The sequence below is a fragment of the Eublepharis macularius genome, chromosome 13 (genome assembly GCF_028583425.1).
Source record: "Eublepharis macularius isolate TG4126 chromosome 13, MPM_Emac_v1.0, whole genome shotgun sequence".
NCBI lineage: Eukaryota > Metazoa > Chordata > Lepidosauria > Squamata > Eublepharidae > Eublepharis > Eublepharis macularius.
The window spans coordinates 56,942,349-57,002,238 of record NC_072802.1 but is presented as its reverse complement, the minus strand read 5'-3'; the positions used below and the strand labels follow the sequence as shown (position 1 = coordinate 57,002,238).

The window sequence follows — 59,890 nt, the reverse complement described above, 5'->3', positions numbered from 1 at the left end:
TCCCAACAGGAGAAGGAACAGCAATCAGGAATTCATTGCCTTGCTCTGAATATATAGGGATATGCTGTAGTTTCTCAGTGCCCAGGAAAAGGCATTCAAAGGAGCCCTGACATTCAAAACAAATTCCACGGCTGAGATTTGATGCTGGTGACCCAAATCAGAGGTACTCAACTTCACCTGAACACTCTGTACATTTTTGGGTTGAACCCAAGAGTGCTTCAAAAAAATTAAATCAAAATTTGAGTCTTTCCTTCCTTCTGCTGCAGGAGCGTACGTGGGCATCCTGGCAAAGCACCACACGAAAAGAAAGTTGAGGCACTCACACGTGCAGTTACATCTACATTGCTTTTTGGTGCTGTTTTATCATATCTGTGTGCGTGTCAGAAACATGGACAGCATACAAAAAGACGCAAAGGAACAGAAAGACATATGATAATCTAAAATTAATTTAGATGTTAAACTGGAATTCAGAAGGGGTACGCAACACAGGGCAGAATAAACCCACGAACTAAAGAAACATGGGGGAGGGGTCCGAACTTATTCCTATCATGTAGCAGAGCATCGCTAACTGCAGTCCTGGCTTCTTCCGAAATGTGGCAAACCCCCTTGCTGTGAGATGCCCCCTTGCTGACCTTTCCTGTCCTAAAGCACTTTTTACCTCCTTGGAGCTGCTACTGGCCTGTCTGGCATCAAAGTCCAGCCTTTGGTCTAGGCCCTTTCTTCACCCCGCTTTCCTGCCTGTTTTTCCCCCCTTCTCCCATGTTCTCTTCTCAGGAGGCAAGGAGTTAAAACCTCAGCCCTGGTCTCCCTGCAATGAATATTTAACAGCAGCCGGTGCACAGGCTGGGCTTCCAGATTTCTTTGGCTCTGTTGACAGCGGTGGCTGGTTGAAGAGTATCCTCCGCTCAGAATTGCTGCCCGGCTGCTGGGGGACGAGAGAGGCTGCCTGGAGCTAATTCAAAGCTTCTCTCTCTCACTCCTCCACCTCAGTGTGGTGGCACTGAGGAGGCGAGGGCGCTGCTGGGTGGCTGCTGGCTGCCTGGCTCTCCCTGCTCAGCTCCGGACTCGTGCCTCTCAGTTGTCCTCATCCAGGCACAATGAAGATGTCAAGTCTGGGCTTAACTTTTCTCACTTTGCCGCTTGTCGTCCAAGCAAGCACAGCAGGTGAGCTGACAAACATCTCCTTTGTTGTTTTCAGCAGAGTCAGGTGGGTTTGGGAACCCTTCTACAGAGTGGGTGGGCTGGTCAGTGACTAATGTCCTGTTAGACCAAGGCTCTCCCCCTCCACATTTTTTCACCGTGCTGTGAAACACCTGTTAGTCTGGGGATGGCTGCTTGTGCTTCTTGCCATCTCTGGCTGTTGCAGAATCGAGCAAGGGAAGACCCCTTGCATTTGGGGCTTCCCGCGTCTCCCTGTCTGTCATTAAATAAGAGTTCTTGTTGCAAGGCTGGCTTGTCATCATAATTCTCAGCCAGTGCGTGTCAATCTTGATTAAGAGCAATGCTTTGTAATTCCAGAGGGCTCCCCAAAGGACTTTCTGTGCCAGAATGCTTCCACAAGAGGAATCTTCCTCCATGCTAAGTGGGAGTAAGTTTGGAGCGGCTGTGATGCTGTGTTGAATGTTTGTGTGTCTGAGAGCAAGCGAGAGCGTGAGACAGAAATTTTAAAGGCTGCATTAACAACAAGGTCTGATTTGCACGAGGCTAGATGCAGCCAAACACAGACAGAGCCTGAATGCCTGTTGAAGTGGCCACGTGGCCGTTTTGGCTGCTCTGACTTTTCAGTGCATGGTCCTGGTATACTGTGCCACCCCTGACTAACCGCTGTGATACTTAATGGAGGTGCTGCAAAGGGTGGGCACACACTGATTTGGGTGCATGCCGAAGCGATTGTGCTACATGTTTACTGACTGCCCAATTCCAATGGCACGTTGTGTCCAGTTAACTGGATCTCATTGTCAGTCAAACTGGAGTGATTCAGCAGTTGTTAGAGAGAATAAATCAAAAATGCATTTTGGGTGGGGGAAGTTAGTAGAGTCAGTCTGCAGGGACAGTCGTACACTTTGAGAGACAAGTTTTCTGGATCGATGCCTCTGATTTGGTAGAAAATAGAAGGGCCATAATAGTGACTTAAGGCACATGTATTACTTGGTAAATCGTTGATGCTTAGAGGGTTTTGTGGTGGTGGTTGTGGTGGGGAGACAATATGAACACATAAACCTGCCTTATACTGAATCAGACCATTATGGTCAGTATTGTCTACTCAGACAGGCAACAACTCTCCAGGATCTCTGGTGGAGGTCTTTCGCATCACCCACTACCTGATCCTTTTAATTGGAGATGCTGGGGATTGAACCTAGGACCTTCTGATGTTCTGCTGCGGAGCACTAAGAACTTTTCTGTTGTGACTGTCTGCATCTGGTCTTATGAATGCATGAGGCTGACTTATGCTAAATCACAGCAGTGGTCCATCTAGCCTTTCTGTCCTGAACTCTCAAAAGCTTCCTCCTTGACTCTTTCCAGCATTTTCTACCTGAGATTCTCTTAACAAGAGATGATGGAGAAACCATGCCAGGAGCTTCTGCATGTAAAACTTTTGCTGTGTCCCTGGTACAACAGTCCCCTACTGGACACAGGGCAGCAGGCGAATATGCAGGGTATTGGCTTCCCACTCATCTCCATCTGAGACACTGCCCCATCAATAGAAAAGAGCAAGAATCCAGTAGCACCTATAAGACTAACAAAATTTGTGTGGTAGGGTATGAGCTTTCGTAAGTCACAGCTCACTTCTTCAGAGACCTGAAGATATGAGCTGTGACTCACGAAAGCTCATACCCTACCACAAATGTTGTTAGTCTTAAGAAGTAAGCTGTGACTCACGAAAGCTCATACCCTACCACAAATGTTGTTAGTCTTAAGAAGTGAGCTGTGACTCACAAAAGCTCATACCCTAGCACAAATGTTGTTAGTCTTAAGAAGTGAGCCGTGACTCATGAAAGCTCATACCCTAGCACAAATGTTGTTAGTCTTAAGAAGTGAGCTGTGACTCACAAAAGCTCATACCCTACCACAAATGTTGTTAGTCTTAAAAAGTGAGCTGTGACTCACGAAAGTTCATATCCTACCACAAATTTTGTTCATCTTATAGATGCTACTGAACTCTTGCTCTTTTCTACTATTACAGACAGACTAACATATCTACCTATCTGGATCCACCCTATCATTCATTTTCATTTATTTTGCCATGTCTGGACACCTCAGGAAGAATCCTGACACATTAAAGCCCAAAGTTGTAAAAAAACCCCAAACAACAACAACAAAAAACCACCTGACCATTCTGATCAGCTACAGGTGGAAAAGCTTCTTGTACTGGAGGAAGGTGCCCTGTGCCAGTGGAAAGCATTGCCATTAGCTGAATGCAATGTTAGGAAAATCATCCATGATGAACATTTATATAAAGCACCACCCCAACTTACGAACTTCTATCCCTGCTAAAATAATGACTCCCCCTCCCTTTTTTCTAAATCCCAACATAATAGAATTTTTTTGGGGATGGATGCAACCTATCCCTACTTCCCTTGGGGAAGAATATCCGCTACCTAAAGCAGCGAAAGGCAAATTTCAATATTATTGGGAATCATTGTAATTTCCAGAGACACAGGGCTGTATTTTCCTGAACCATATGGCTTATACACATTTGGTAGGCCCTCTAAAACTCAGTTCTGACATTATGCCAAACCATGAGTAAGGAATATGGAAGGGAGCACAGCTTGGTGGCAAAGTGCATGCTTGATGCGCACTCGCTAGCATCTTCAGAACAAAGGAAACCAGACAATAAGATATGCGAATTCACAACGCAGAGGTAGAGGAACCATCTCAGGGCATGTGATAGTGAAATTCTGTGACTGGACCGCCAGAGGTGATTGGTACTCCCCATGGGAAGGCTCAATTCTTCCTGTGCCCCTTTCCTGTCCAGAAATTATCCCTTCCTCAGTCACAAAATGGGTATTTGCTTTTTTTTCATACTGGGGCATAAAACAGCTCATTGGAGCGGTTGCCATGTGGAGTTTGATCTTCAGTTCATGGCAGCTTCATGTTTTCGGCTTAACTAGAAATGATTGTGATGTCTAAACTGCCAAACTACAGGTTGTCCTGCCTTTGACACATTCTGCATCTTAGAGATGGAGATGCTGAGCAGAAAGCAGATGTGTGGCTCATGGTTTGGACATGTGTGGGGAAGCCCAAGCCACGGTTTGCGATCTCCAATCTGAACTCACAGTGCAATCCTACGCAGAGTGACATCCTCCTAAATTCATTGGACTTAGAAATGGACTTCTAAGTCTATTGAAGCCGTTGATAGACTCGCTGTTAGGATGTATCCATCCATGCATCTGTCATTTCATATGTGAAATGTGAGGAATGGGGATGCTTAATTTTTCAAAACAAAAATGGAGCATTTGGGCAAAGGGAGCTAAACTCTGTTTCCTTGCCTCTCAGTGTGTTGTTGCTTCAGGTTTAAGCATTTGTCATCCACCCTGCTTTGTTGCTAGAACGGGAGCCTGGCTGAGTGGGAAGTGTTTCAGATGATGGAGCAAAGGAGGTAAGGAGTGGGAAGAGGTAGGCTTGAGCTCCTCTCACTCATATTTAGAAATGGACAAAAAGAGGTAAGGAGCGGAAATCTCCCTAAAGTTACAGAATATTGCAGGAGAATCTGTGGCTGAATCCTCAGAACGAACAGGTGGCACCTGGTAGCTTGGGGAAGGAGCTTGGTAAGGTAGAGGTGGAGCCTACTGGTGCCTAGTGAGGGCAGGAGATGGTACCTGGTGCAGTAATGTAGCAGCTTGGCTGTGGAACCTGATGGCTATGAAAGAGGATCAGTCACATAAATACAGGTTGTGGCTGTCGATGGCTGAACAGAACCTCCAGGTTCCGGGGCAGTGTACCTCTGGACACTAGTTTCTGTTGGGGAAGCATTAGTGGAGGACTGTGGCCTTCATGCCCTGTTTCTAAGCTTCCGAGCAGCCTCTGGTTGGCCATTACTGGCAACAAGAGGCTGGGCTGGATAGGCCAACAAGGATCTTCTTATGTTCGGAGACCACATAGTGATGAGGTGAGTCATGAAAGCTAAACAGAAAATAGTTTGCACAGGATATCACATCATCCTGATATTTTTACTCTGGGGTAAGAGATGTTAAGAAGGACACACATAGATTAAAACTTCAAGTGAAATTCTGAAACTTGTTCACCTTAGACGACCCTTGCGTCTTGCTGTCATTCTCAGCAGGGCACCGTTTGACTCTCTGTTGTGAACTTGAGCGTCAGGTGCCGCTCAGATGGATGAATGAAATGCAAGTACAGAATTTCCCAATGCAATGGATGTCTCAGCAGAAATGAGTCTGCTTCTTTCTATAACACGCTCTAGCTCACTGCCAAACTGGAAAGATGCTTTTTTTTTTTTTTTTTAAGAAAAGGTTATTATTTTTAAACAAACTGAGTCAACAGGCAGAAGGCCAAATTTCTTCTGTCATTTCTGCTGGAGTGGATCCAGAGTAATCTCGCTGTACGCAGTAAGCTTTTTCCATAAAGGGTCTGGTTGCTCTATAAATGTATGCACATAAAAGGTTAGCCATTGTTAACACTGTAATGCTGCAAGCAGTAGAAAAGGGTTTAGCTATGCAATGTATCGCAAAGGCTGATGTCTCGTTGATTTGGGTTTTTTATTACCTCACCTGTTCTTCAAGGAGATTGGGACATCTTATTATAAGCCTGCCTTCTGTTTTATCCTTACAACAAGTCTTCCCTTACTGTGCCAAAGGAAACTTGGTGGTGGAAAGTGCTATCAGGCCAAACATCAGCAATGAAAAATGGAGGAGACAAAAAGACACACAAAGGCAGCACACAAAAACAGAACAGGGAAAGGGCCCTTTTATACAATCCCATTCACAGTCTGCTAAGGTTCCCTTTTATACAATCCTATTAACAGTTTGCTAAGTGTTAGTGGGATGGTATAAAAGTGCCCGTTCCATGTGGTTCAGCTTTAGTGTGCTGTCTTTGGTTGCCTTTTTGTGTCATTCATTTTTATTGCTGTTGCTATTGCATCAAAAATTGCATTTAAATAAGCACTTTGACTGTTAAAATTAAAAATATTTTTATTCATCCATTTTATTTAAAATATTTATTTAAAATATTCTTATACTCAAGGCAGCTGATGAAAGTTGCAGTGACACAAACAAACCTAACAGTTCACCAGGAAGATAAAAACTGGTGAAAAATATACAGATTAAAAATGTAGCAAGATCCTCCAAAATAGTTTATACCTTTCCATCAAATGGACTCTCAGATAACACTGTCTCATTTTATTTATTCATTATTTTATTTAATTTATGCCCCATGTTTCTCTTGAATGGGGACCCAAAGTGGCTCACATTGTTCACATATCCCTCCATTGTTCTATGTCCCTCAATTTTTATCCTCACAACAACCTTGCGATGCAGGTTAGGCTGAGAACATGTGATTGGTCCAAGGTCACCGAGCAAGTATTTGAATGTGGATTTCACAGATCCTAGCTTGACACTGTAACCACTACACCATGCTAGTTCTCACTTAATTGCCTTCCTTAATGCAGTGAACGAAGCCCCCCCCCATGCCTTTTTGGGCTGTGTGTGATGGGGAGGGGGGAGCAGCCTGCAGACAATGAGAGATGCAGTGGAAAAACAGTGCATGGGGAAGGGTTAAGCACCATAACCCCTGCTGCTTCCAAAGTGCCCCACTTTACTGAAGCTCCCAGAAAGAATTGGCCATTGGGAGTTTAGTTCTGGCTTGAGAGAGAGAGAGAGAGAGAGAGAGAGAGAGAGAGAGAGAGAGAGAGAGGCCTTTGTTCATATTCGGCTTGCTCAGACTTTTTGTTCCCCATATGCAGTATGTGTGTCCTTCCCTACCAGCTGGAAAAAGGCCTTTTCCCACCTAAGAGTGGCAGTCCTGTATCTGATACTTGAGGATTTCTTTTTCCTAAAGGAAATGGAATTTGATTCCATTGTCACTAGATGGCGATCTCTGCTCCTTGTGAGCAAAGGGCCTGTCTGTATACTGGTCCAGAGGAAGTTTCATCCAGCTGCTGAATGTTGTTAGGTTATCCCTGAATTCAACTGGGCAGCTGTTTGTGTTAAGGCTGTTTTCACCCCCCCCCAATTTTCTTATTAGATGATAAAGTGCTATAAAATCCAGTTTTCTTTTTCTTTCAGTATGCCCATTTTACAGATGGAGAAAAGAGGCTGAAAAAGAGAGTGATTTTCCTATAACCACTTCATGAGTCTGGACTATACAGAGACATTAATCCCAGTCCCGGTTGAATATTTACTGGTCGTTACTGTTGTACATTTAGAAATCCCTTTTAATGATTTCATTACTTCAATATTATCCTTTTGTAAGAAGTTCAGGACAGGTAAGCTAAAAAAATACAATTATGGAAACCAAGGCAAGCTTGATTAAGATATCACAACAAACCATAGGAAAAAACATTAACTGTGGTTGGTTGCGATGTTCAAATTGACAAATCATGGTTTGTGATCCACTGATAAATCAGAACTGGGTCCAAAGTGTACAAGGTGCAGGAGAGCCATAGCTGGCTCTTCTGTTATTTCTATTTTTCTTTGAAATTAGCCATTGTGTTGTGCTGAATTTGATTAGCTGTTCGAATCTGGTATACAGTCCAACATGTGTAGGCCCAGATAATGTAGTTGGTTCATAGCTTTTATCTTGGAAATTGATCCCATAATCTGGGTGTAAGTGCACTGGATTGTATCTATGAACACCTGATTTGACCACTGACCCTCTGAATATAGGGCCACAAGTTGGATAGGCATGGCAGTAGGAAGGAAGGGCATGTAGATTGCTGTTCACCACCACACAGAGGAGAATCGCTGGGGAATTATCACCTGTCCTAGCCCAATGAGAAATGAGTATGCCTGGATTCTGGAAGCATCTCTATTTTATAAGCAGTGGCATAGAATAAGAATATGGGGGAATCTACTCTTTCCAAATAACAATCTGGCCGGGTTATATGGTTGAATTCCATGGTGCAGAGCGGTAAGCAGCAGCACTACAGCCCAAGCTCTGCTCACGACCTGAGTTTGATCCTGGCAGAAGCCGGGTTCAGGTAGCTGGCTCAAGGTTGATTCAGCCTTCCATCCTTCCAAGGTTGGTAGAAAGAGTACCCAGATTCCTGGGGGTAAAGTGTAGATGACTGGGGAAGGCAATGGCAAAGTCTGCCAAGAAAATGTCGTGATGCGACGTCCCCCCATGGGTCAGTGATGACTCGGTGCTTGCACAGGGAACTACCTTTACCTTTACCAGATGATAAAAGCCATTACATTTAAAAATACTGACTTTTTCAGTTACGGTGAAGTAACTGTAGGTCAGATTCTTCCTGTTTCAGCAAGGAAGGGATCCAGAGTAAGGCCGAGTGGTAGCATGGTGGATTATTTGCTGCATTTTACGAGTGGGCAGAGGGCCTTCCAGTGACTAGAGACATTTGGCCCATCTGCTACCTGGAATGGGAAACTGCCCCAGAAGCCTGAGTCATAGGGCTCTCTGGGGCAGTCTGCCTGTGAATGCTTGGAGAAGCATATGCTGGGAGCAAAATGTGCTTGCACTTCACCTTGTGGCACTAACAGGGCTTAAAGGAGTGTTGCAAAGTCATGCTGTGGCTCCTTCCTCTAGGAGGGGTGCATTTGTGTGTCGATGAAGAATCAGGTAGTTGGAGCAAACCCTGCCCCTAAGCCTACTAGGTGACCTTGAGCCTGTCATTCTTTTTTAGCCTAACCTACCTCACAGGGTTGTTGTAAGATTAAGATAGGGGAGGAGAGAGTCATATACACCGCCCTGAATTCCTTGGAGGAAGGTGAGATAAAAATGTATAAATAGACTGAACAAACATCTGTATTCTGATCAAGTACATGGAAAAATATATAATGTTCCTACTACTAGCATTTTGTGTAAGAGTCTCATAAGACTGTAATTTATCAACTATACGTACCTATTCTATCCTTTGGAAAACCATTAGCATGCTCAAACCACCTCTCACTATGGAAATGCTTCAATACTCAGTTATTAATCAACCGTATCACAAGAAATCATTACCCTGTCAATGCAATATACCCCATTACGGGTGTCAGACCCATCACATGAAATGGAACCTAAAATCTTGCACTTTTCCAGACTCTGATTGTTAGGTCAGGAGATCCTCTCATTTCCTACCCCCCCTTTCTCCCTTGAAGAGGTCTCTAGTTAAGGGGTAGAGCCAGTTTGGTGTAGTGGTTAAGAGTGCGGGACTCTAATCTGGAGAGCCGGGTTTGATTCCCCCCTCCTCCACTTGAAGCCAGCTGGGTGACCTTGGGCTAGTCACAGCTCTCTGGAGCTCTCTCAGCCCCACCCACCTCACAGGGTGTTTTGTTGTGTGGATAATAATGACATACTTTGTAAACCGCCCTGAGTGGGCATTAAGTTGTCCTGAAGGGTGATATATAAATTGAATGTTGTTGTTGTTGTTGTTGTTATTATTATTATATCCATTGCATCACAAATTCTTTTTCAGGCATCCAGCTAGAAGATGGTAAGAATTCTTTGCCCTCAAACTTGCTTTAATTTTTCTTTAAAAATCTGCTAATTCAGAAGTTGCAGATTTTGCCTAGAGAAAACTAATTGCACATAATGCTTAAGCCTATTTTTATAACCAGTATGATATAGTGGTTAAAATTGTCCCACCAGAATCTTCAAGGACAGGGTTCAAGACTCCAGTCTGCCACAAAACTTGCTGGGTGAACTTTGGCCTGTCATTCTCTCCCGCAGGGTTGTTTTGAGGATAAGAATGGGAGAGGAGATCCACCCTGAAATCCTTGGTGGAAGGATGGAATAAAAATGTAATAGATAACCAGAGCTATACGAAAAACAGAATTCACTTGCCTTGGGCTGGAAGCGTAGCATGTAAACAATTCAATTCGGTGGCTGCATAAAGCAGACAGCACTGTGCATTTTTATGAACTCTAAACACTCCTGTATCTTCAGAACAAGATTAAAAGCACAAAGCAGATACACAAATCCCAGATATCCTGGGGGAATATACACAATTGAGGAATAATCTACAACTCTCATCTGTAAATGAGTCCCCCCTATTAGACACTGGCTGCAGTAGAATATGTATGTGGGAGAACCAGCCTTATTCACTTTCTTTGCTGAAATAAAATTGGTACTTTCTAGTCCCACATGGTTCTGTTTCCTAGATTTCAGCAGTGGATTGCGAGAGAACCAATGTGGCATCATGGCTAGAGTGTTAAGACTTGTGGGACTGGGATTCAGAACCCTGCTATGAAAGACTCACTGGGAGACCTTGGGTTGGTTACCTCAGCCAAACTACCTCACAGGGTGGTTGTGCGAATAAAAAAAGGAAGAGAGAACCAAGTATGCTTGTCTGCATACAGAGTGGGATAAAAAAAGATCAATTTCTGTTGGAAATTTGGCATGTGTGAGAGAAAAGATATGTAGCACACCTCTGTAGCTGTTTGATGCAGCTATGGGCTCTATTCCTTATGGAAGTCTTCACATTGAATATGATGACAAACAATTTTAGATGGCCAATTTATTCAGAAGTTTTCATCTGAGCAACAAGGACAGAAACAAAGATGATTTATTTCTTACAAATGTATATATTTATATACTCCTGGAACTGTTTCCCAGAATACCCACAAGAGACCATCTCTCTTATTCCCTTCAAGTACTTTCTTTAACCTGTGTAGTTTGTGGCACAGCCCTATAGCATGCTGCTGAAAGTGAAATGAGTATATATTTTCCTCCTGTTTATCTGTCTTTGAGAAGGAAGGGAAGTTGAAGACCAGAGAGGCAGGTTGTGGGTGCAAAGGAGAGAAGGAAGCAGGAAAAGTACAGAAGCTATGGGGGCTTTCAGGAAAGTGAAAGAGAAAATAGTGAAGGAGGGGATACAGGGGAAAATGAGACACCCCCCCCCCCACACACAAGTCATTGCAGGTTGTAGCTTGTCAGTTCTATCACTTTTACCCTATCCTTCCTTCAAGAAGATCTTGGCAATATAGATGGTTCTTCTCTCAACAACCTTGTGAGGTAGGTGACATAAACACTGACCATAGGTCACCTGGAGAGTTTCATGACAGAGTGGAAATTTCATCTCTGATCTCCCAGGTCCTGGTCAAGCACTCTTCACCACATTGGGTTACCGTGTCATCCTAAGCAAGTCTATTCAGAAATACTATTTAGGTCTATTCGATGGGACTTCCTCCCAGGAAAGTGTTCTTAGGATTGCAGTGACAGTAACTAATCAATTGGAGTATGAAATTACATTAGTTAAAGTCACATTCAAATATGAATAGAACCAGAATAATCAGAGGTTACATGCAGGTATGTCCAGTCCCACACTCTCGCTTCTTCTTGTCTCTTTTTAACTCCCAAATGCCCAGAATCAGCTAAATGGATGACTCAATTTTGTATTAAAGCATTGGAGCATTTATGTCTCTACAGATCTCTTTTGAGACCCTTCTAGAATGATGTAATTATTTGAGATAAGTAGGAATCCCTTTTCTGTAGATATTTGACCAGACACACAAAACACAGATAAACAAGTTTTTATTTAAAGTATTTGACAGGGAAAATGTCTTGTGTAGAATGCCTCAGTTTATAAATTGAAACTGGGTTTTTAACTTCACCTCAGAGGCTACACATTTTCCGTATGACAATGAATACTTGGTAACTGAGCCTCAGTTAATGTAAATACTGAGGGGAGATTTGGTCCCCCTTTCTCCAGATGGTTTACCTCAGCTTACAAGGTTTTACTGGAATCTGTTACCACAACCAACAGGATCTTCCATAGGTTTGAGGTTGTCCTTTCAACACACAATTTCCTGTCCCTGAGCCCAGGAGGGGAGACGAGAGTTTTGGGGATGATTGCCACAACAACATTTATAACAGTTGTTAATATGAAATAAAATAAATGGTCACCATGTGTCTTAGTAACGTCAAGCCGCAATTGACTTATCAATTGAAAGCCCCAGCAAGGGGCTTTCAAGGCAAACTAAAAGAAGTCTCCCAGTTTTTCTTGGCGGTCTCTCATCCAACTATCGACTATCCAAGATCTGATGAGATTGGACTATAACATACCATTCCACCATTCAAATGGGTCACTACAGTATTTACTAAAGGAAGTCAATTTCCCCATACTTAGAGAGTCTGTTCTGTCCAGAAACCTAAAGGTGAGGTAATCTTTTCAGTTCTTTTCAGTGAAATTAAACAATCTTTAGTGACCTTTTCCTCAACAGTTCAGGGAAAAACTTGATCACATTCCTGAGGCAAAAAAACCTAAGCAATGCTGCTAATCAGCACCTTTACAGATTAACTCGAGGAGACACCGGACCATTTAGTTACCTGGGAGACTACTGTTATCTGGGAGACGACATTTCTGGAGAATAATCCTGTTATAAACACACCTCTGACCAGGGCATTACCTAAGGAAAGCTTTTGGTTTCTTCACAACATTGGCTTCTGCAAGAATAGCACAAAACAATCACTTTTAGTAAACATCAAGATTCTGGTTCTTTTAGTAAACAGTATTCTCTGTTGAATAAAGCAGTTTTTGATTACATAGGCAACAGACTTCATGTGTCTAAGAAAACTTTACATTCAGCCTCCTTAAAGCTATTCCTGACAGGCAAGTTAGAGACTTCTGGCTTTAGGTCAGACCCAGGATAGCCAAGTCTGGGGATCTGTACATCCTAAAGATCAAATTGAATATGACTGTTAAGATAAAAAGTTATAAATTCAGGCCCATATTACTACAGATTAGACTTCCCACGATGAGTCTAGAATCCTACAGGTTTACCTCCTCCGGGTCAACCTCTCTTAGTTTGCTACTCACTGATGGTTGAACCAGACTATATTTGCCCTCACAGATGAATTTCATGCAGGGCTGCAGGTACAGACAGACCTCCATCCAATGAGATTACAAGAGCATGCTGCCTCTTTCCTCTTTTAGCATCATGGCAAACGATAGCTGAACAGAGTTCTACCAAAAGTGAAAACGTTGCAGTCATCAACAGAAGGCTTGTTGTACCAGAGGGAAGATGTAAGCATCAGCAGAAGGCCTGCCCCCTTGCACTGGAGGAAACGTATTGGTAGAATGGACCAGCAGGCTCCAACCCGCTGAATGTTTTCCTTGCATAATCATCAATGTATCTAATTCTCAATGTGGCACCATCTTTGGATACTTAAATCCAGAGATTGGGGCCTCGGACAGACAAGATGGAACTTTCAACAAACCCAAGAAAAGCTGAAGGTTGCAGAAAAATAATTTTTAAAATTGGTGGGTTAACATGATATAAGCAGTGCCTGTGCCTTTAAGAAACAGATTCCCTCAGCGGCCATTCTAGGCAACCACAACAGTATTGTCAGTTGGAGCATTGGTTTCTGTCAGGAAAAGATGGGGAGGTACTATGTAGCTACATATGTGCTGTTAAGTCACAAGTGACTTATGGTGACCGCAAAAAGGGGCTTAAAGGCAAATGAGAAGCAGAAGTGATTTGCCATTGCCTTTGTCTACAGAGTCTTCCTTGGTGGTCCCACAACCCACTACTGACCCCTCGTAGCTTCTGAGGGCCAAACTACAAGTGATGAATGACACAGGTTGGATACTTGTCAGCTTCCCTCAAGTTTTTATGGGAAATGTAGGCATCCTGGTCTTGCAGCTTGGCTCTCCGACTGCTGTCCAATGGACTTTTCAACTGTCACTTGACCAACATTCCGCCAAGCTGCCTACATTTCCCATCAAAACTTGAGGGAAGCTGATAAGTGTCCAACCTGTGTCATTCGTCACTTGTAGCTTGGCCCTGAGACAAGCTCGAGCTATACCATGTAGCCTTCCCTCCCAAGGGGAGGTGGCAGGGCCCTTTCCAGGGCTATTTTGGCCTTTGAGGGAGACTCATTGAAGCCAGGCCCAGAAACAATCACTGGGTGACTTGATACCACACAACTTGCATGACTCATCTAGGACTAGTTGCTTGTTACTGTTCAACAGCAGCCATCCTACGAAAAACAATGTGGTATAGTGGTTAGTTTTTCAGGAAACTTCTGTGGAAGTTCACTGGGTGATTTTGTACCAATCACACACTCTCAGACTAGCCTGCCACACAGGGTTGTTGTGAGGATAAAAAGGAGGAGAGGATAATGATGGAAGTAGCTTTGGGTCCTCCTTGTAGAGAAAGATGTGATGGTAAAATGGAGTAAATAAATAATAAATATGAGTGAAGATAAAGGAATAGATAAAACATAGGTGGGTGAGTGTGAAGGAGAGAAGGAAGCAGGGGAAGGTAAGGATATGGAGATTACCAGAAGGAGAGGAAGAGGAAATAGTGTGAGGAGAGGATATAAGGGAAAGCAAGGTACCCCCCACAAGTCCTTGCAGGTTCCCCATGGCACAACTGCCCATAGTTTTCTTGGGCAGAGGCTGCTTGTGGGGGGAGGGGGGAACCTGAAGACAAGGGGGAATATAAGGCTATCTGGTGGGTGGGAAGGAAAGAAAGAAGCAGGAAAAGGGGCATGGCTATGGGGGCCGCTAGGAAGGAAAGAAGAAATAGTGGGGAAGCAAAAAATAAGATGCCCTTACAAGTCCTTGTGGGTCCTCTGCTTGTTATATCTAATATTATGTTTGTGGGTAGTAAGAAAGTGACTGAATGCTTGAGAAATCTGGGGACAGCTCTTTGAAAACTGAACAGCAACATATCAGTCAGAGTAATTGAGGAAGGATACAGAGCAACCTTGAGGCTTAAATTTACTGTTTTGCAGCAGTAAATTAGGAAATGATAAATACAGAGTCTGCAGGCTATTAGCAATTGCCTAGCTCAGCTGTTTCTGAAAAGGCAAACCAACAGGGGCACATCATGTATAAAAGGAAAGAACACAAGGGTAGGGACAAAAGAAACAGCAAATGAAATTTCCCAGTCAGAACTTCCAGAGCAATCTGGAAATGGAACCTTCCATTTCTTTCAAGGAAAAGAAGCACCTAGATTAAGTGCCTTCTGGATAATGAGTCACTTGAGATCTGCACAGACAAGAAATGATTTTTTTTCCCCCTTACAAAGTGTGGGTGAATGGGTGCGTTCAAGTGATTTCAAGTGATTAGTACATATGGCTAATTTCATCAAGGTTGCAGACTTTATTGCCAGTAAATAAATACATTTTTGATTGAGGATGACCCGTAACAACAACTACTATTCTTTGGACTCTCATTATATATGAGATGATTATTATGAGTAGGCAGTGTTCTAAAGTTGGTAGTCTGTAGCTGATTCCGCGCATGTTGGATAATGCACTTTCAATGCATTTTATCAATCGTTTGCGGTGGATTTTTTGTTCTGCACACAAAAAAATCCATTCCAAATGATCTATAAAGAAGATTGGAAGTGCATTATCCAACCTGTGCAGAATCAGCCTGTGTCTTTGCCAATGCCACGCCACCAAGAAAACAGCCATGGAGGTCTGATGTAGGATAGAGCTATTGCATTGGGCAAGGGAGTGGGCTTGCCTCTTTCCCTCTGGCACCCTTTTAGCAATCTCAGAAGAAATTCCCAAACTGCCATTAGGAAAAAACAAAAGTCAACCTGTATGTTCCTGCATAGATGGGCAAATGGCAATATTTGAGTGTGTTAAAATGGCACTGGGGAAAGAGCCCACCTCTCCCTGGACTGCAGTACCAATCTGAATTGCTGCTTGGCAATAACAAAATATGTTGGAGATCTGTTCATGGATCTCCTAATATCTACTCTGTTTTAACCTTTTAAAAATGTAAAATGCATGTTGTGTTGTGAGTTTTCCTGCCTCCTGTATCTCAGAACCAAGCTACAAGTGACGTCTGACACGAGGAGAACTCGTGTCAGTTTCCCGCAAGTTTTCACGGGAAGTGTAGGCATCCTGTCTGGTTTGTAGCATGGCTCTAAGAGCTGATCCGGGTATGGATGATGGAAGTTGTTGTTCACTGATTAATTTCCTGCTCATCGCTCGCCCCAATGGCCCTCCTAAAGCTTGAGGGTTCTGCTGGAACGGGCTGCTGGGCTGCACTGCCTGCAGGTGAGATGGCTGCCTGAGAGAGGACCCCGCCCATCCCAGGCTGCGGCCCGTGATTAGCTGGGCTGCACCCAGCTCCACCCTCCCCTCGAGCTGTGTGGGATCGAGATGCGGCCTGGGCTGGGCGATGTGGGCTTGCCCAGCGGTCACCTTGTGCTGCCAGGCCAAGAGGAGCCGGGAGCCAAGAGTGCTGCCAGGGCCATGCTCCCTTGGCAGCCACCTCCAAGGTGCGGTGGCCGGACGAGGCAGCCCAACTGATTGCGCCTGGCCTGTTGCCGTGCTGCAGGAGAATGGAGCAACTGCTGGGTGAGCATGCCCGGCTCAGAGTGCAGCTTGTCCCTTGCCACAGGGCCAGCATGCATACCACTTGACGGAGCCACGGGCCGAGGCCCCCACTCCCAGCAGCAGCAAGACGAGGCTGCAGCTGTGGCAGAGGGGAAGGCTGATGGTCCCTGTGGTGAGTGGCTCTGTCTACACTCCAGCACCTGGGCACCTGAGCTGGGGAGTTGGGAGGGCTGCGCAGTGGGGTCTTCTCTCAGGCAGGTTGGGGTTCCGTCTTGTCTGCAGGCAGTGCAGCCCAGCAGCCCATTCCAGCAGAACCCTTGAGCTTCAGGAGGGTCATCGGAGCAAGCGGCAAGCAGGGAAGCGATCAGTGAACAACAACTTCCATCAGCCCTCCCCCGATCAACTCTTAGAGCCAAGCTACAAGCCAGATAGGACGCCTACACTTCCTGTCAAAACTTGTGGGAAACTGACACGAGTTCTCCTCGTGTCAGACGTCACTTGTAGCTTGGCTCTCAGTGACTTCCTCTGATCCACCAGGTTTTGAATATGCTCTGTTTTGGCACACTAGTTCTCCCATGTTGTCTTTGTGGCTTCAAGGAATTCTCTATGAGAATCCTCAGTGAGAAAGGCATGCTATAAATAAACTAAGGCCATTTCCACACGTCCTTGGGATGGTATTCTGGTGGGTTATCTCACTCATTGCACACGTCATCTTTCCCATGAGGAAGCAGGTCATGATGATTCTGGTTTTTAAGAGGTTTTTTGTGAGACTGGTTTTGGCCCATGTTTATTTTTATGCAGGTTTTCTGCGCAATTATCCTACTGTATCAGTGCATGTGGAAGCTTTTTTGCGCTTCAGAAGAGCCCTCCCACAAATCTCCAATCCCCCCTCTTGCCATTACTCCTCCTTTAAACATCACACATGAGTCTGGCTTGCATGCACGATCGTATAATTCCCCCCCCCCCATTTCATTTTATTTTTGTAATGGTTGTTGCACTGTTATGATATCTATGTATACAAAGGAAATCATACTGCAGTGCTTGCTACGTTGGATGACTCAGCAATCAAAATATCAGTCTAGGGACAACAATGAGATTGGAATGCCATTTCTGATTTTATTTTAAATATGGAATCGTTCATTGGAATACTGTTTGCATTTTTATTAAACAGTGTTGTCTATAAAACTTTGAGCGGGAAATTAATGGTAGAGAATGGAGTTCTATGCATGTGCAAGTTCTACAGAAGCTGAAAGACAGGACAATGGTATAGCGCAATCTTGCATGCACTCCAAAAAAAAAAAAGAAAAAAAGGAAAGTTGGGCGGGAGTGCACCGTCATTTGTGACGAAGCCCAGATATAGAATGCATTTTCTGCTTTGGGACCTTTTTTTCACAACAAACATCCACAAAACATGCACGAGGACGCTGCGTGTGCAAGGTGAGTTCTCGAAGTGGATCGGGAAGACACGGCTCTGGGACTGGGAAAACTCCCCAAAACTGAAACATGTGAAAGTGGTCTAAATATATAAGGACTGTTGTATAAACATGATACACTGTGTCCCTCCTGAAATGTTGATCTCACGTGCAATTTTTCTTATAACTCTTTCAATCTCTTCAAATAATTGTCATCAGTTGCAAAGTGCAGGAGCGCTCTCGGGGTGGTGCGATGACATCACTCCCAGGAGTGACGTTGTTATGCTGCCCCCGGGAGCATGCTTGGTTCCTGTGCCTTCCCCCCTCCCCCTGTCAGCCAGGTAAGTGGAGGTGGGGAGTGGAAAGTGAAAGCGAGGGATCCCCCACCCCCACTGGGAAATGAGATCCCTGCCTCAAGGGGAACTGCTCTCTGTGGCTTGGAGATCAGTAGTAATTCCAGGAGATCTCCAGCCACCACCTGGAGCTGGCAATCCTATCTCCAGGACAACTAGTTAGGCAGAATGTTGCCAAGTCCAGGTTGGGAAATTCCTGGCGAATTGGGGGCGGAGCTGGGAGGGGGAAGGACCCCCCATAGATTCCCTCTTTAAAGTAGTCATTTTTTTCCCAGGGGAACTGATCTCTGTAATCTGAAGATCAGTTGTAATTCTGGGAGACCTCCCGGCCCCAATGACAACTCTAGATGAGACAGGGTACTGGACTAGGTGGCCCACTGGTGTGATCCAGCAGGGCTCTTTTTATGTGTCTTCCCATGGCCACCTCTTTTTTCCTCCTCTTCCTTTCCAGGGCCCTTTTCACACTACATACTTGCTTCCAGAACACTGCGAAACGCAGTGCAAAAACCGTGGATGATAGCGTCTTCTCGTGAGAGTTTTGCACGATGTAGCATGAGTTTTGCGCAACATCATGCAAAACTCTCGCAAGAAGATGCTATCTTCCGCATTTTTTGCGCTGCATTTCACGATGTTCTGGAAGCAGGTATATAGTGTGAAAAGGGCCCTTCTCTTTTTTCCAGTTCAGCGAGAATTTTTGCATGGTGTCCCTGCATGCTGCATGTGGATATCACAAGCAACGATTTCAAGACATACAACTCAAAGCTCTTGGAGCCTTAAAAATCCAAAGCTCAGAAAACCAGAGCTTTGTAGCAGTGGAAAACTGTTAATTCCATATTTCAGCATCATTTTTAGTATAATAAGGTAGAGGAGATTTGCCTGCACATAATATACAGATCAAAGACCCACATGTCACACAGAAAAAAAAACAGGGAGATTTACTCATATAAACTCACTGTTCAATCTTGCAGGATCTCAAACTGCAAAATGTTAAAGTGCTTTTCTGGTAGGAACAAAGAGGTCAGATCTCACGAGACCAGTCTGAAACCATAATGTGGAAATATTTAAAGAGTGGCTGGAAGTGGAATCCTAGCAGAATTTCATTTTTATTAAATCTGAAGTAAATACAGCACAGGGCGGCTAGGCTGGTTAAGAGGAGACATAAAGAATCGGAAGAGCAATAAGCAAGAAGGTTAAAGAAACACAATTAGCTCACAAAGGGGAGCTGTAAAAAATCCACACTGGCAGGTTCTGGAGATAATTAGAGGAGGAAAAGGCAAATATTGAGTGCTTAACTGCAGAGGCGATCTCAATGAACAATAAAAACCTCTTCAGATCTATTATTAATTGACAGAAGATAAAAGAGGAAAACCAGTCCAGTAAAAAAACTTTTAAAAAGAAGAATAATTGCCTAGAAATACGTTCATGTTAAGCTGAAGGATTTTACGAGAGTTTGTTTCTCTCTTTGAAGAGGCTGAAGGAAAGGAGGCCCTTGAAAGAGCCCTTAAGCATATGGGAATGAATTTAATTGAAGGGGTCAGGCACTCGGGGGCCCACTTCCTGTTGCATCGCTTTGCAATTTTCTTCTTGCCACCCCTCTTTGGACTGGCTTGTCATACAGTTGTAATTTTTAGTGCTTCCAGAAGTGTTTTGTATGTTATTTTTATTCAGCTCTGGTATGTGGAAGATAGGAATGATTTCAAGTTCCCCATCCCTGCTATTTCTAACATCAAATCCCCATTCCCTTCTCCCTTGTATGAATCGAAAGCATGATTCTTTATTTACGTGTTGCATTTGGGTTCCTCATACTGAATTTTTCTCATGAAACATACACATTTTTTTAACATCAGTATGCCCTGACCTGGACAGCCCAGGCAAGCCCAAGTTTATCAGATCTTGGAAACAAAACTGGGTCGGCCTTGGTTGGTAATTGGATAGGAGACCTCCAACAAAGATTGCAGATGCAAGCAATAGCAAACCACCTCTGTTCTTGCCATGAAAATCCCACCAGGGATCGCCATAAGGCAACTATGACTTGGTGGCACTCTCCATCACCACCAAACTCACAGTATACTTTTTATCAGGGCTTTTTTTCTGGGAGAAGAGGTGGTGGAACTCAGTGGGTTGCCCTCAGAGAAAATGGACACATGGCTGGTGGCCCCACCCCCTGATCTCCAGACAGAGGGGAGTTTAGATTGCCCTCTGCGCCGCATGACGTGGAGGGCAATCTAAACTCCCCTCTGTCTGGAGATCAGGGGGTGGAGCCACCAGCCATGTGACCATTTTCAAGAGGTTCCGGAACTCCATTCCACTGTGTTCCAGCTGAAAAAAAGCCCTGCTTTTTATGTAAATTTGCATGTATCCAAACTCATGGACTTTGGTGGAACAAGACTTTCCCATAAATTTCCTGCCCTTGAGTCCCCTTTTTTCCAGGGCGGGGTGTGTCAGTGGATCATCAGGGAAAGCACAGAGGGCAAAATAGGGGTCTGCCGTGGGAGGGAAAATCAGCACAAATAGCCATCCCCTTTTCTGAAGGCTTCTCCCCATGTGGATCTAAAACCATCCCACTTCTGAAAACTACCCTGGGATGGAGAAGGGTCACACCAGTTTGTTCAAACATTAGGCCATATTCATTAATGTTGTTGACTTCGTTCACAGTAACTCTCTTCTTGGTAAAGATTCATAACAGACTGTAATAATTGCCAACCTTGTCTATGCAATTCAGATTTGTTGACCAATTGCTTATGGATCAATGGCATATGTCAGGATGGTAAGTGAACTAAATTGAGACTGACCTAAACTGAAACAAAACCACCCCACTTCCGACTTACCCTCCCACTAGAAACATTGATTCTATGTATACATAACAAATAAATTGCATATATAAAATAACATTGAAAAGCAGAGAACTGAAACCTCTGACAAAAATATAAACAAAATAGGAAATGCTGGCTCCATATAACTTCACTGAATATTGTTCCCCTTGAGAGGAAAAGCTATGCATTTCTTTTGTCCATAAAACATACACGGAAGACCACTGAAGTCAGGAGAATCAATGTGATTTGCCAGTCCTGCAGGTTTACTGAATGGTGGTTCATGTGAACTCAGCATAGGATGCTAGGGGCAGGCTAGGCAAATATCAGAGGAGACCCAGCTTTGATCATCTGCACACTGGGAGCTGCATTAATTTTTGCTCTGTGTCTGCCTTTGAGTCTAATTCATCACAATGGGTCAATCTGGATAGAACTGTAAAATCTTTTTATGAGCTTCCATCCAGTATCTTGATCTTACCAAAAAGGCCCAGAGATTACTTGGTCTATTGTGGGACCTCCAAGTCACCTATAATGACCAGCCTGTCCCTGTTATTCCTGATAGTGTGCGATGAAACTGCTGTTATCTTCCGAGTAGCATTCTGAAGGATACCTCTTCTAATAGTATGATGCACAGGTATTAATCAGAATGGTTTCTTGGCCACAAGCCATCAAGTTTTGAATCGATTTTTCTTCAACCCCATTTGAATTACTTTGGGGAACAGGATTTTTATGAGGCTCTGCATTAGCATGCTTTGCCAAATGATTCTGTATATGATTCTGGGCATTTGGCAAAGCATGCTAATAGAGAACCTCATAAAAATCCTGCTTCCCAAAGTAATTCCATCATCCTATTGAAGAGAAGAGAAAAACTTGAATTATTTGCCAAGGATAGCTCCTCACTGTGACCTAATCCCAGTTATTCCTTCCCTGCTATGCTTCTCAAGTGTCTTTCCTTTAATACAATGCTAAGAAATTAGTTCAGCACCAAGGGGGAAGTGATAGTTAGGTGGGTAGCCATGTTGGTCAGCAGCAGAACAGTAGGATTGGAGTGCAGTGGCACCTTAGAGACCAACAAGATTTTCAGAGTGTAAGCTTTCGAAAGGCAAAGCTCCCTTTTTCAGAGACGAGAAGCTGGAAGTGAATTTCTATATTTGCAAATATTCCACATTTGATCAGTTTCTCAATTTCGCCATTCCTGGTTGTCCCTAATCATTAGCAACAGCTGGAGAATATCAGTGCCATCCCAAGCAGAATTACACCCATTTAAGCTCATTCACTTCAATGGATTTAGAAGGGGAGTAACTCTACTTAGGACTGCATAGTATATGACTCTGTCCCCACCCTTGTGCCATTCAGAGTGGGCAATATTCTGCTAGAGCGATAGATAGTTTGACTGCGGCTTATACAATCATTTTATTCAAATTTGAAACAATCTGAAAATACGTTTGTTTAAATATCGGCACCCAAGTATAAAATCAAACGCGAGAAGTGATTGTGAGTTTTGATCCTGAATTGACACTGCCAAATAAATAAAGAGAGACACAAATTTAAGTAAAAGCATTACAAATCTACTTGATTTGCAAGCCTGGACTTTTGAAGCTGAAAGCAGAAATAGCAGTGCGGCTTCATTGATAGAGTCATTGTTTCTTCTAATAATAAATGTCATGGTTAAATATCTGTTGGTAGGGTGATGAAATTTCCCCATGTATGGAGGAAAAAAAAACATGATTTTGTAAATTAAAAAGAAAAAGAAATGGATGATTGTTTTTATCTCCTGCTTGGGGGTTTCTGGGAAGCGTCTGAATGGTTGCTTCTGGAAACAGGATACTGGACCAGATGAAGCTTGGTTCACCTGAACTCTTCTAAGTTCCTCTCCACCCAAGAGATTATGCTATGATCAGATTCTGATGGATTTATTCTCCTACCCTGTTTACACACTGGAAGAAATTTAGATTTCAATTTATCCTGGAAATTGCTGGTTCTCGTGATGATTCTCAAGATGGTAGTGAGTGACCATGTTGTTTGAACAGAGTTATAATCTCTTTGAATGACGTAAGTTCCTTTATAGTTTGAACTACTGTAAGCTCATTCGATGAGTCCTCACTGGTAAAAAGCATGTCCTTCCATCCTTGTATGCTTGTGAATGGCTGTGACTGGGGGCAATCGATTTTTAAAAAACAAATGGATCAACAGACATATCACCACTGGTCTGCATCAGTGTTGTTTTTTTACAGTTTCTCTTCTCTCTTGGTTCTTTCTCTTCCTTTTCTGTGGCAGGCCACAGGAGAAAAGTAACAGGTATGTCTTGGCAATCTCCTGCTCCGACACTGACCAGCTTGGCTTCTGCTACTTGGCTGTTTCTTGTGCCAGGGCTGGTATCAGAATGGCTGGGCACCTGCAACTGCCTGGCAGAAGGCCCACCCCCAACTAGAGACACTCTGACCTTCCATTTCACAAAGGGGAGAAGTGCCTTAAGACAGCTGAGGAATCAGAATGGAAGAGAATCACATTCTGCTGCCCCCTCCAGGCACCCCATGGAATTGGTCCATTGGCAACATTGCAGTGAATCTTAGTCCTTTTAGCCCTGTAGTAGTAATGGGAGAAAGTCACTTGATTGGGGAGTGGGGAAGAAGAGACCTGCTAAGGGGAAAAGATGACTATGATGTGTTGGGGTGATAGGGGGATGAGAGCCATTATGGAAAGAGCTGCAATGGTCCCTTTGTGTACATCAAAACCTGCAACTGACCCTGTCATGTGCTCCCAAGTCCTGACCATGCCCTGGGATTTTTCTCTTCTTGGTTGTATGTGTTTGTGCAAACTGTCTCTCAGCTTCTATCTTCAGCATTCCCTCCCTTGAGTTGTTGCATTGCATGATGGACCAAGAAGTTACAATTCAGCTTTTTCTCCCTCAGAATGAATAAGTTTTACTTAGTGTTTGGCTTTTCTCTCCCTATCAGCTGTTAGGTTTTATTTCTCTGTTTTAATCTCTCCTCTCCCAGGTCTTTGGTGCTATGATTCGCAAGATCCAAAATGCGGTAAGTTCTTGGAAAATGTTTCAAAACTTGGTTGCACATTTTGTGTGCTTATGCTTGTATATCCCACGTTACCCTCTTGCAAAATATGCATTTTTCTTTCCACTACAGGCCTCCATGATGCTGGACCTGGGGATCTGCAGCCCCCAAGAATAAAATTAGAGGAGGGGGTACTGTGGGATGCAGCAGGAGGGATTAATTAACAGAAGCTATCACCCTGTCATATGAAAATTTAGATGTCCATAAGTCTTCAGAAAGAACTGTGTGCCCAGTGTATGGGTGTGCCCTCGGGAACTTTTTTTTCCATCTGGTACTACCAGTTTCTCCCTCTGTGTTAATTTCAGTACATGAAACCATGAAGGTTGGGAAACATTATGCCCCATCACCCCGCAACTCCCCACAGTAACCTCCATATTTTTTACCTAGTGACTCAGCGGACTCCAAAGCTACGTGGTGAGGCGGACAGCATTCTAGGACTGAACTGGAAAGACCCCTCTTCAAAGCCTTCCTCATGTTATCTTTCCTACCTCACAAGGCTGTTAGGATAATGCAGGATGGCCGCGTACGTTGTCTTGGAAGAAGAGCTGGATAGTGACCTGATCAATAGATAAGCAGGCCCGTGTTTTACCTCAGCTACAGTAACAGCCGTGTAGTCAGTAGAACTCCTTCCAAAGGGCTTATCCTGAGAGAGAGAGAGAGAAAAGAAAAGAACAATTAGGATTAGAATGGAAGCTGCCACGGGTCTTCAGAGACCGCAACACTCACTAAAACAGCTTGTTTAGTCTGTCAAGCTAAAGATAGGCCCAGGAAGGAAACCCTGTTGAATTATAAATAAGAAAAAGCCCCGCTCATGGTTATTAATGAAGGTCGGCTCTGCAAGAGGGCATCTCCTCTGGAAGACGAGAGAGGAGAAAGAACGTTGCAAGAGGGCTAATGAGAGCCTTGGCTGAGGCATCTGCGGAGGGCGAACTCATTGGCAGAGTCATTGATGTTGCCGGCAACCTTCACATTAATTTTTGTTTTTTTAAAAATCAATACCAAAAGCATCCGTTCCACTGATGTTGAGGGAAGCAAGAGGCACTTCTTTACCTCGGCTGTGGGTTGCCATAACCGGAAAGATTGAAAAGCTGGGGGTGGGGTAGAGGGGAAATACAAGGAGAACCAGCAGTGATGCTGTCTGTGGAGGCAACAGAGACCCTTGGGTTTATATTTTAAACTTTAGTTTCTCTCAAAGGGAAAATTGCCTTGTAAAAGGACAGCATTCATGCCTGCTCTCCCATGTGGCAGAGTGATTTATTCTCCTCACGTATCCCCCACTCTTCTCATGGGGACCCAAGGAGGCGTACATCATTTTCCTCTCCTCCATTTTGTCTTCATAATAACCCTGTGAGGTAGGTTAGGGTGCAGGCAAGTGTTACTGGCCCAAGGTCCCCCAGCAGGTTTCCAGGGCAGAGTGGGGATTTGAACCTGGGTCTCTCAGATCTTCTGCTTTCTGTATTTTTCTCAGATTTTAAATTGTGTACTTATCTACCTAGGTTTCAGATGAAGTGTGGGAAGCAAGACTGCTTTCCTCTATTCTGTGCCCTTCACGTGGTACAGACCTCCTTACAGAGAAGGAAAGGAAGGAGAGTAGGTGTTTGTAGGAAAGGATTAAAATTTAAGAAAACTATAGAAAGAGGAAGTGAAAACATAACATGAGGGGCAGCAGAAAAGAAGGGAATAGAGCATGGCAGCCTATGGGAAAGTGGTGGTATTGGTGGAAAGTGCTGTCAAGTCGTAGCTAATTTATAGTGACCCCTACTGGGGTTTTCAAGGCAAGATACTAACAGAGGGATTTGCCATTGCCTACCTCTGCATAGCAACCCCGGTCTTCTTTGGAAGTCTCCAATCCAATTACTAATCAAGTTACTAACCCTGCTTAATTTCTGAGATCTCACAAGATTGAGCAAAAATCTTTAAACAAATAACTGCGTCGGAGCCATCCATAGGGAACTGATACCCTTGCTAATGTGTAATACGTCCTGTGCTGTAAAGGCATCTGTCTATAGATTTTATCCCATCCTTCTCCCAAGGGGCTCAGGATGACTTTGTGTTCTCTCCCACTGCACAATAACTCTTGTGAGGTAGATCAGTCTGGGCGAGAGTGACTGGTCCAACTTGGCCCAACAAGCTCATCTATGATTGGCATCTAGGTCTCCACTCTCCAGGTCTCAGTCTGACACTCTAAGCACTAGGCCACACTGGAACATGCACAGCAATACATGTGCATTTAGGTATTATATGGCATACACAACTTTCCCCCTTGCAAGTAGGTGATGCATAACTAGGCAGCATGCCCCAGCTTGGTCAGTGAGTGGACATGGTATGAAGTGCCTGCCTTCTGTTAAACTTCTTATTTCTCTCAAGGGATGAAACCCTCTTTTCCTCATGTAGAATCGGTATATTTCATTCCCACAGCTGACATCTCTGCTTTTTCTCTTTCCCTGTCTCTTTAGGCCCTTTGTATTGGAAGGATATTACAAAGAGCTGTGGGGGAGATAACCAGTCACCCATTAACATTGATAGAAGAAAAACTCAACGGGACAGGAGCCTTGATGAAATCTCATTCGAAGGTTATGACCAGGCCCCTGCTGGCAGATGGAAACTCGTCAACGATGGTCACACAGGTAGAGGCAAAGCCCATAGCCAGCTTTCTTCTCTAGGTGAGGCTGCCCCATTTCCAGGCTTGATGAAATGAATGGATTTCCAACAGAAACCTCTAGGAGTTTCACCAAGCCCAAATGGATTTGAGTCGCACATGCCTAATAAAGCTACCCAAACTCTCATGAGATGTGAGAGTTTAGGAAGTCCTGTTGGGCGTGCACAGTTTGCCATGCAGTCTTTAAATGTTGCCTGGGGACACAAGGTGGGGGTGAGGGGGAAGGGACTTAGTTGCTCTGTTTTCTGGGAGGGGACAGGAATAGTGACAGGCAGTGGAATGGGATGGCAAGTGGCAGGGGGCAGCGGCATGGGGTGGTAGCTGGGGCAGCTGGCTTTAGGTGGCATCCCTTGTTGAGCCACCACTGTATTGTGATCAATTTCTACACTGCCAACTATGTGTGCAACACTTTATAGCATAGCAAGCAGTCAAGTTACAATCTAAAGTTAAGCACACAGGAAGCAGCATAGCTGGCATCATGGGTTGGTACAATGGAGGCTCTTGCCCTGGCCAGTTGGCACTCCTCTTACCAAAGATCGGCTCAGAACATACAGAGGTTCTTGTGACATGGAATGGATGGCTCAACTTACATTATAGCTAGAGTCTCCATACCGCCTCAGCAAATATGGGGAGATTTTTTGAGGGGGAGGGGTCTAGGGAGGGTGGAGTTTGAGGAAATGTGATATCACTTCTGGGTGATGCTCTAGATTGCCTCCCTTAGTCTCTGTGGTCTTTACCACAGAAACTAGGAGAAATTCCTAGAGCGTCACTATATGGAGGCCATCCCCCCACTACGTTCTTCACTTTCTTAGTGATGGGAAATTGGGGCTGAGGACAGGTAATTTCCTGCCCTGGGCAAGTAAATGGGAGGCTTAGGGCCAAGCTACACATGACGAATGACACTTGAACGGCAAGTGGATTGAGTGGAGGGCAAGTGAACAGGGAGAAATACACTTGCTGTTCAAGTGTCATTCGTCATGTGTAGCTTGGCCCTTAGTCATAGGCAACTTGTCAGTTTTCCTTTCTATGTGCAAGGAGGAAGGAAGGGATGCCAAGCAGTATTTGCCCATCTTGCAGGGAGGTGGTCTCTCTCTCTCTGACTTCTCGATCTTCAACTTGGCCCCCTTTGCAGTGACGATGAACTTGGATGGAGCCTCTGCTGCAGAACAAATCAATATCACCAAAGGAGGGCTTCAGGATACCTACCAGGCCCTGCAGTTCCACTTCCATTGGGGGGATTTCAACAAAAATGGTTCAGAGCACACTATCGATGGACGCCAATACCCAATGGAGGTAGATGCCCTTTCTCTGTTCTGCTTTTGTAATCAAACTATTGCAATACCAGGAAGGACTTGCAAGCTGGAGACTGACAAAAGTTCTTCCTATGTAATAAATAAGAAAATCTATTATGCGCTTAGCACCATTAAGACAATACCCGCAGACATACCTCAAAAGAAGTTTTTCCCCTCCCCCCACATCCCTCACTTTTGTGGAGAGGGCTGTACAGCAGCCTGATGAAGAGTTCTAGAGAACCCAAAAGCTTGTACACACTGTTTGGTAACGTATATGGTTTTGTGGCATTTTGATTGGTCCTTTCAGAAGGTGTTACATCATGGCTTCTGGTTTTGGAGTTGTCTGTGCACCAAAATGCCTGCTTTTAACCTTTAGTGTAAGGAAGATGATTCTAGATGGAATCCAGCTGATTTGGGCTTGTTGCTTGGCTGCTGTCTGTTAAAAGGACTGTCAGTGGCAGCCGAAGAGATGGACGTTAGAAGCCCTTGGCTTAGCTTCTCACTTTCTCTCTTCACCTTCCTTACAGGCAGGGCTTTTTTCTGGGAAAAGAGGTGGTGGAACTCAGTGGTGGAACTCAGGACCGCACAATGACATCACTTTGTGTCAGCTGGAACAAGGGGGGAGTTTTTTAAAGTTTAAATCGCCCTCGGTGAAAATGGTCACATGGCCAGTGGCCCCGCCCCCTGTTCTCCAGACAGAGGGGAGTTTAGATTGCGCCGTGGCGCAGAGGGCAATCTACACTCCCCTCTGTCTGGAGATCAGGGGGTGGGGCCACTGGCCATGTGACCATTTTCAAGCGGTGCTGGAACTCCGTTCCACCACATTCATGCTGAAAAAAAGCTCTCCTTACAGGGTTGGGGAAGCTGGAAAATGTCCAGTGCCCTGAGTTCCTTAAAAGAAGAGTGGGCTAAAAATGCAGTGGAAGGAAGGAGGGCACACACGTATAGCATGGAGAAGAATTCCTTTATCATATCTCTTCAGTTCTTCCAAGGATTATTGAAATTATTTCAGCTATTGAGAGTTTCTAGCACTATGTATATGGGTGGGGAGAAAGGGGAAAGCTCTGCCGGTATTTCAAATGAGAGACACCATCCAGTTATGCAGTGTGCATACTCTTCTCCAACTCGGTTCTCTGTATTTTTAGTAAGAAGCTATTAATTAAGGATGACCTCGGGGTGCAGCAAATGAAGGATAATCCAGTCATTCCTCATGAGAGTCGGGCAAAATGAGAAAGACAAGAAAGGGCTTATTGTGTGACCCCAGTCTGATCATGGGCATCTGGTCACATCATTGCAATTATTTTAATTATTAAATAGGGGAGTTTGTAACAAGCCTCTCGTCAGTTTTGTTTTTTTAATCTTAGGCCAGGATCTCAGCGAGCAGAGCAGGAATGGCCAATACAATACCATGCATTCATTACCTCACAACTTAACTGTAGTTCTTCAAAACCACAGTTGTGATGCTGTTTGCTTCCTTCACTCTTCCTCCTTCTCCCTGACATCTGTGAAAGTGTGATGTGTTATAATATACACTGTACTCGTGGTGTGCTTTAGGATAGTTTACAGCCATCTTTTACAGTATTGTGAGTCAGGAAGATACACATTACTTTCAGGAGTAGCCGCTTGCGGCTTTTCATTTAAAGCATACAAGAGGAACTAGGCTCAAAGGATAAGTATGAAGAATAGTGACGTTTTGCCTTGGCTTGTCCAGATATATATATATATTTTAAAATAATAGTTTCTCCTTAAGTACAGAGAAATCTCACATGGTGTCCCCCACTGCCCAAAATGTTCCCTTTCTGAACTTTGTTTTTTTGGCATCATTTTGCTCTGTTTCCCTTGGTTTACTGACCCTTTTGGTAGTTAATTTACTACTTTTTAAAAAAGTAGTTCTTGCTGGCCATGTGAGCTAGTCCATCAAGGATCATATATCAGTGTGATGATGTTATGGTGCCACATAGCCAATCAGATTTGGTTATGTGACAATATCGCATATTGAAGTCAAAGAATAGGAAAATGTTTTTGTCCCATTTTGTAGGTTCTCCAAAAGATCACCAAGAATATGTGTACATATTTTAAGACTGCAAATTTATTCTTTGGATTCGGTTTCGTTTTCTCGGCCATGTCGGACGCTCCTCTCCGCAGGTCCAGGAGGAAGCGCCCGAGCAGGCTGACCTGCAAAGGTTAGCTCCCAAGACTCCCAGTGAGGGTGTCAGGGTCCGGAGCGCGACGGGAAGAACCCCCCGAAATCGATGCGGGGGGTAAATTGCCCGTTTGCTCCTATGGAGGCCAGCAGACTTGCGCAGCACTTCGTGTGCTGCCGGGCCATGGAGAACGGCAAAAAGCAGATCTAAGGTGAAAACCTGTAAGTAGCGAATCCCTTCTGTTACTACATGCGTATGCGAAGGATTGGTGGGATTTGAAGCTAAGAAGGCTCGGATTTCTTCCCCCTCACTGAGTATCGAAACTTGGCTGGCGGATTCCCCCCCCCCTAAGATGGCGACAAAAAAAGCAGAGCCCCGCTATGGGCAAATCTATCTCGGCTGCTTTGCAGGGGAAAGGAGAGTCTCTGGAGGAGCTAGTAAAGCGGTCAGTCGTCGAAGCCATAAAGCCCTTTGTTGACAAGCTAAACGAAACTGATCAAAGGGTTGGCTTAACTGAGAGTGAAGTGAAAACCATTAAGGAAGCAGCGGGGGGGGAGGCGGAAAAGTCTGCTCGGGAAAACGCAGCACTCATGAGGGCAACAAACAAAGAGCTAAAGCTGTTGGAGAACCAACTGATCGGGTTGCAAGTGGATCGTGCTCAGACAATATTGCGCCTCCAGAATGTGAAGGAGGAGGAAAATGGGAATTTAAAGGATCTGGTGTCAGAACTTTTGGCAATCCCCGCGAAGGCAACTAAAGAAGAGTTAAAAAGCGCCATTTTGGAAGTCCGTCGGGCTTCTTCAAAATATGCAACGAAGCGTCAGCTGCCGCGCGAGATTATTATTGATTTTTCATCTAAGAAGATCCGGGACACCATCCTATATAATTCATACAATGCGGACTTGGACTTTCTGGGCAATAAGGTCAAGATATTGAAGGACGTTCCATTTTTAGCTCGGAAAAGAAGATTTAAATATAAAAGGTTTGCAGCTCTTCTGAGGAAACGTGAAATAAAGTACAAATGGTTATTTCCGGAAGGTATTTGGTTTAGCTACAAAGATCAAGCTCACAAGATAACATCAGAAGATCAGCTAAGGGACTTTGTGTGTAAACACCAAGATTTTCAGCAAGAAGAAGAGGATTTCAAGCCTGAAGGGGGAGGGGAGGAGGGAATGAGCACAGTGACTGTAGCTGTTCAGAGAGAATTGCGACCGAGACCCAGAGGGGGGAAGAAGACCTAATCCTGATTGTAGTTTGTATTTTATAAGATCTACCAATCTAATAGCATTTTACAAAGCTCTAATGTTAAATAATTGCAGTATGAAGGGAATGCATTACTTGTAGACGTAGTGTTTGTGTTGTTATGTGTTGTTTCTTCCCCTTCTCCCTGTTCCCACTTTTTCCCTTTTGTAGTACTAGTAATTAAAAAATAAAAAAACTTCCAAACCCCCCCCCCCAAAAAAAACAAATTTATTCTTTGAGACACACTCTTTGCAATTTGATTTAGCCCTGCATATGACCTCTGGGAACTGTGGACATGTACCAAATAGTGCTTTCCCTGAGCACTTATGAGCGCATATTGATGGCATTGCACCTGGTGGGGAAGTATCACAAAAGGGCCCAACTTGGCCCACAGATTCAAAACAATTCTGTTTCTTTTTTCTGCAGCTACACCTTGTTCACATGAACACCAAGTACAAAACCTTAAGTGAAGCAAAAGGACACCCAAATGGCTTGGCTGTCTTAAGCTTCTTGTTTAAGGTGAGTCATGGAAAACTGCAGCTGTCGCTTGGTCAGTTGGTGCCAGATAAACTGAGCTAATACAAAAGTTCTTTCTACTGAGTTCAGTCTATGATTTTGTCCTATTAGGGCCAATGAAAGGGGGGCAGGAATGGGGGAGGCACAATTTCAGGGTCCTGAAATCAGACCAGTTATGCAATTTGTTTTCATGTCTAATTTAATTTAATTTATTAGATTTATATTCCACCCTCCCTACACCAGCAGGCTCAGGGCGGATCACAATTTACACACAAATTTAAAATTATATCAGATAATTCATACAGTTTAAAACTACAAATTATAAAACATCCAAAGGTTAAAATACACACACATATATGTATATACACATATACACAGCGACACGCTAAAATAACTATATATATACACATACCCTTTAGTCAGCGCCAGAGCATTAGTGAATATTCAACAGATAGAGGATGTTACCAGTACGGAGGGCACAACCCGTACTTGACCAGACAGGGGGAGCTCCGCCTAGCATCAACCATAGGCCTGGCAGAACAGCTCTGTCTTACAGGCCCAGCAAAAGGATAATAAGTCCTGCTGGGCCCTGGTCTCATTAGACAGAGCTTTCCACCAGGCTAGCCCTGGCCCTGGTCGATTTCAGGCAGGTCTCCCAGGGGCCAGGGGCCTTCAACAGATGTTTACCATTAGTTTAGTTTTAGTCTGTGTAGTATGTGTTAGTGGAGTGGGGGGGGGGGGAGGCTCAGAAGGCCTGGCATGGCTCTTGTTGCAGGGAGTTTGCTAAGAGTGATTGTGTAATGCATTTAGTAATAAGATTGCCAAGTGTCTCTACTGAGTTTACAATCGTTCGCCAGTGACCTTTGTGAGTAGGGCTTTTTTTCAGGGGGAACGCAGGGGAACGGAGTTCTGGAACCTCTTGAAAATGGTCACATGGCTGGTGGCCCCGCCCCCTGATCTCCAGACAGAGGGGAGTTTAGATTGCCCTCTGCACCGCTCAGTGGTGTGGAGAGCAATCTAAACTCCCCTCTGTCTGGAGATCAGGGGGCGGGGCCACCAGCCATGTGACCATTTTCTCCAAGGGCAACCCACTGAGTTCCACCACCTCTTTTCCCAGAAAAAAATCCCTGTTTGTGAGACATATGAACTCGGCTTACTGAGTCAAACTACTCGTAGCTCTAGCCTAGTACTGAGTGGCGCTTAATCCTTGCGACTCCTCTGGCTTTTCTGCTCCAAATTACTCTCCTCACTTCAGTTACTCACCTCACCTGTATTCTAAACACATCGTCTCAAAGGTTCCTAGGAAGCATGCCTAGGGATCTTGTAAGGGGAAGAATTATGGTGAATTTATATCATTTCAGAAATAAAACAGATGGTTTTTTTTCAAGACTCATGAGTTCGTATTATGAGGTTAGACTGGATTGGGGGAGGGCATGTATTGCCACAGGTTTGTAGCAGACCCAGCGAAAGGATGCTTGGACCTTGGAGCAGAGCATCATCTCTCATTTCTTGTACTAGATTTGATTTCTTCTCTTTGAATGGCAGGTGTCAGAAATGGATAACACCAATTACAACACAATTGTTGCTGGGCTCAAAAACATATCTCGTGCAGGTGAGCAGCAAGAGGTCATAGCCCCTCTCTATACTGCCTTGGTCAGGCCACACCTGGAGTATTGTGTGCAGTTCTAGAGGCCTCACTTCAAAAAGGATGTGGACAAAATCGAGAGGGTGCAGAGGAGAGCGACGAGGATGATCAGGGGTCTGGAGACTGAGCCCTACGAGGAAAGGCTGAGGGCCTTGGGAATGTTTAGTTTGGAGAAGAGGAGGTTGAGGGGGGACATGATTGCTCTCTTTAAATATTTGAAAGGCTGTCATTTGGAGGAGGGCAGGGAGCTGTTCCAGTTGGCAGCAGAGGGTAGGACGCGAAGCAATGGGCTAAAACTACATGCACAAAGGTACCGACTGGATATTAGGAAAAACTTTTTCACCGTCAGAGTAGTTCAAAAGTGGAATCAGCTGCCTAGGGAGGTGGTGAGCTCCCCCTCACTGGCAGTTTTCAAGAAGAGGCTGGATGAATACTGTCAGAGATGCTTTAGGCTGATCCTGCACTGGGCAGGGGGTTGGACTAGATGGTCTGTATGGCCCCTTCCAACTCTATGATTCTATGAAGAATAAAAAAAATCGTTCGCTTGTTTTGATTTGGTAAACCAGACCCAAGCAAGATATGACCCTAGGAAATCCATGAACAGATTCCCTATTGTTTTCTTATCTGGATCAGTATCACAGTGCAGGGGGGAGAAGTGTTTAATCCCCACCCCACTGTTTTCCTTACCTCAGTTGACTTTCTGGAGATATAGAAGCTAACAAAAGATGACCCCTGCTGCACCAGACCAACGGTGCCATTTGTTTCTCACAGTTATCAACCAGATAACATTTTTGTGGAATGGAGGTTGCTTCATCAGGTACCCTGTAAGGTAGATTATATCAAGAGAGCGGGGTTAGCCCCAGGTCATCTCCGGTGAGCTTCATGTGGTTGAATGAGGCTTTGTCACTGAGCAGTTAAAGAGCATAGAACAGTTGTAAGACAGCTGTAAAAGAATCAAATATTCACAAGAAAAGAATTTCAAAGAAGTTAGGAGGGAGGCTATGGATTGATTACAGTCAGGCTAGGATCTGGGAGACCTAGGTTCAAATCCCCAGTCTACCATGGAAGCTGGCTGGGTGACTTTGGGCTAGTCTCTCACTCAACCTAACCTACCTCACAGGGCTGGTGTGAGGATAAAGTGGAGGAGGGGAGAATGGATGGGGTATAAATGAAGTCAATAGATAAGTAATACGAAGCTGCCCTGTGTTGAGTCAGACTGTTGGTACTGTCTGTTCCAATTGGCAATGGTTCTCCAGGGTGGCAGGTAGGGACAGAGTTTTCCCAGCCTCCTGCTTCTTGACTGGAGTTGCCCAGGATTAAATTGGGGGCCTTCCGTGTGCTTTACGGTTGAGCCACAGTCCTTCCCAAGTGACGTTGTGCAACAACTAGGTTTATTAGCCAGAGGCCATTACATTCTTGAAATCAATTCAAAATTACATGATTGCACATCATGTAATTTCGACGTTGTGTTTGCTGCAGAGAACATATAAATGCTGCCTGCCTGAATTCCCTCTTGTTCAGAATGCCTGTTCTGACGGGCAATTGCCTTCCAGGGTCTTGTGAAGAGAAGAGCCTTCCTCAGTACCTTCTTCCTGAAATCATTTGACAAATGCTTGGGACAGAACTTGAGACTTTCTTCATGCAAAGCAGGACCACAGCTCAACAGGCTGGCGGATCCCATTCAATGTGCTGCCATTTGCACATGGAAGCAAACCTTCTTCCCCGTCTCCCTAGCTTGTTCATAACTCCGTCGAGTGGATGTCTCTGTCTTCCTTAAACCTTTCTGTTTCCCTGCCTAGAGACTTCAGTTGACTTGGCATCCACGTTTCCGCTGAGCAACCTTCTTCCCAACACAGACTCGCTGTCCAAATATTATCGCTACAAAGGTTCCCTCACCACCCCTGGATGTGAAGAAGTGGTTGTCTGGACTGTCTTTGAAGAACAGATCCCTATCAGCAAGCCTCAGGTAACAAAAGACACCTGCAAGTTGTGGTTCTCTGATGATGGACCTTGCATGGCACCTTGGTAAATATGGGTTCCTAACCAGGTGGTAATGTGATGTAAGGGCAGAGGTGTTGAGTCAGTGGGGGAAACCCTACCCACATGTGCTAATTTTTCATTTGCTAATGCTGATTCCAGATGCATCTGATGAAGAGAGCTGTGGCTCTCAAAAGCTTATGCTACAATAAAGTTGGTTAATCTTAACGGTGCTACTGGACTCTATACTATTTTGCTACTACAGACTAACACGGCTAACTCCTCTGGATCTATGACTCCTGACTGTTTCCCCTCCAACCAGACTTAGTTCTGGTTTGGCACCAGCTGAGGGAATATGATATAAATTGGGTTAGAGGGAGGATTTGCTGGGGAGCAGCAGCAGGTGGGGAAAAGCTAAAGCATTTTCTTTCATCCATTAAGTTTCTCCTGCAAATTCTGTCCCAAAGCAGTTTTTTCACTCATGTTTTTCAGGCAGTCTTATTTCCAGTTTTAGAGGCTGTGGTTGGGGGACGAGGGGAAAAAAGTATTCCTGATTACTTTATAGATAATCTGGTGAAGGGAGGTTTGACTGTCAAAAGTGTATACCCTGGAACAGGGCTTTTTTCTGGGAAAAGAGGTGATGGAACTCAGTGGGTTGCCAACAGAGGGGGCAACTCTTGGTGGGCGGTGGTGCCCTGGTACCCCATGCATGCATGCAAAGTGTGCGCATGCTCCAGGGACTGCACAATGACATCACTTTGGGTCAGCTGGAACAAGGGGGGAGTTTTTTAACGTTTAAATCACCCTTGGAGAAAATGGTCACATGGCTGGTGGCCCCGCCCCCTGATCTCCAGACAGAGGGAAGTTTAGATAAACTCCCCTCTGTCTGGAGATCGGGGGGGGGGGGGCACCAGCCATGTGACCATTTTCAAGAGGTTCCGGAACTCCGTTCCACCGCGTTCCAGCTGAAAAAAAGCCCTGCCCTGGAAATCTTGTTGGTCTTTAAGGTGCTATTGGATTCAAACCTTGCCCTTCTACTACAGATCAGCACAGCTACCCATCTGAAACTATGTTAATAATGCTTATTGCTGCTAGGCTGCTGGCATCTGTTTCGTTCTTCCCATATATAAAAACATTTTTATGATCGCTGTTGGTTTATCTGTTCAGTAAGATATAACCCACGAGTTGATTTTTGTTACTGGTTTTCTTTTTAAAATTGTTAATGTTGCACTCTTGTGTTAGGTAACCATTTATTGTGTGTGTTGAGTTGATCTGTTGTCATATCCTGTGTGTGTTTTAGCAAAGAATATGAGGGAGGGAAGGAGAGGCCTGTGTGAGTAAATATGACATGGGGCCCGTTTGCAAGGGACACTCTGAGCCAAGCTACAAGTGACGAATTACACTTGCAAGGCAAGTGAACAGACTCACGTCACGTGTATTCCTTCCTGTTCACTTGCCATTCACTTGCGCTCCACTTGATTAAAATCCCTCGTGGTGCACGGTTACCCTGTTCAGATTGGGACTCCAAATAGCTGTAATTCAGACTTCAAAATAACAACAGGATTTGAGTCCAGTAGCACCTTAGAGACCAACAAGATTTTCAGGGTATAATCTTTCAAGATATGTATCCGAAGAAAGGAGCTTCGACTCTCAGAAGTGTATAGCTTGAAAATCGTAAGGTATTACTGGACACAAATCCTGCTGTTCTACTGCAGATCAGCATAGTTACCTATCAGAAGCTTTCAAAAGATGCTTGGATAATTTCCACATAGATCCCCCCCCCCGCCCCCCGCTTCTCATATCTTGCAAGGTTATATACATAATCATTTGGGACTTAATTTTTAAAAAATATTTAAAAATCCCATATTTGTTTTAAAGCTAGTAAAAACTGCTCTGGTGAGGGGAGGTCACAACAACTGCCAGCCAACCTGCAGGAAAGTTTGTATGCCTGACTAAGCGGGATGTGTGGTTTCACTGTGGCTTGACTGCTCTAATTATTAATTTCTCTTTGCCCCCTCTAATACCTGGCAATGATTCTCTCTCTTTCTTTTATTCAGCTGAATGCATTTGTGAACACTCTTTACTTCAAAACTGCAGCAAAGTTATTGAAAATGACCAACAATTTCCGTCCACCACAGCCTCTGAAAAGTCGCAAAGTCTATGCGTCCAAAGATGCCACCATCAGCCGCAGCCCACCACTGGCTGCCAATTTTCTCTTTCCTCTACTTTTGGCTTTTCTAACTGGCCAATTGTCTGGCCTCTGTTAACTGTCTTGGCCAATCGTGACCAACTGTTCCTTCATAGCTTTTTCATAGCCATGTTTCTTCACTGTGATTCTTTTTCTAGCACTGAATTGAACAAAAACAATAAGAGAAAGTCAACTGATTGGGAAAGGGAAGAAAGCAAAATATGGCTATTATATTTATGGTTTTTTAATCAAAAAACAAAACCCAAACAGCTTTCATTCTCCTGTATGGGAAGGCCAGTAGAGCATGCTTTGCATGGATAAAGTCCTGGTTTCCAGTTCCTGGCATCTTTCATTGAAACATCTCTGGCAGCAGAGCTGAAAAAGACTTTTATTTGTCTGAGAACCTGGAGAGCAGCTGCCGGTCAGAGTTGGAAATATCAAGCCAGGCACCATTGGGGATGGATTAGGATTGAGCGAGAGGGATGTCTACTGCCTTTTCAACGTTAACTGTTGTGATGCGCTTGGAGTCACACGGCACACAAAGCACCTTGCCATCAGAATGTGAAAAAAATGTTTTAAACAATGTAAAAGGGAGGTAGAATAAATCCAGAATTCTTACTTTTTCCACAGTGGGAATTTGCTTGCTGATTTTGATTTTCAGAACTGTTGAAGAAGCCTCCTTGGAAATCAGATTTCATCTCCTCCAGCAGTGTCCTGTCACCAGAGATAATAATATGATACCCTTATTGTTATAGACATCATAATTCTGTTTATTAACTGGATAAGTTGCAAGGCGCCCTGACTTGGATAGTCCAGGCAAGTCTGATCTTGTCAGATCTCGGAAGCTAAGTAGAGTTGTTCTTTCTTAGTAATTGGATGGGAGACCTCCAAAGAGGACCAGGGTTGCTATGCAGAAGCAGGCATTGTCAAACCACCTTTGCTAATCTCTAGTATTGAACACCACAGTAGAAGTCACCATATGTTGACTACGACTTGAGTCACTTTCCACCACCACCAAGTGGCTAGGTAAGGCTGTACAACAGCTGGTATACATGTATACATTCCAAAAGGGATGCATTGTTGTTATCTATGCTGTGCATGATCACCCCGTGGCAAAATTTCATGTGGCAGAAAGATACCATTTTCACAGGGGCTCCCTCCCAGGGGCTCCAGGGCCTCCCAAAATCTTCCCCACATAAGAGGGTGGGGCTATGCAAAGGAGATACTTCAGCCTGGCTAGAATCTCCGAGAAGGGAAATGGTCCCTCTTGCCTATCATTAGGGGTCAAATTTCATCAAAGTGGTTAACTTTTGTCTCAAATGTACTATTTCAAAACAAAGCAGAGGAAGGTAGAAAGACTTCTATCCACATGGAGAATGTTCTAGCTTGGTCAAGATAATCGCACCCCAAAGCACCCCCCGAAATTCACTTGGTTTTCATTGATAGCAGGGATTTAGATTTGTCATCCCTGCTGGTTTGACTTGAAAATCCCCGTTTCAATTTTGCTTTCCCCTTGAGGGAATCAGTTTTGTGAAGTCTTCATTCTTGCAACATTTTCTGTTTCCTTGCACCAAATTTTCCCTGTAAAATGTACACATTGTTCAGAGTTATTTGTTGCATCAGTTAACCAGTATCATATCCATCCTATATGATTCATATGTACAAATGTTATACATAGTACCCATAAATACCCTGGGTTGGAAGGAACCTATGGAGTTGATCCATCGACAGAGGTGATTTCCCAGAAAGCATGGATGTGTCCCTTAATGCAGACAGCGTCCTGTGTCCAGGATATGCTTCTTGTGCTGGGGGAAAGCACCACCATTTAAGGAAGGGATCCACAGAATTCAATCCCATATAAAATGTATACACAAACTACATATCATGGATACAATATAAATGAATCTATAAAACCAAAAGTGAAAAGTTGGGGAAGTCAAAGCTATCTAAACACACATAAAAAGAATCAAAATAAGCAACATTTTTTAAATCCCTAACTGATGCTGTAGAACAGAGGGATTCTGACACTTCTCAACTGATTTGCCTGATCAGCCAGTGTTAATGGTTTAGTGTTGGACTAGGATCTGGGAGTCCCAGGTTCAAGTCCCCATTCTGTCATGGAAGCATGCTGGGTAACCTTGGCCCACACTCTCAGCCTAACCTACCTCACAGGGCTGTTGTGAGGATAAAATGGAAGACAGGAGACTGATGTAAGCTGCTTTGAGCCCCTATTGGGAAGAAAGTAGTTAAAAACTAAATCAATCAATTAGTTGTTGCAGCTTGCTGGCAGTATTTATACAGGGTACCATGCATATTGCTGATTAATAGCTGCACAAAAAAATATGGGATGAAAAAAACCTGGTATGAGGAAACAGGTTTGATTTCACACAAAAGAGATGCAACACTGAAATGTCACAACAGCAAGGATAACAAAGATCAAAACTCATCCCTGTTTATGCATTACATGGCTTCACAATATGTCCAGGGCATTAAGCACCTTGCAGTTGAGACAAAAGCAGGGATGCTTTCAGACCTGGAGTCACAGACTTACATAATCTGGCCTGATGGTAAAGCACCTCTGGAGTCCATCTACCTTCTTCATACACATACATTGGGTGTTTCTTTTGCTAGTAATGATTGAGAATGACTGTTTCTGCCCCGCAGATCTGCTCCATCAGCTAAGCCATGATAAACTGATGGGCCTTCAGAGGGAACTAATGAGGGACTGAAAAGCATTTTGAATATAGCTGTGAAAATGGAAGGAGTTGCCATCCTGACTTGTCCCTCCCCTCCTTGCCCTACAGCTTGCTCCAGGGAACAGCGGGGAGTCACAGAGAAGATAAGCAGTTTGTAATGTTATTCTTTTGGATACTAATTTCCTCAAGTCACTCCTTTAGACAAGGGAAATAATATAATAGAGGTAGAGTTGCAAATTCCTGATTGGGAAATTCCTGGAAATTTGCAGGAGGACGGAGATTGGGGAGGGGGGGGGGAACCTCAGTGGGGTATAATGCCATAGAGTCCATCCTTCAAAGTAGCCATTTTCTCCTGGGGAACTGATCTCTGTGGAGATCAGTCAGGCTTACCAAGCCCTCTCTGCCAATGAGCACTTCCCACTGCCATTCAGCAGGCTGGCCAGGAGGGACGGGAAGAGAAATGTCAGGAACCAGGGAAATGTCAACTGCATCCTGATACTGATGTCACTTCCCATATGCCCAGAAGGGACGTCAGTGTGTGTCACCAGGGGATGCTGGGGACACTCTAGAATTTGGGCAAAACTTTATGGTTAAACCATAGCATTTTATTCAAATATCAGAATGTTCCAGGAGACTCACTGATGTCACTTCCAGGCATATAGGGAGTGACATTAGTGCATCGCAGGTGACGTAATGATGTTGCTGGTGAGTGCCCTTGGCCTGGAAAGTCCCCTCAACCCCCTGCTGGTTTCCAGGGCAACCCTAATCACTGTCCAAGCCCTCTCCAAAGCATATTACTGAACGTTCGATTTCCTCTACTGCATCCTGTATTCATTTACTTTGCAACCACTTCTCTTCTTTAAAAGCCAAGAAGGGTTTTGTTCTTTGAATCACAGGTAGAATCATTGTACGTTCCCATGTCAGCAACCCCTGTTTACACAGACAAGACATTTCAGGTGGTTACTGCTGCAATTCCATGGCAACTATCTTGGGCCCTTCACATTCCAATGTGTGTCTTTGGATCTGTGCATACCACAGAAAACAATGGTGCTTAGATGATTAGAAAGAGGTTCGGTCAAGAACCTCAGACCTCTTGCCAGGGGGCAGTTGAACCTTGAATGTTTTAACAGATTGGAGGCAGGACTGCTGAGAGTGGGGGACCAGGGAACAATGTGCCCTCCAATGCTCTGAGGGCCTAAGTAGCCCATCTGTCTCGCTTTGCTCTCCTCAAAGAGCAAGATTCAGATGTGTAGCCATGTTGGTCTGTAACAGAACAGTGGAGCAGCTGGCACAATGATTCCTTACCCAGATTTCAGGGCTTTAGCAACAGCCTCTCTAGGGATCCATAATTCTCCACTTTAACCCATTGTGTGATGTGAAATCCCCCTGTGTGCTCCCCTGCAGCAAGAGAACATTTGCTAGCTTTTCTAGTTAAATGAAGAGTTGAAATGAGAGAACCTCCATTCCTAGAGAGGCTTTCCCTGCTTCGTTCCAATGAGTGGAGGATTTGTCCTAGTTTGCCATGGTGTGATGAAACACTGAAGGAGAAATAAATTCCATTGAAGTCAGTGGGGATCATTTCAACCTTGTTTTTGTCCCCTTTTCTTTCCTTATTCTTTCTTTAAATCTATGATAGTGGCCCCAGAGGGAATATTTATCTGGGGGCTTATGATGAATCTCATCAGCTCTGATTGGAAGATGGATTATTGCAGGATAACTCTTGAGACTTCATGGCCGGCCTTGGACACCCAAATAGGGTTGCCTACAACTTAGAGTAGAAATGTCCTGCCCCTTTAAAAAAGGCTTAATGTGTGGTAATAGACAGGTATAGCTTTTCATGGCATGGAAGTAAATAACATCACTTGGTAAATAAACCTCTATTAAAGATCAGGGATTCCCCACCCCCCCTTCCAGGTTGTTGGAAATCCTGTGCCCCAAAGTGAATTTGGGCTGTTTAAGAGTGGTGCTACCAGAGTGAATGAGAGTTCACGGGGGGCTTTGAAAGATTACTGGAAAGCAGGGTTGGGGGGGGGGGGAGGTAGAAGGTAGAATGCTCAGCATAGTAGCCAAAGATAGGTCAAAATGGAAGTCTGAAGGCTGGCAATCAACATATATACATGCTATCAAGTTGCAACTGATTTATGGTGACTCCAGCAAGTGGTTTCAAGACAAGAGGGGAGCAGAGGTGGTGAGCCATTGCCTTCCTCTGCAGAGTCTTCCGTGGTTGTCTCCCATTGAAGAGCCAACCATGCTTCACTTCTGAGATCTGACGAGATCAGGCTATACCATGTTAACTTCCCTCCACAGCCAATCCAGGAGGGACCAAAAGAGAACAAGATGCTTGGAATACTTTGGCCAAACAAGACAATCCTGCCATGGTACCCAGCAGTGGTACCCCAGCATTTACTTATTTAAAATATTGCATTGCACAATCTTCCTAAAGGGTATGTGTTTGTGTTAGACATAAACATTTGACAGACAGTTATAGTGGAGTCGATCCTATCCTTATGCTACCACTCCACTGAGTGAAATTTATGTATTTAAATATTTATCCTCCATCTTTCTGTTTTAGCTCAGGGTTGAACCTTTCTTCTAGTCTAAGGTACTATCCTCCAACTTAAGCAGCTCTTCCATTGAAGGAGAGCTGCTTAAGTTAGAGAAGCCCTCTTTAGGCTGGAGGAAGGCTACTTGTAGGTTGGCTGGATCCACTGCAGCACAGTTTAGTGTAGTTTAGTACACTTGTTATTATATATGAAAAACCATTGGGACAAGAGGCCCATCCTTGGAGGCCTCATTCATTCGTTCATTCATTCATTCATTCATTCATTCATTCATTCATTCATTCATTCATTCAAAACTGCTTACAATATAAAACAAAAACAAACATGACATTATATTAAAAACACAGTTAAGAACCTCTCATATATTAAAAATTGGCTAAACAAAAGCCATCCAGAATAAAAATTGTCTTTGGCTGCCTCATGAAGATAGAGAGTGAGGAAGCCGGGTGAACTTCTCGGGGGAGAAGGTTCCCTAATAGTGAGATTGCCTCCCCCTGCCATTTTGAACATGCACTATAGGAAGGATTTCTGCAGAGTTGCCAGGGCTATGTAACATGCACCTACTTGACAGACCTCAGAAAAGGATTTTTTGTAAGGTGAGGGGATGCATGAGGTGAATATTTTTCAGGTCTGGGAGATGAAACGGAGAGGCCCCTTCCCTAGCAAGATGGGTCTTTTACTTCCTGAGGCCTCAACTAAATTCTAGATGCTCCCTCAAGCAGAGGGATTTGGCTCAGGAGCAGAGCATCTGGGCATCTTTGGCAACTTCTGCTGAAAGTGTTGAGATGAGAGACAGACCTTCCTCTGAGATTGTGGAACTGCTGCCCAGGTACAGAATAATGGGCGGATTAGCGTTGCCACTGCCAGTCCCTCTGGTGGAGGCTGGGGGGATTCCCTGCTCCCAGCCTCCTTCCCCCACCACCATTCACTGGGTTGGTAGGGGGGGAAAGGCGCGAGAATGGGTCTTCCAGGGTGTGCTTCTGGTGTGGCATGATGACATCTGTGATGTCATTGCACAGGCCCTGGGAGCGCTCCTGTGTCAGGCCTGGCTGCAGGGGGGGGGGCCTCTCTCAGACTCTCTACGTCATCAGGCACAGCTGTATGAGTTAAAGGTCTTTATTAGAGATTTGCTCCCTAGAAGTGCACTGTACATAGTAATTGCCTGGAATGCCAAAGCAAAGTCTTCCCAGAGGACTTACACCCCCAGTCTCCTCCTCCCAGTTCAAATGACAGTCAGTTAAAGTTGGCGAGGAGCTGCAAAGTGTGAAAGTCCCGGAAGAGATGCAGAGCCAAGTTTCCCAAGGTTGGTCAGTTCTCAGACTTTCATTCCCAGCTGCACTGATAAACCCCGCTCAGTAGAAACAGCAACAAAGCCTAGCAAAGACACAGTGAAGCAAGAAAGCAAATTACACTGTTACCCCCCCCCAACAGATAGACATCCACAGGTATGGTAGGCAGGTATGGCAGGCAGGCTGGCTTGCCTGTCTGACATCCTGGTCTTTGTGCCAGGCCGATTCAGAAGTGATGTCATCAAGCCGTGCAAGAAGTGTGTGCGTGTATGCGAAGTACATGAAAGCATCTTAAAAGATAAGTGCGGGGCTCCCGCCTCTTGCCAGGAAGGTCAGGGGACATGGCAACCCTAGGGCAGAATGATCCATAACATGAGAGTCAGCTTCATATGCTCATATGGGACTGAAATATAGATTTGGAAGTTCCTTTCCAAATTGGCCCCTTGAAAGCTTGATTCTATTAGGTTCCTCTTATGCATGGTCGCTTAATTCAGCTGTGAGCGTGTGTTTAAATTTCAAAGCAGCTTAGAGTAGGAAAATCCCGTAAAGAAAAGCAAAACAATAGGCAGATTTTTCTTTCTCTCTGCACCATTTGTCACAAGACAGAAAACCCCAGGAAGCAGAGCTCTTTTGCAAATAGCAAACCTGCTCGAGAGACACTCAAATGCCCCCTTTTATTCTACCTAATTACAGGTTTAAATTTAGCACCAAGGAAGAAAACTCTTGCAGTCTAAAATTAGCTCGGGGAAAGGCCAGCCAATACTTAACACACATCCTACAGAACATTGCACCTACGCAGTACTTACAAATTAGACTTTCTCTCTCTGTGGTTGTTTTGCTTCTTTAGATAATTGGCCCATTAGCTTTGTTTATAATTTCATTGGCGTATCTCCTGAAGTAGTGTATAAGATTGGGTTAATGGTTGTAATCAGGGCTCATTTCAAGGGGGGACGCGCAGGAACACAGTTCCGGCAGTTCCCCAAAGAGGTCACATGTCAGATGGCCCCACCCACCTGACTCTCGGCCATTTGGGGCCTGGTTCAGCCTGGATTGGGCCAGAAATGGCTCGGATTGAGCCTCTGACGGGTGGTGGATGACTCTCCCACTCAGCAGCGGCCCAATCCTGACCATTTTGGGCCCCTTTTCTGCCATTTTCAGCCCATTTTTGCCATTTTGGGCCCAATTTCTGCCCTGAATGGCCAGGATTGGGTCCAAAACAGCCAGGATAGGTGATGTCAGGGGGTGTGGCATATGCCAATCAGTTATGCTAATGACACACTTCCGGTGATGACAATGGGCATGGCATATGCTAATGAATTCCTCCAGGTCTATTTCTACAAAATGACCCCTAGTTGTAATTAATTTACTTCATTTATATCACACTTTTTTCTCCAGTGTGGACCTAAAGGAGCTTACACCATTTCCCTCTTCATTTTATTCGCACAACAACCCTGTGAGATAGGTAAGAATATGTACAAAGGATCCTATATAGAGTTACTCCTATCTGAGCCCTTTAAAATAAGTTGTCTTAGATTGGAGTAATTCTCCATACTTTAGTACAAGAATGTACTGTTCAATGGAACCCCCCCCCCCCCCAGGATTTGGGTCCTTATCCAAGCAGCATCAGAGAGACAGTGAAACTGAGTGGTTAAAAAGATCACCCAAGATCACTCAAGCAAGCTTCCATGGCAGAGTGGGGATTTGAACCTGCAGCTCCCAAGCTGTAGTCCAAAACTAACCACTATGTCACACTGGCTGTTAAGACATGCACATATGTGCCAAGTGCGTGCATGCACATTCAACCCAAATCTGCATCCCTAACCTGCAGTTCCGCACCTGATAGGCCTGCCAGGTCCCCCAGGTGTGAAAATGTGTTGGGGGCATACAATGGGAGAACTTACTAATGTTTCGGACCAATTTTTACCAAGTCAGCCCTGTGCGCAACTTGCCAATTCTGCATTGTGTGAAACATGATGTCATTTCTGGTGCAACATGGAAATGCCCCTCCCCTGCCGGTCAGGTGACAGGTACCAGGGAGGGTGGAGGTCGGGAATCCCGTTTCCCCACCAGGGGGCTGGTAACCTTAACCCCTGACCTTGGATGGATGGTCCAGGCAGATCTTGCTTGGCCATCCTTATCAAAGATGAGACAGACAGAGCCACCACTAGCATTGGCAAGGAAGGAGGGCAATTTCATTTAGCCCCCTCCCCTGATGATTCTAGCTGCCGTCAAGCCAGTTGTCTGTGGAAAGGAGTGAAGTAACACCAAGAAGTGTTGTTTGAGGACAACGGCTCTCATGTCTGTGGGGAAGAAAAAGATAAGTAGTGGAGGCAGCAAAGGTTACAATGTTTATTGAAACACACACAAACAACGAACTGAAAAGCCAGAACTAGGCTTCTACAGCTCTAACACCTCCTCCAGCTATGGTCACAAGACCTAGGCCTCTCCTCTCTGGAAGGCTTCTGGGAGTTCTCATGAAAACTATAGTACCAATATACTGGTGGCAATTTAGCGCAGGCCTCTCATACATAGCCTACAAGGCCGTTGGCCCTTTTTCTACATGGCCAACAAAGGAAAAGACACAAGCTCATGGCAGGCAGCCAAGATCAGACGAAGCTAAAGAGGACCTTCCAGTGTTGTGGGGAACAATCAAAGAAGCAGCACCGACTAGGCTAGAGAACAAATACTGCAATCTTAGCGACCCACTCCCAATTTCCCTTTGTAATCTCTTCTCCCATTTCTTTGTTTTCCTTTTATGTTCTCTATTTAGTGATGGAGCTCAAAGTTAGGATGAGTGAGGAGTCCTAAGGTTGCCATCTCCAAGTTGTGAAATTCCTGGAGATTTGGGGGTGGGGACTGGGGAAGGCGCTCAGCAGGATTGTGATGCCATAGAGGCCACTTTCCAAAATAGCCATCTCTCCAGGGGCCCTTAGCTCTGTCGTCTGGAGAACAATTGTAATTCTGGGAGATTTCCAGGCCCCACCTGGTGGTTGGCAACCCTTCTTAGGAAGAGGCAGATACTATGTTCTTGGAGGATAGGTCCACCAATAGGTTCTAGCCAAGGTGCTTAAAGGGAAAGTTCACACAATCCAGATGCAGTAAACCTTTGAATACCAGTGCTAGTGTGAGCAGATGGCCCCAGCCTCCACCATGTTTTATACAGCCTGTAATATAAAAATCAAAGAGCCCCTGAATTAATTCCCCTGATGTGCATTGCGGGAATTCCAAGCTGGCTGAGCAAAGCATTGCCGAGTCCCACCTAGGAGATTGCATCATGAATGGAATTTTCATGCAAATGCCGAGGACTGGGAGTGATTGGCTCGCTGCCCCTCCTGTTGCAGATGTGCAGCCATGACAAGAAAGGTTCTCGCGGTGTCACCCCAATTAGCACATTCTGATATCCCCTCCTTCCGTGATAGAATCCTATCCCACATCGAGAGCCTTCAATCTGCACTGATAAGTTTCTAATTTCTCTCTCTGGGAACATGCAATCAAGATGTGAATTCATCAGCCCAGCTCCAGGAACATTAATTTCTTTGTGATGCTTCTTTGTGAGGCATCAGGAGACGCTATGCATTTCTTTTATCATACCCCGGTAGCAGTAATCAAAGGTAATCAAACCTTTGTCATTCACAGGAGATTACTTTTATGGTCTTTGTGCCATTGGTTGAGGGGGCTCCCCAGCCTCAGGACATGTTTTGCCCTATAAGAACCAGGCTCTTGCCCCATTCAAACTGTACTCGCTGCACGTTTCTCCAGATCTGAACGCTGTGCCCTTAGGGTCACTTTCCCTAAGACTCTCTCCTGGTCGAGAACACTGGAAGTTTGAAGTTGTAGACTCTGTGGACTACTCTACTCCTCCACGCGGATAGGTAAATATACCCCCGAATCCCTTGCTCTATTCCAACCTCTGGCTAATTTCCTAGAACTTCATGCGCTTGTGAAACTGTGCCTTACTTCTTGTGTGTGTGTGTGTGTGTATGTGTGCGTGTATTTTCTCCTTAAAATAAAAATACTCTTTTACTTAAGATCACCAGCCTCATCTGTTGCCTTGGGGAGGGGACCCCCTAAAAATTGGTGGAGTATCCTGTTGTTATCCCTCTCGCGTAGCTTCTTCCTTGCCACTAATTCCCCCTACTCACAAGGAATCCCATTCTAGTAACACTAGGAGGAAACTTCAGGGCCTTGGCATCTATGCCGTTTATTAGTCCTCCAGGGCAGCTAGTTGAGTCTCAGCAAGAAAGTGGATTATAAATGAATTAAATAAATGAAGTAAATAAACTGTGAGAAGGCATGCTGGACTAGAGGAGCCTCTGGTCTGATCCAGCACTGCAACTATTATGTTCTTATCCATAGGAGGGAAAAAGTAGATTGAGTTTTATTAGGGCTTTTAGTGGTGGTTGTGTTGTCAGTCTCAAAATCAATGACATTTCCACACCCCCACCGAACAAACCCCCATCCCATCAGTGAATATGGACACAAAAGCTTCTTTGCACAGGAAACCCATTGAGGAGCTATCACTTTGCTATTTTGGCACAGTCATCGATGCGAGGTGCTAAGAGTTTGACGAAACAGAAAATAGAAGCCGTGGCAGGTCACAGTGTCTTCTCAAATAGCCGGCAGGGATGCTTGCATGACATCTCAATGCTGCAGATACTCCGTGCTGAAAAAGCTTTTGATTGCTCTGGAAAGCAAGCTAAGGAAACAAGGCTTTTAGTTAAAGGCTTGCAAGCAAATGTTTATTTCCTAATTTCCAAATGCCATTCAAGAAGAGTAATGTGTGGTCCCTGTAAACAATCATGAGCCATGACAACTAAATAAAACTTCCATGTTCACATGCCGCATGCCCCGGAAGATCAATTGTTGGGAGCAATCATAGGTGTGGATTCTTACTTTTATGTCCTGCTTGTGGACTTCACAAAAACATCTGGCTGATGCTCTTAGAAACGTGATGTCCGACCCATCAAGGCTTTTCTTCTGTTGTGTTCTTAGCTATGGTAGCTGAATGGAAGCTCCGTGTTCAGAGGCAGTCTACCTCAGAATGGCAGGTGCTGGGGACCATTGACAAGCGAGAGCTATTGCTTTCATATCCTGTATGTGGACATCCTGGTAGCATCTGACTTGTCACTGTTGAAAAACAGTGGATGTATCCATCAAGACAATTCTTACGTGGACAGACTTAACAGCATCTATTAGCCATGATAGCTAACGGAACTTCCACTTTCAGACGCAGTCTACCTCTGAAAATCAAGGGTATTGGTCACCATTTTCTTGGCTGGCCTGCTCGGGCTGGTTACTGTTGAAATCAGGGTGCAGCACCAAACGGCCAGAACCATCAGGCCATTGTGTTTGTAGCTATGGTAGCTAAATACAATAAGTATACCATACTTCTGAATGCCTTGACTGGCCAACAGAGAATGATATTGTCCTCACGAGTTTCCCATAAGCCGCTGGTCCCCTCTTAGAAATGGGATCCTTGGTCTGATCCTGTGGGGCTTTTCTTGTTTACGTTTCCTTTTTTGTTAGATTCCAGCTCAAAATCTCACTTTGGCTTAACTCCTGTAATTTGCTTTTGCGAGAGAAAGAAGTCCAAGTACGCATCATTGCATTTGCTTGCAATTCTTTCTTCCGATTGTCAACACAGATTTGAACTTAGAGATGGCCGCCTGGTTTCTTAGCAGACAAGCTGATTGATCGGGCTGCCTGCAGGGATCTGTCAAGAGTGTCAGAAATTCCCTGGCGATCGATTACTCACCCTACGGCACTCAGACACTCTTAATGGATGTAATAGAAACATATCCACAGTGACACAGCAAGATAATTAGATGTTTGATAAGAGGCCTGCAGACTTGGACTGGTCAGGTCGTTTCTAGAGTTGGCTGCTTAATGGCATATTGTCATATGTCTTCATCAGGGCTTTTTTTTCTGGGAAAAGAGGTGGTGGAACTCAGTGGTGGAACTCAGGACCGCACAATGACGTCACTTTGGGTCAGCTGGAACAAGGAGGGAGTTGTTAAAAGTTTAAATCGCCCTCGGTGAAAATGGTCACATGGCTGGTGCCCCCACCCCGATCTCCAGACGGAGGGGAGTTTAGATTGCCCTCTGCCTGGAGATCAGGGGGTGGGGCCACCGGCCATGTGACCATTTTCAAGAGGTGCCGGAACTCTGTTCCACTGCGTTCCGGCTGAAGAAAACCCCTGGTCTTCATTTATTTTGCTTTGGATTCGGACCCCTTATCATCACACGGATCAGTGGTTTCCCCTGCTTCTGAACTTTCAGTGCAATTAGCAGGACTGATTTGCTGCAGCAGTGAGAAATTCCAGAGGGGTTACTATGTTAATCTGTTGCAGCCAAAATAACAGAGTTTGGGGGTGCCTTTAGGAATTTCATGTGATACAGGCTCTGTAGGGTTGGTCAACCACTGGGCAAACATACACAATCGCTTAGGGTGCCTGATTTTGAGGAGTAGGAAAGGGTGAGAGGAGACTTTCTCCTGGAGGCCAAAGGCAAGTTGCAAGCTACCTGCCTTCTTTCCACCTCCTAGCCTTATCCAAGCATCAACTGTCTGCCACTTTGCTTCTTCTGCCAATAGACCATCCAGGAGAGTGACACAGAGTGGGGCTGGAGCAACCTGTACTGCCACCTGTAGCTGTTGCTATTAAAGCCAGAGAGGGGAAGCAGCCATGGAACAAAAGAAATGCAGAGGTGAGCAGAGGCCGTGGCTGAGCAGCAGCACCCAGTCTGCTCCTGCCTCCCGCAAGAGGAGGAAGAGAAGGAGGTGGTGGTGGTTATAGCTGGAGGAGAAGTAGGGTTGGGAAATTCTTGGACATTTGAGGGTAAAGCCTGGAGGGGGTGGGTTGGGGAGGCGAGGGACCTCAATGGGATATAATGCCATAGAGTCCACCTTCCAAAGCAGCTATTTTCTCCAGGGGGACTAATCTTTGTGGCCTGGAGATCAGTTGTAATTCTTGGAGATATCAAGGCCCCACCTGGAGGCTGGCAAGAGGAGAAGCTAAAGCAGCATATCTCCTAGAGCTACCTTCTCCTCCTGCTGTCTTTTCCTTGTCCCTCTTCCATCTCTCCTCACTGCTTTCACCACATTGAGTGGCAGCACCTCACTGGCATCTCAGGAGTTCTTGGTAGGGCTCCCAGCTGCCATCTAGGGTGGGCATTCTCCCAACAATGGAACTGCCATCTTGCTGGAGTAAGCAGGCCCCCCAGGAGGAAAATGGTGGCTGTGTCAGGGAATTCATGCTGGTGTGGCATTTGGAGGATAGACACTCTAGGTCTGGTCTTAATGATACACTATCAAGAGGAGAGATGGAAAGCTAGAGCGTCACATGCACGCACAGGCACCTTCAATGGCCAACTGAGCGTGCCTGCTCTGCCTGCCATAAGTATGTAGCAGTGGTGAGAGGGGCTATTGCTTGCTTCAGCCAGTTAGTCCAGTGAGGATAACTTATCCTGCACTGGTTGGCTCAGATTAGCTCTCGCCACCATCCATGACAGCAGAGCAAGGTGGAGCAGCTTGGGTCCTTGCACTAGTTCCCACCACTTCATCTGAGATTGCTAACTGGATCCAAGGAGGACCCCACACTCCCAGGCTGCCTGGAATGCCCCAATGGAAGAAAATCAGAATATGAAAGTAAGTCATGAATAAATTCTATGATCCAGCATGCACACATCTCCTCTCTCCTCCCAAAGCTGCTCCAGGCCCATCTCTAGGGCCCATCACAACTGGCAGGAGTCCAAAAGGTGGGCTGGGGACATGGGAGGTACCGTTGGCCATAACTTCCAGGAAAACCCAGAACTGACATCAATCCTCTCTAGGAATCACTAGAAACTTTTACCACAGAGTTTCCAATGTCTTCTAGAAAGGACTAATGCCAGTTCATTTTCCCCTCCAGAAGTGACGTCTTGTTGTCGCCGACTGTGATTTTTAACTTTTTTCTCCCACTGCCCTCTCTCTCCCTGAGTGAGTTTATTGACTGATGACTGTGAATGGGTCTGTCAGTATGGTTTGCCCTTAAGTCAGTCTGGATGGGCTTCGAATGAGCAATAGACACATCCAAGGGTTGCAGTCCAGGGCAAGTCCTTGCAAGAGCCTATGTGAGAAATAGAAATATTTTAGCTGCAATGGAGAGAGAGTGCGTGTGGGGACTTGGCTGAAAGTGCAGTGCCAGGTCTCTCTCTCTCTCTTTTTTAAATTAATATTAAATGTTTAACAGTTAACCAGTGCCAGGTCTCTTTTGAAGGTATCGAATGTGAGATAGTAGATTAGCTGTCTTTCTACAGAGGCCACTTGACCTTGGGTCAATCACAGCTCTCTCAGAGCTCTCTCAGCCCTACTCACCTCACAGGGTGATTGTTGTGAAGATAATAATAAGATGCTTTGTAAACCACTCTGAATGAGTGTTAAATTGACCTGAAGGGCGGTATCTAAATTGAATGTTGTTGTTGTTGTTGTTGTTATTATTGTATGCCATGATTCAAAATGGTGTTGCAAGGTCCTAAGCAATCTGCTGGGCTGTCAGGTGAATAAATAAATAAAGCTGTATTAGACTGAATCAGACCATTTATCTATCAAGGTCAGTCTGCTGATTGTAGAGTTGCCAGCTCAATGCTGTCAAGCCCTGGGAGCTTTGGGGTTAGAGTGCGAAGAGAGGGAGCGTCGAAGACATGGGAATGTGATTTCTGAGTGATCATGCAGATGTGATGGCATTGCTCTAGGAATTTCTCCTAACTCTATGATAAAGACCATTGAGATTGGAAACTTCCTAGAGTGCTGAGCAGCAGGATTTGAATCCAGTGGCACCTTCGAGACCAACGAGATATACAGAGTGTAAGCTATAGACAGTCCGAGTTCCCGTCTTCAGAGATGAGTGCCACTGGATTCAAATCCTGCTGTTCTATTGTAGACCAACACGGATACCCACCTAAAACTTGAGTATTGAGGACATGGTGCCATATCCATGACATCACCTCCCCCTGTTTACTCCTTCTGCAAGAGTGGGCAAGAATGGAGGAGAGCTGGTGGGGGAGGGAGGTTGCCACAACAAGCGACTTGGTTTGCCTAACTAATTGACAGTGGTTCTCCAGGGCAGGCCTTTCATATCACCTGTTATCCAACTGTTTGAAGTGGAGATGCTGGGAACTGAACCTGAGACCTTCTGCATACAGAGCAGGTGCTATGCCAGTAGCCACAGCTCCTCCCCATCTACCATGGCTCAAGTGGTGAAGCCAATAAGTAACCACCAACATATTGTACCCTGTGCACAGCCATATATGCATGAATTTTATCTAGCAGTCTGTTTGTATCTTGTCCTGTTGACTACAACTGAAAAAGCTGTGGAAAATATCTCTTTAACTGTCCTTTGTCTCACGCCAGGATTTGCTCAGGCTGTCTTCTCACTACAACAGCCAAGCCTGCCTGGAAGAGAGAAAGCTGAAGCAGGACCCTGGCTTGGCCTCTGTGTTTGGTGCTCCAGCAGCATGTGGCTCAGCAATTCATGTGAAGAAGAAGTTCTTGCGTAGGAGATTCTCTTTGTTTCTTTCCGAGGTCTTGAACCTTTATACTAAAGACTGCAGACTTAAAGTAAAAGGCAAGCTTTCTCAGAAGTAACTCCTTTCCAGTTAAATGAGACTAGTTTCCAAACAAGCACACACAGCATTGCAGTCTTAAATTAATATTGAATGTAAGAGTTGCTCTGCCCAAACGATCAACAAAACCCTAAGTCAGTGTATTGGTCTATAAACTCAGCCAGTTCGCTCCACCCTAAGATATGTAGTCACAGACTCTTTGCCCACCAGAGGCTATACTGTTGCTTTGCCCCCACCCTCAAGTTTGTGGAATCTAGGCCCTTTTCACACTACTTATGTGCCTCCGGAACATCGCGAAATGCAGGGCTTTTTTTCAGGGGGAACGCGGGGGAACAGAGTTCCGGAACCTCTTGAAAATGGTCACATGGCTGGTGGCCCCGCCCCCTGATCTCCAGACAGAGGGGTGTTTAGATTGGCGTGGAGGGCAATCTAAACTCCCCTCTGTCTGGAGATCAGGGGGTGGGGCCACCAGCCATGTGACTATTTTCTCTGAGGGCAACCCACTGAGTTCCACCACCTCTTTTCCCAGAAAAAAAGCCCTGGTCAAATGTAGCGCAAGAGACGCGGAAGATCACGTCTTCTCGTGCGAGTTTTGCGCGATGTCATGCGAGTTTTGCACGATGTCGTGCAAAACTCTCACGAGAAGACGTGATCTTCCGCGTCTCTTGCGCTACATTTCGCGATGTTCCGGAGGCACGTAAGTAGTGTGAAAAGGGCCCTATATATTCTCTCCAACCACTAGGTAAGGCCTCTGATTCTGGATCTTTTTAACTTGCTAAGGCACTGCCTAAAATTATTTCCCAGTTTTGAAAATATAAATCATTTTCCTGCTTCTCTCAGTGTTACAGACAGCACTGAGAGAAGGGATTAATAAACATTGCCTGGTGATATATTTTTAAAGAAAAACATTCCTTTTTCATTACATTACTGTTGAGTTCTGAAGTAAATAAAAATAGAAATAAGAGTTATGTTAAAACAAATCTCCCAATAGTAAAATTAATTTACAGTAATGCAGTCCAGCCCAAGAGCTGCAGCAGAATACAACCATCAGAGAAACACACATGAAGATGTCCTATCCTAAATGAGACCCTTGGTCCATCACAGAAGTGCTCTTGGGACGGTGCAATGATATCAGTGACTTACAAGATACATTGAAGTCTTTATTAAGCAAAGCAACACAGGCTGCTCCTTTATGACCATGTATAGAAACAAATTCTCTCTAAATGGAAATTATCCATAGTGCTTTCCTGATAATTCCATATAATGAAGAGAATCCAGTTGAGTGGTCAACTTAAAAAAAAACAAAACTCTTTTCTATTTTGCTATAGTGAGATTTGTGGACATTGTGAATTTTGGTCCAAATCAACTTTATTTTCATCCTGTCTTTCTTACAAGGAGTTCAGGGCTGCACACAGGATTCTCCATTTGAACCTCACAACAGCCCTGTGAGGTAGGCTAGGTAGAAAGCAAATGAACGGTCCATGATCACCCAGAGAGCTTCAAAGCGTTTTCCCCGCAACATGGTGCAACGTTCCAGAGGCAGGTAAGCCATCTGGAAACGGCCATTGTCTCTAACCACTATATCACACTGGCACAAGAAAAATTAATCACAGTGCTGAGAAACAAGAGGAGGAAAAACTAAGAATGAAAGACCTAACCGTTCAGTAAATGGTAAAGTATGCAAAAACAGCAGTGCATGACCCTGGTTTCAATGGGGAGCTGACAGAAATGCAAGTTTTGCACTCAAGTATATTTTATGGTGTGGTTCCTAGACAGCTGCTGAAGAAGTAGAATTTTAAATGATAGGGAGAGGGAAAGGATGACACAGAAAGAAGCCAGAAGCCATGATCAGCTCCCAAACCCTTTGATTTCAAAGCCTTCCGCAGGAATCTGGTTTTGCTCAAACATGTAAATGGGTTCCTTTTTAAGGTGCCAAGGTCTAGAAAATAAAGATATGCTTGTAAAACCCTAAATGAGCAATCCTAAACTTGAGTTCATTTACAGGTTCAGAACAATGGAACCCCCACCTCGGGGTTGAATAGAGACGTAGGATTCTTATTTCATTACAGTTGCTAATTTCTGCTGTAATCAAGCTGCAGGGTAACATTGTACCTGCAGCCTGACACTTCTTTGCTTCACCCATCGGGATGAAAACTCAGGAATCTTCACTCTTCCTTGTGTCTGAAGAAGGGAGCTTTGACTTTCAAAAACATATACCTTGAAAATCTTGTTGGTCTCTAAAGTGCCACTGGACTCAAATCCTGCTGTTCTACTGCAGACCAACGTGGTTAACTACCTGAAACAAATGTTAACAGAGAGTCTCTCTACACAAGACATCTGACATGTGTTCTTCACATGTTGGGAGACCCAATGTTAGCCAGAAAGTGTAGTTTTGAAAGACAGAGCTGGTGGAGATTGCTCTGGAGGGGACAGATTCTCTCAAGCCTTCTGCCACCTCTGGCGTCTCCCCTTCCAGAGCCTTTATCCTGCTGAGGCTCGGTTAATTCAAAGTTCTAAGCAGCAAGGGCAGCAGAGCAAACGCTCCAGAAGGGGAGACAGTCCAGAGCGCCAGAGGTGTTGGAGGGCTGTGAGAGAATCTGTCCCCTCCAGAGCGATCACTGGCTCTGTCTTTTAAAACTACGCTTCCCAGCTAACATTGCACCTTGAAGAACACGTGCCCAGGTGTCTTGTGTAGAGAGATTCAGAGTTACACCATTTTAAGAGCCAAATTAGACCGGGTGCTGATCCTGTGCTACCCTTTTGAAGAGTGAATTTCCAGCCAGGAACTCCTTTAAACTGCCTTGGGGCCCCAATTCTGGTGGGGACCACCATAGCGTGTCTTCTCTCGGTGCCGTTTTTCTTACCTGAAATTTTCCTGCATGCTTTCTGGTGCATCTTGGGTCAGAAAATGGCATAGGGGAATGCAGGAACCATTCTCTCCCATGCCATGATGTTCCTGGCAGGATTGGTTCCCTCCCCCGGCACAGTTTACAGGAGTTCCCAGCTGAGACTTCTCTTTAAAATGGTGGCACACCTGGGTAAATCTGTTTCATCTAGTTTGGCCCAGAGTCCATTGAAGTTAATGGGCTTAGACGGGTGCAACTCTGCTTATGACTGCACTGTAATTTCTATACCGAAAGTAACTGCTTGAGCTGTCCTGCTATTTATACATTGCTGGGGGCTCAGCTCTGCCTTCTGTAAACTTTAGTTTAAAAGAGTTTATACATAATCATGGGGGGGGGGGAAGTCCATCACCCCAGTCCATCTGACCTCAGAATTGCAGCAGCAGGAATACTGGCTGTTCCCCAGCCTAGCTCGACTATGGCTCCTTCCCAGCAGTGTCTCCCCAAGCCTACCAAATCAGATTTTTTCTGCAAACCTGGGGGATATTTGCAGAAACATCTGCTTTGTGTCAGTGCGGTCCCAATCCACAGAATTATGTCTCCACTTGACTGTTAGAATATATGCCCCTCCGCACATCTCCCACTCATGAGATTTAACTGCTTCGAGACATAACTGCAGCAGAAAGCGTTATCGCAGTAAACTGAAAATCTCAAAAAATACCATCAGCTGATGACTGGATGGTTAAAATCTGGAATCATTTCATTCATGAAAAAACACATGATAAACTATATTAAGCAGAACATTATCCAAATAACACCGACTTCTCCACAAAATGGTTCCCATTTTTTGACTATATTTCAGCAACTAATCTCCAACCTCCAAAGAAATCACTTCATATTTTTCTAAACTTCTCAAATAACTTATAGACATAATCATTAAGTCCATATCACAACCACAACCTTAGTATAAGAAGGGGAAACAGACAACAACTATGGTTTTGATATTTATTGTTCAGCATATTGTATAACTGCATAAAAGAACTTGTATAACACATCTATGTAAGCATTTGTTATAACAGTTTATGATAAAAAAAGACCTAACTGCAGGAGACAACTGAATCCAGGAGAATCACAAGTCTAGCAAACTCACACTAAAAATGTAAGAAATCCCACATGGGCCAAAGTAGGGATAATAATTTATCAGAGGAAAGTCAGGAAGTTAGTTGAAACAGAACCTTAACAATGGATAAAATTAGTGTCATGAGAAACTGGCTTATTTTTGTGACAAAAGACTAACAGGGCTACACCTCTATGGAATTATCATGGGCCATGTGAGAGTTTCAGAGCCAAGCTACAAGTGACGCCTGACACAGGTTGGACACTTGTCAGCTTCCCTCAAGTTTTGATGGGAAATGTAGGCATCCTGGTCTTGCAGCTTGGCTCTCCATTTAATCGAAGTTTACAAAGCGGCAGTCTATGGGAGGGAGAACATGCGGTTGGGAGGGGAGTGCAGGCGTCAGGCCCTCGCCGGACACCCCTCTTCCCCTCCGCTGTGTGTGTGTGTGGGGGGGGGGGGTTCTGTAAACTTCAATTAAATGGAAAGCCAAGCTGTAAGACCAGGATGCCTACATTTCCCATCAAAACTTGAGGTAAACTGACAAGTGTCCAACCTGTGTCAGGCGTCACTTGTAGCTTGGCTCTCAGGCTTCTATAGGAGCAGCAGTGTGGACTATATAGACCGCCCCCATCTAAAGCCCAGCTATCTTCCCAAGAATAATTAGGTTGGTCACAAATCCTTACAATGCACAGATTCTACATCTATGATAGGTTTCATCTGAGCCCCTGAATCCCAACCAGCCTTGGGACTCTGCAGGTTACACAACCTTTCAGCAGCCAGGAGGCCGCTGAAGAAACACACAAAAGAACCTCTGCCTGGCAAGACTTTTGCATCCCTGGAGACGGTTGTGGAGGTCAAGTTAAGAAAAATGCAGCTGTTTGCAAGTATATCGTCTGAAGAGGAGGTGCTCAACACCTCCTGACACTTTTATCAGCTCACCCGGTATTGACTTGTCACAAGCTTGCCTTTTATTTCTTTTTAAGTGCCTATCACTTTAAAACTCACAAGACTGGAGCTAACGATGCCGCTTGCAGTGGGGATATTCTGCAAGGGAACGTAGAAGTTAGATAAAAAGGCAGCTGTAAAGAGCCAGTTGCTTTCAGCGGTGAAGCAAATATGGCCAGAGGCATTTACTGACAGCCACTCCATAGAAAGTAGAAGTCTGAGAACAGCATTGGTTCCTTGCAATCCTATCAATTTAGTACCCATCATGGAACTCAGATCCAAGCAGGGGGCCAGAGGGGAGACAAAACAAAACAAAAAAACAAGTCACCCAAATCTCGACCACAAAAAAGTCACCCAAATCTTGAGCAAAAAATCTCTACGGGAACAGGTGTGTATGTGTCCCAAGCTAGCGATTGTCCTGACGATGTCGTAAGTCCCAAGCTCCTTGCAAAGAAACACCCATGCTCCATCTCTTTGAACCTCCTAGCTCTATGCTGGGTTGTCAAATCAGTTCTCACATGATAGATGAGACCCTAGATCTCAGATCCAAAAAAGGAAAAATCCAGTGGAGTTGAGCGAATATTTCTCACAAGAAGAAATCAAGTTGAATCCGGATCAGGTTGCCATCTTGCTAACAGAACTTTTGGTGTCCCAGAAAGCGTGATCGTGACATTGCGATATAGATAAAGAAGCTCATGATAAAAGAGCACCCATGCGCTCTTCCATTCTCTGCCTAAGCCTGTGTGGGTCAGTGAGGTTTGCCTTCGCTGTCGCCGCATGGCGGATGAGGAGCCAGTGTCCTGGCGGACATTTTGTTGCCGTACTTTCCATTTGATGCGTAGGTTCTGGTAGGTGGCGGAGGCATCATTTTTGTGGGGTGCTTCCTGGCGGTTAGTTTGGGGACTGCCGGCGGGAAGATGGTGCTTTTGGCTTGCATCGGCTCCACAGGGTCAGAGTTTGATCTGGACAAGTTGGAAGCAAAGCTGCTTTGGGCTGTAATGCTGGTCATGGCGGCTCGGAACATAGCTTGGTTTCTGGTGGAGATAGGCAGGGGATGGAGGGTCGGCACTGACCGAGATTTGAATTTCTCTTCCAGTGAAATCTTGTCCCC

The 59,890-nt window shown here is 44.8% G+C and overlaps 1 protein-coding gene across 1 annotated transcript; it reads left to right on the top strand.

The window, feature by feature from the left end:
- Nucleotides 1–888: 888 nt before the first annotated feature.
- Nucleotides 889–38,317, top strand: LOC129341598 (carbonic anhydrase 15-like). Its single transcript, XM_054996877.1, has 8 exons — nt 889–1,164; nt 23,994–24,029; nt 26,522–26,692; nt 27,857–28,017; nt 31,829–31,921; nt 33,464–33,530; nt 35,363–35,529; nt 37,598–38,317. Exons 1-8 carry the CDS (start codon nt 1,098–1,100, stop codon nt 37,805–37,807), a joined length of 972 nt encoding a protein of 323 aa, XP_054852852.1. The 5' UTR covers nt 889–1,097; the 3' UTR covers nt 37,808–38,317.
- The last annotated feature ends 21,573 nt before the right edge of the window (nt 38,318–59,890 follow it).

Coding starts and splice junctions, on each gene's coding strand:
- LOC129341598 (XM_054996877.1), top strand. CDS start 1,098: ATGAAGATGTCAAGTCTGGGCTTAACTTTTCTCACTTTGCCGCTTGTC. Junction 33,531..35,362: donor CAAAAACATATCTCGTGCAG/GTGAGCAGCAAG, acceptor TTCCCTGCCTAG/AGACTTCAGTTGACTTGGCA. Junction 35,530..37,597: donor TCCCTATCAGCAAGCCTCAG/GTAACAAAAGAC, acceptor TCTTTTATTCAG/CTGAATGCATTTGTGAACAC.